This window comes from Chanodichthys erythropterus, chromosome 19 (genome assembly GCF_024489055.1).
Source record: "Chanodichthys erythropterus isolate Z2021 chromosome 19, ASM2448905v1, whole genome shotgun sequence".
Lineage (NCBI taxonomy): Eukaryota > Metazoa > Chordata > Actinopteri > Cypriniformes > Xenocyprididae > Chanodichthys > Chanodichthys erythropterus.
The window spans coordinates 13199618-13271706 of record NC_090239.1 but is presented as its reverse complement, the minus strand read 5'-3'; the positions used below and the strand labels follow the sequence as shown (position 1 = coordinate 13271706).

Below are 72089 nucleotides of genomic sequence, written 5' to 3'. Positions count from 1 at the left end.
ACTGATATATGTCAAATGTTTATTTCTTTTAATTTTGATGATTATAACTGACAACTAATGAAAATCCCAAATTCAGTATCTCAGAAAATTATAATATTGTGAAAAGGTTCAATATTGAAGACACCTGGTGCCACACTCTTTTCAGCTAATTAACTCAAAACACCTGCAAAGGCCTTTAAATGGTCTCTCAGTCTAGTTCTGTAGGCCAGTGGTTCCCAAACCTGTCCTGGAGGACCCCCAGCCCTGCACATTTTGTATGTCTCCCTCATATATCACAACTGATTAAACTCATGAGCTCATTAGTAGAAACTGCAAGACCTGAAATGGGTGTATCAGAAGTAGGGAGACATACAAAATGACACCTTGACACCTTGCACAAGAAGGGGACGACACAAAAGGTCATTGCAAAAGAAGCTGGCTGTTCACAGAGCTCTGTGTCCAAGCACATTAATAGAGAGGCAAAGGGAAGGAAAAGATGTGGTAGAAAAAAGTGTACAAGCAATAGGGATAACCCCACCCTGGAGAGGATTGTGAAACAAAAACCATTCAAAAATGTGGGGGAGATTCACAAAGAGTGGACTGCAGCTGGAGTCAGTGCCTCAAGAACCACTACGCACAGACGTATGCAAGACATGGGTTTCAGCTGTCGCATTCCTTGTGTCAAGCCACTCTTGAACAACAGACAGCGTCAGAAGCGTCTAAAGACAAAAAGGACTGGACTGCTGCTGAGTGGTCCAAAGTTATGTTTTCTGATGAAAGTAAATTTTGCATTTCCTTTGGAAATCAGGGTCCCAGAGTCTGGAGGAAGAGAGGAGAGGCACACAATCCACGTTGCTTGAGGTCCAGTGTAAAGTTTCCACAGTCAGTGATGGTTTGGGGTGCCATGTCATCTGCTGGTGTTGGTCCACTGTGTTTTCTGAGGTCCAAGGTCAACGCAGCCGTATACCAGGAAGTTTTAGAGCACTTCATGCTTCCTGCTGCTGACCAACTTTATGGAGATGTAGATTTCATTTTCCAACAGGACTTGGCACCTGCACACAGTGCCAAAGCTACCAGTACCTGGTTTAAGGACCATGGTGTCCCTGTTCTTAATTGTCCAGCAAACTCATCTGACCTTAACCCCATAGAAAATCTATGGGGTATTGTGAAGAGGAAGATGCAATATGCCAGACCCAACAATGCAAAAGAGCTGAAGGCCACTATCAGAGCAACCTGGGCTCTCATAACACCTGAGCAGAGCCACAGACTGATCAACTCCATGCCACGCCGCATTGCTGCAGGAATTCAGGCAAAAGGAGCCCCAACTAAGTATTGAGTGCTGTACATGCTCATACTTTTCATGTTCATACTTTTCAGTTGGCCAAGATTTCTAAAAATCCTTTCTTTGTATTGGTCTTAAGTAATATTCTAATTTTCTGAGATACTGAATTTGGGATTTTCCTTAGTTGTCAGTTATAACCATCAAAATTAAAAGAAATAAACATTTGAAATATATCAGTCTGTGTGTAATGAATGAATATAATATACAAGGTTCACTTTTTGAATGGAATTAAATAAATCAAATTTTTGATGATATTCTAATTATATGACCAGGACCTGTATGTGAAAGAGCTAGAAAGTTACTCACTAGATTTGACGTCTGACAGCTGTCTGCGTATGTGCGTTTCAGATAAGTGCACTCAGAAAACGATCCATTAGATGTTTCAACTGATATAGCTTTAAAACGCGTGGAAATAATAAACTTTAATGATGAAAGAAATATGCTATCTGTGACAGTGACCGCGATGTATATATGATAATCAAAACCAAGCAAATGTCTTGTTGGTATTTGGCAGAGAATCCGATTGAGGCAGGAACTGTGATCGTAGAGAGGGGGCGGGGCATAGCAGCTAATTTGCATTTAAAGGCACATGCACGAAAACTGAAGAATTTACAACATGGATTTATAAATTATCTGTGAGGTATTTTAAGCTGAAACTTCACAGACACATTCTGGGGACACCTGAGACTTAAATTACATCTTGTAAAAATGGGCATAGGTCCCCTTTAAAATAGCTTGAATTTAAAGGATTAGTCCACTTTCAAATTAAAATTTCCTGACAATTTACTCACCCCCATGTCATCCAAGATGTCCATGTCCTTCTTTCTTCACTCGAAAAGAAATTAAGTGTTTTGATGAAAACATTCCAGGATTATTCTCCTTATAGTGGACTTCAATGGACTCCACTGTTGAAGGTCAAAATTACAGTTTCAGTGCAGCTTCAAATGGCTTTAAATGATACCAGATGAAGAATTAGGGGCTTATCTAGTGAAATGATCTGTCATTTTCTAAAAAAAAAAATACACAATCATTCAATTATAAACACAATCGCCTTGCAAGTGGTTCCGCCATTCCGCCTTCCGTATTCTTCAAAAAGCTTACGCTGTATGTCCTACACCAGTTCTGTTTTTAGATAGATAGATAGATAGATAGATAGATAGATAGATAGATAGATAGATAGATAGATAGATAGATAGATAGATAGATAGATAGATAGATAGATAGATAGATAGATAGATAGATAGATAGATAGATTATCCATCTAAGCTTTAATAATATCTATCATATAATATTCAAATTCACCATGTAACTGTTAGCTTTCTCTTTTTTTTCACACTTGTCAATCAATCCATCATATATTTCCTGGTGTTTTCACACAACTTTGTGTCAAAGCTTATAATTTCATGTGATTTATTTCTCATCTGTCATTCACTGATAAGTACATGAAGGCAGATTATGCATTTGAATTGACTTTATAAAATGTCTATATAATTTCTAATCCGCTGGACCTACAGAGGCGGTGCTGGTCATTTACTAACGGTAAGGGTGGGTGTGATCTCTGGAAACACTGAGTAAAGGTGGTGATGGATGTGTTATTGTGGAAGTTACTTTTGCCACCACAGAAGGGGCTTTTGCACCACCTCCACCCAAATAGGGTCTCTAGAATGATAGCAGCCCCCATTGCATCTTCCCCCACTTTCCATAGTTGTTTATTGACAAATGAAACTTCAAAATGACTGACTGAACAGGCAATGTTCCATCTCTGTCATTACCAATTGATCAGCCTTTGCTGGGGTGGCATATTACTAATTGGTTTTGAATTCAGGAATACAATAACTCTGCACAAGTTCAGCATCATTTTTTAATATTTAAATTCTACAAAGTTTTATTAAACAATAACCTCCTCATTCCAAATGTCTGGACAAACAACAATTTAGAAATAACAGCAGCATGTGAGCATGACGCTCCACTATTATTAACTGAAATATCTTTTTAATTTGGTCATTATGGAAAGTTACTGTAATTAATGGTATTTTGACTTTAATTGGTATGAGTAATATTTTCATTTGTAATGAATGTTGAATTTAATTAGAAAAAAAAAAAAACTATATAGAATGAGTCACAATAGATGAGATAGAACAAGGACAGGAAGGAGTGACATTAAATGAAACAAGAAAGACAATAAAAGGGTGCCAAAAAAGGGGACGGGTGAAGAGAAGAGAGTTCATAAGAAACTGGGTGGTAAAAACTTTTCTTTCCTTCCCCTGAATGCAAGCTTCTACACCAAACCCTGCCACATTGGTGCCTCCTACATGCCTGATTGAGTCAGAAAACACCAGCAAGGGAGATCTAGAGATGTCTTCTGCCATCAGCTGCAATGTCCAAAAGATCCCTCAGCCTCATTCATTCAGGCTGAGACCTTCATAGAGGCTTAACATCTACTGGACCAGAAGGTGTCGCCTCATGTCACCCCCCGTGTTACTGACACATGTCTTTTCAGGTCCTAGGCTCATATTCCCTGCTTCATCTGGCCCGTCTGCTCCTGTTGGAAGAACCCACATCACCAACCATCCTATTGCCTGGGCCGAGAGCCACTCAGCTGAGGCAAAAGGATTTGTCACATTCAGAGTTAACACTTGCCTGCGCATATTAAAAGATGAGATGACACGAACACATTAAAGGCCTCATTCAACATCACAGATAGGGATACACAGAGAAGTAGCTGCAACAAAATGAATGAGCTGCAAACAAGTAAGAAAAAATACTTATATATTCACTATTTTTAATCAATACTAAATTCTTAAAAACACACAGGAGATACAGTAGTTTATATATATTATATAAAACAAAAATAGAATATACATATGTAAATACATATAAATGCATGAAAAGAAGGATTTTTCAGGCAATATTTTCAGCAGATAAAGTCTGTTCAGTCTGTTCCTCAAACAAAACGATTATGGGACTTCAAAAGAGAAAGAATATTAAGCACTAATCACATGTGTTTACATACTTGAGTCCTCAAGAACAAAACACTCCTTTAAAGGTGCTAAAGAGGATGTTTTGTTTTATACATTTTTGCAATATTACTTGAAACTGTCTTTACTAACTGATAAAAGACTATTTATTAGGTGCACTGAAAGGAATAATATTAATATACATCATCTGTGCACGAGGTAGGGTCTTAAAAACATCAGCCAATCGTTTACGCAATCATCGTGTAAACGATTGGCCCTCTGGCTTGTCAATCACTGCCATTACGTTCCTTGTGAGAGACGAGCGCGGCTGCGCACTCCAATAACTTTCCACACTCCACAGGCGCCGCATGCAATGTTTTTGTCAGGAGACAGGAGTAACAACTGCAGATTATGAGTTACCTGCGGTGAGTCCGACATAACGAATCCACTAACACGACACAGCGAATGCCGGTGGTGAACACTCGTGTTCCAATACTCGTGCACTAGTTTTGGGAGGCGTTCCCTTGAAAGGGGGGGGGGGTGTTCTTACGCATGCGCTCATTTAAAAAACTCAGTAACAGTCTTTGGTTTCTCAGTCGATGAAAAGATCCTCTTTATCACCTTTAAGTGGACCAAGAGGTGAACCAAGTGAAAAAGGACCCAGTTCTCTGCACGTTCACAAACCAAACTTTATTAAAGAACGAACACTTGAACTAACACCTGCATGATAAAAACTGCCTAAAATGACAGAAATTGTCTTTGGAAAAAAATATTTGAAGTGTAATTTAGTTGTTTAATTTGTCTCATGTCCCATTGGAATACAAGGAGGGTGGGGTTTATGACCTATACTGCTTCCAGCTACCTGGGGGTGATCAAGACGCTTTGGCTTCACTTTTCAGGACTCATGTGGCACACTTGGTTTGAACACAGATGTGTGTCCACAGTGTGTGTAAACAACCAGCCTATAATGGTAAAAACCATTGTTGGATGTACCAATGAACACACGAGGCTCCATAGACTCCAGCCATCTGGTTCACTGAGGACACTGTGGTTGAAGTTATTACTCAAGGATGGATCAGTACAAACTGTTTGTGATCCTCTCCGGAGCGATACTGGTCATGGCAGAAAGGGAGAGCACACACTTTATTACAGTCCATCGGAGTTGTTTTACACATATAAAGTTTACTGGTTTGTTAAGCACACCGAAAAGGCATGAGGTCTGTATATATTTGTTTACTGTTAGTTGTAACGAGTGTTTTTGTGTAATTCGCTGTGTTTGTTGATGATAATACAAGGGAGAGTGAGTTTATAGATAAAAGACTTTAATGTGCCCTTCTTGTACTGTTTTATTCAGCTCTTATGGTGATTTGTTTTGTGTGATGTACAATAAACTTCATAAAGCTCATCAGTAAATTTTGGCTATTATTCAAACGGGGTCCAAAACAACAGGATTGTACTAGTGGATAAAAGCAAGATGACAACATGAGTTGTAACCGCAATTAAGTGTATATCTCTACGCAATATATATTCTCTGGCTCTGTAGGCATAATTTTCAGACTCCGGTTCAAATTGAACATCACTATGGAGAGTTTCTTACATTATTAGTGCGTGAGATTGTTCTGTCACCAGCATCAACTCTTGAAGCTCCACCCTCTTAAGCCAGAAGCAGCTCATTTGCATTTAAAGGGACACACACTAAAATGGCGCATTTTTGCTCAACTCCAAAAAGTGCCAATTTTAACATGTTATAAAAAAATTATCTGTGCGGTATTTTGAGCTAAAACTTCAAATACACACTCTGGGGACATCAGAGACTTATTTTACATCTCTTAAAAAGGGGCATAATAGGTCCCTTTTAAGTAGGAATGTGGTCTCAGACCTCTTTGTGTTCACACTGTTGCTTTTTGGATTTAGTCCAGTTCAGTGTTTGATGGCTGATCATATGATCTTCAAAATTTGATCTCAGTCACATACATTGTATGTGCCTATAACCAAGGTATTTGTTTGTAAAGATTATTATTATTAATTATTATTTCTATTATGATGTAAAGTAACATTGCTACAAATGCAGTTAAATAAGACTTTTGGTGGTTGTGTTTTTTTTTTTTTTGGAGCTTGACAGCTTCTGGTTGTATGAATTGACATCTACATTCATTGCATGAATAAAGAGTAGGTCAGACATTTTGATAAACTATTGTGTTTCACAGAAGAAAGTCAATAATAAGTGAATTTCGGGGTGAAACTTTATTTGATTTCTTGATTTTTAATTTGACCATTTAAAGAGATGAACACATCATAAATGAAAGAAGGAACTAAAAGGTTTGTTTCCTCTCTCTAGCCACACTGATATCAATAGACACGTCTATTCCACAACGGCAACCTTTGGTCTATTTCTTAAGTTTGTTTGTTTCTTGGTCCAGTTTTTGTCTCACTTCCTCTGTGACCCCAGTGTTTTTTCTTTGTTCTCATTTTAAAACATCCTCCCACCGTTCTCTCCCCCTCTCTCTTTCTCTCTTGTCCTCTCTCTCTCTCTGTCCTCCCATCTGGACTGATAGTGGTTGTGATGGCTGGGGTGTGAGGCACTGCCTGGGTCCAGTTCCATTCTGGTCTCACCCACACCATGTGTACCATAGGTGCGTGAAGTATAAATACCGCGAGCCTCGTGGCCATGCTCATCCCAGCAGGACCCTCTCTGGTCCTCTGCCCCCCTTCAGTTCTTCCGTCCCTAATTAGGATCTTGGGCTCGTTAGGGCCAGAGACCCTCAGGCCTGCTGACACAAAGTTGATTCTATCTGACGTAACAAGTCAATGCTAAGGGGATGGATGCTAATTTTAATTAATAGAATGTAAGGGTCAGTTTGTGCTAAAATGCTAGTGGAAAGCATAAAGAACACATTACCAAGAGGTAAACCACAACAACAATCACCATCAAAATTAAATGCCCAGAACAGAGAGCAAAATGCATCAGTCCTGGAATTTGTGACCTCTTGTCAACATGAGTCTTGGTAGAACCTGTTGATGTTTTTCATAATTCTTTCTTTCAATGAGTTCTCTGTGCATAAACAGTATACCTTCATGTGGAACATAACAGCTGTTGTCAGACTTCTTGTGTGTACAAAAATCTCACTGGATTATTACAATTAATGGAAAAAGGTATGTTTGGAAATGTAAACTGACACTACAGTTTCTGTTCTCTTTTTACCTATTTACATTAATCAACACCAGAGAACCACAAACATGTCATGAAATTATAGAAATATTACCCTTAAATCTATTCCAAAATTCAAAAAAAAAAAAAAATGTATCCGATAAGACATGCATAAACTACGATGGAAACACTTTTGCTGAATTAATCCCTCGATTGCCAAGAAAGAACTCACCTGACTGTCTCAACAGTGGATGTGATTGGATAACTGGACTTGTTTCATTGCACAGCATCTCAAATATTGGTTTCATCATTCTGAAATGCCTGAACCAAAGTCTGTCATCAGAATGATTTGGTATAAAGACCTCCCAGAAGTGTCTCACATGATTGCATTCCCAAATTATTGCATTTCATCTGGGTGCTCTGAGACTCAAGTCACTTATGATGTAGTGGGGGGAAAAAAGGCACAGTGGCTTTCCCAATTGCAGCAACTTCCATTTTTATTACAGATATTTTGTGTATTTCCCAGGAAGTGGTGATTTTTTTCTCTTGAACATGTGGGATGGAAATGCTTCTTTATTCGCAAATGTTTGATGCGATATTCCAATTCTGCACATAAGCATTCACAACTTTGGATGGAAACATAGCTATTGTTCTCCTCTGCTCACATGATATCCATGACAAGAATGGGCATGCAAACATTACTGTTTTCAAGTAGTGATACCATTTTCAAAATGTCTCAAACTCTTAAAGGTGCAGCCACATTAGAGAAAATTTGCTTGCAAAAAAGATCCATTGTTTATTCTCAATGAATGAAGCTCAGCTCACACAGAAGTCACATTCAAAGCAAGCAGCTTTCTGTGTGTCAGTACAGCAAATGCATGTGACTAACGGTCTTTTACCATCAAGCAAATCCAGATTCCTATTGAAACGACACAATTTCGGCTGTGAAAAATTGCTGAGCAACAGTGAATGTGACCACACCTTAAGAACAGCCAATGAAAACTATGACAAATGTCAAGATTTTGAAGTGAATGATGAGTAAATGATGACAGCATTTTCATTTTTAGGTGAACTATCCCAGCTCATGCTGAACATTTAAAGGAACATTTCAACCCAACAACTTCATTTGTCATTATTTACTCTATTTCAAATCTGCTGTTGTTATTTCCGTGGTACACAAAAATATATATTTTTTTGGTGAACAATTCTTTTAAGCATAGTGGTTTAGCTCATTTCCTCCTTCATCTCCCCAACCCGAAACCTCTGTGATGAATGTGAGAAGACTGTTAGTGTGTCCCTATCAGAGCCAGTGTAATGGAGCAGTAAGAGCCAGATGACTGTCACTGTGTGTGGAGGAACCCAGCTGTGGCTTCCTCTAGTGCTCTACCATAACTTCTATCTGAGTGATGCCACATAAAGCCCTTAAACTAATAGTGGTATTGTTTTGTCTTCTGCCTCATCTGCTTTCTCAATATGAGCCGAGATGCTCCATAGGCTACAGCAGAGCTGCAATTGATACTGCACACCTACTGCAAAGTAATTTAGGCTTTAGAACTTATAGTGACATTAATTTGTGCATATTTAGTGTAACAGAAAATAAAATATGTCATGAAGGGTGAAGGTCAACCTAACACCTTACACCCTGTGTCCTTTTTAAAGTGCCCCTATTATGCTATTTTAAAGCTTCCTAATTTTGTTTTAGCGGTCTACAATAGTTTTACATGCATACAAGGTCAAAAAACACTTTAGTTTTCTCATAATATGCATTGGACATCACCTAATTTGTCAAAGAGTCTGGAAATGGTTTGTTTGAATATTTAGGCTCTCTAAACTCCTTTCTGCGAGCCTACTCTACTCTGATTGGTCAGACAGCACATCTGTTGTGATTGGTCGACCGTTTACAGTGCATGTCGGACACAAAACGCATATTACAATCTCTGAATTTCAGCTCCGGAGGCTTCCGGAACACTTGTATTCACAGTGATACAAACAGTAACAATGGCGTCGGTGTTACTGTATCAATGCCAGCACGAGTACCATTTTGAAGTGCATGCAGATTTGCTTTAATTGAAAACAGCGTCTTTTTGACATGTCGATAATAGGGACCAAACTCTTCCAGGCTTTAGCTACAACTAGGGCGGGTCAAAGTATTATGCAATCTTGTTACATTGTTACGTAGTTATGTAACAGAAAGTGAGACTGGAATTGCTGACGACTCATTTCGGCAGTTCAGAATCTATGCTTTCTTTTAGGAGACAATAACCAGGCACTTTGATCTTTAAAACTTTGTAGATATTTTATATTCACAAACAGCTATATTACACAATGCATAAAAGGTAATATTCAAGAAAGCATAATAGAGGCACTTTAAGGCAACCCAAATGCTTAACATGCCCTCATCTTAATCACCGTTTCCTCAACACGTCCCTCTTTGCTCTTCACCATCCCTGTAACACACCCTCCCCCTCTTTTTTCTGACCTAGATTTAGCAGTTGATCCGGACTGGAAGGTTAACCCCTAGAGGGAGCACCTTGTCAGCCCTCCACCCCATCAGTTCATACACAAAGGGCACCCTTTGTCACTTTACATTTCCAGGCTTTCCTTGCTTTACTGTCGGTTACATTGTAATGGTCACTCTGCCATCAGGCCTTAAATCTCACCTTAGGCCCAAGCACAGGTAAGGAAATCATCTCAAACGCATCAGTCAAATAAGATTTCAAAAATTTAAAATTTAAGACGTGTGCGCTAATTCAAATCTTAATGCACATTCAAGTTGGCCGAACTAAAAAAATTGATTTTTTAGTTTTAGAAATTGAGCTCGCAAACTCCAAGATTAAGTAAGTAGAACTTAAAATTTTGAATTTGAACAAACATGTTAATTGTAAATTAATTGAAATGTTGACTAAGCTAATTCATAAAATTTTATTGCATAAACATCATGTTAATCTTTTACAGTTACACAAGGCACTTGTGTGCCAATATAACTAGCAAAGAGACTATCACTATACAATTGCATGTACTCAACATGCCGTATATAGTCTTCAAATGTTACAGTCCACCTAACCACATGTTCTACTGTTCACCACATTGGTAACCCTTGTAAAACTGCAACATAGCAGAAACCTCTACATGCCAACTTAACAACATAAGATCAAATGCAAAACATCTCTCCCTACATTAATCTTGTGCAAAAACACACAAAATTTCAACATTTATTCTCTTTAGTCTAATACAAAAAGCATGCTGGGAACTCAAACTTTTTTCTATTAAGTACAATGAACTTTCAGTAATATTTGAGTGTTCGGGTTTATAGTGTGGTCGATTTATTAGTACACATTAGTTTTTGTAATCTTTGTTCAAAATGAAATAAATTGTTCTTTTTCTGAAATGATCTAAAAAGATCTATTTATATCCAAATATTACATTTCTGTGTATATTAGAGGTGTAAGGGTTCAAATTTGTCACTTGTACTGAAGTTCTGTTATCTCAGTTTAGAGTCAGAACTTAATAATATAGTGTGAAATATTATTACAGTTTAAAATAACTGTTACCTATAATGTAACTTTGTTTATTACAGATTTTTAAAATTGCTTAAACAGTAAAAGTGGTACTTGAGGCCCACGCAGTGAAACCATTCACTCATATGCCTAATCTTTAGATCAAGTCTGCAAAACTGCCAGCACAAACTCAGTTTGCCATTGAAAAACATTTTTTTTTTTTTTTTTTTGTGCAAAATTTCTAAACACAGTTCTCTCTCTCATACATACATACATATACACACACATACTGAATGTGCATACAAGCCAAATCATAAAGTCATCTGTATTTCTAAAGCGCTTTATACAATATAGATTGTTTCACGGCAGCTTCACAATAGTAACAAATTCAAATTCTGCTGTAAAGCCACTCTATCAAGCCAGTAGTGTCATTATGCAGCTCAAGTAAGTTAAGTATTGATTTAGTTAGTAGTTTCTATAGTATGGAAAAAAATACTATGGAAGTCAATGAGGCCATTGTTTTTACCAACATTCTTCAAAATATCTTCTTTTTTGTTGAAAACGAAAGAAATTTATACAGGTTTGGAACAACTTTAGGGTGAGCAAATGATAACAGAATTTTCATTTTTGGGCGAACTATCACTTTAACAAAGATAAATAAATATTCTAACAAGTGTATTCCTCATTGTTAGCTGATGTTAGTTAATGCATTAACTAACCTTAAGTATTGGTTACACAAAATTACCTTAAATCAACCTCAATTCTGACAAAGAGGCATTTAAGAAAGTATTTTTGTTACTATTTAGTACAAGATAAAAAAATAAAAAAGGGCCTCCATGGTACACTACTGTGGCTATAGAAATGTTATGAAATCACTAAAGCTTGGTCACTATAAGGCCTTTTCTGCTCAGATCTCTCTCAGTTCTCCACCTCAACTAGTGTATGGAGCCAGTTTCAAAACAGCTTAAAAAGAAGCCTGCTTGCCATCTATGTAACACACAGTGTGAGTGAGTGGTGCCAGGAGGAGAGCTTAGGTTGGTTATGGCCCTCCCAGGGGTCAGCACCCATCATGCACCGGACCCTAATGCTGCTGATGAGAGAAAGACCGCCCTGCAGGCCTGCAGTCCCTCGAGGAGTGGGCATTCAGCATCAACATAACCTGAGCCGACAGAGCAAACACACACACAAAAGCAAGAACATGTACACTCACATACACACAGGACAGGAATCTGACACATACAGACACACAAGCACAAAGACACACACATATCAAAACACGTATTGCAAGACAAGTCCAATATTACATGACACATAAACACACAGGTTTCTCACTAAAGAAACTCATGCACAGGAGCACAGTGGGATTCATGTTGCACACACAGGAAAGTACACTTTGAAATTGCGTTTTATGATCACACACATGTTGGGTTTCCATGTTTTATGGGGACTTTCCATAGACGTAATGATTTTTATACTGTATATCCCCTAACCATAGCCCTACCCAAATACAACCCTCCCAGAAAGCTTTTTGCATTTTTTCATTTTCAAAAAACATAATTTAGTATGATTTATAAGGTGTTTTCCTCTTGGGGACCAAAAACATGACAAGGTCAAAAATTAATAATCAGTAGGAGTCACTTTGACTAGTAATGTATCCTTTACCATACACTTTGTGGGGACATTTGGGGAACACACGCACAGTCAAACATTACCAGTCAAAGTGACCCCTATTTACAAAAGAGGATTAGGGCCGAGCAATAATAAAAAAATAAAACCACCTCAAGATTAAAGTTGTTAAATTTCGAGAAAAAAGTCTAAATAAAATGTTGAGAATAAAGTCATTAAATTACAAGAAAAAGTCAATAGATTATGAGAACAAATTCGTTAAATTATGAAAAAAAAAGTCGTTAAATTATGAGAACAAATTTGTAATTTAACGAATTTGTTCTCGTAATTTAACGACTTTTTTCTCAAAATTTAACGAGTTTATTCTCAACATTTTATCTCGACTTTTTTCTCGAATTTTAACGAGTTTTTTCTCGAAATTTAACAACTTTAATCTCGAGATGGTTTTATTTTTTTATTATTGCTTGGCCCTAATCCTCTTCCGTACCTATTCCACATTTAGAATAATAGTAAACTAGTACAGAATACATGAAAGTATGAGAATTGTATAATGACCAAAAATGTTAAACAAATTTAAATAATTACATTATATTTTAGATTCTCAAAGCATGAGAAGAAATCTTTATCCATTATTATTATTATTAAAATTTTGTATATATAATAACAAAAAAATAATAAATATTGATTAAAATGAATCATTATTTTTTAATATTTTAATTATTACTAATAACATTTATATATATAAAATATATATTTTTATTATATATTGTATATTTTATATATTATAATATATATTATTATATATAATATTTTTACTATTTTAATTATTACTATATGTTTCAAAAATTATATGTAAATGTATATATATATTCTTTTTAAAGAAATTTGTACAGTAATAATACATTTTGTAATATACTAATTTCAGAATTCATGAGAAAGATAAATTCAGCCCAAGTGTGTCCCAAATTTTAACTGGTAATGTAGATACAAAACATTTGTCACCGAGGCACAAGCTGAAAGATCATGCTCATCATAAGCAAGACATCAAAATTCACTCATGCTCTTGTCGCCAGTGTCTGTGAACATGGCCATGCAGCTTGCAGTCTGGTCTCATGCAGACTAACAGCCCTCAAATTAGCACAGTCTTTCCTCACCTTCCCTCAGCACAGCTGCCGTGTGTTATGCAGAAGGATGCAAACTCCTGTCAGCACCTTCTTCAGGTGTGTTGTACATCTGAGGTGCTGCAAAACACACCTCTGTCAGAATTCCCATGAGGGTCTGTAAATATGTCAAAACAGCAACAGAAGACTTAATTAGACTGATAAGCTCATCAAGCGTGATTACTAGGCATTGTACACATAACTGACATTGACTTTAATAATACATTTGTTTTTGTTTGTTTTACATCTTGATAACCTCCATTTGTCAAGGGCGGTTGCAATCAAAGCTCATGGCGAATGGATAGAAAATCAAAAGAGTCTTTATTTAAATCCAAAAACTAAAAGCTCAGGAATCACTGGAGAGAAGCATAACACAACCATGACGAGAATGGACAAAGCACCGAACAAAACAGGGAGTATAAATACACCGACTAAATGAGATAATTAATTCAATGACAGAAACTAGGTCACACAGGAAAACAGAACTAAAACTCAGTGAAACTAAGCGAAACAGAGCATACATGTGACACCAGTGGATCGTTTAATCGTTAATGGACTGCTCTCTCAAGATTCTTTAGATGGGATTATGGTTAAATAACTCCCAAATAACTTCTATATTTTATCAAACTTTAAATATATGTTATTAGAATCAATGATACACAGTCAATTGTTTTGTGATGTAGCATCACTTAAAATACCTCATGAGGTAAAACAAGAAAATTTAATTTCAAATTTTTTCCATTCATTTCTCCCATAGGGATTTCAAAAAAGTCTTCGTTAAAACGTTATGACATGAACCAAGCCAACCAGCTACAAGGTGAATCAAAACATTACAAACTTTGATAACAAAAAAGTATTTGAAAATCTGTAATGTTGATTATATACAGTGCCTGTATAAAAAAATCATCATACCCCTTTGGAATAGTTACTATATTTATCATACAGCCTGAAAATTTTTCCATCTTTATTTACAAATTTTGCCTTAAAACATCAAAGTAATGAAAGAAAAAGCAACAGTTCTGAAAATTTACAAAAAACTGAAAAACTAGAATAACAGGGTTGGAAAAGTCATCAGTCCCCTGATTTAATACCTTTTGCTTTAATTATAGCAATTAATCTTTTTGAATATGTCTGTACTAGCTTTGCACACCTAGATTGGGGAACATTTGCCCATTCCTAGCAGAATTGCTCAAGTTCAGTCAAATTCCGTGGTGAGCGGCAATGGACTGCTCTCCTCAAGTCCATCTACATATTTTCTATCGGATTTAAGTCAGGGCTCTGACTTGGCCACCCACGGACATTCACCTTCCTTTCCTTAAGCCATTGCATTGTTCTTTTGGTAGTATACTTAGGAACATTTTTGTGTTGGAAGGTGAATGACCTGCCAATCTTCAGCTGTCTAGAAGAGGGACACAGGTTTTCCTCAAGAATTTTGATGTACTTGGCTGCATCCATTATCCTAACCAATCGTTCAGTCCCCACTGAAGAGAAACACCCCAGCAACATAATGCTGCCATCACCATGCTTCACAGTAAGGTGTGTTTTGGGTGCTGTGCTGTGTTTGCTTTTTGCCAAACATAGCGCTTGGAGGTCGGTCCAAAAAGTAAATTTAGATGGTCTCAGATGGCATCAGAGTCTTCCAGGTGTGTTTTTGCACAGCAAAATCAAGACCTTTTCAGGAAAGGCTTCTTTATTTCAGCTCTATATTTGGCAAAAAGCAAACAAGCACAGCACCCAAAACACACCTTACTGTGAAGCATGGTGGAGGCAGCATTATGTTGCTGGGGTGTTTCTCTTCAGCGGGGACTGGGCGATTGATCAGGATTGAAAGGAAAATGGATGCTGCCAGGTACATCCAAATTCCTGAGGAAATACTGCATCCCTCTGCTAGACAGCTGAAGATGGGCAAGTCATTTACCTTCCAACATGACAATGATCCTGTTGCAGGCTGGAATTGAGTTGACAGTGTTTCTTGTGATTACTGGCCAAACCTACGATCAAAGGTCATTCTGTCTGATGGTACATCAGCAATACAAGCCAAAGCTAATTTCATGATTATATGACATTTTATTCTCATTAAGGACAGTTGAGTTCTTGGGAGAGGCTGCTCCATTGTGTGATTCAAAAGAAAAATCAGACCAGTAGTTGACCTGACGAGTCAAGCTTCGGCACTGAATATTGACCCAGCATGCCTGCACTTATCACTACCCTGTAGGATCCCTTAACAGGGTCTTGACCCTCTTAATTTACACCCGCTGCCAAACAGTCTGCCAGCAGCAAGCATTTTAACCTCTTGAACCCCGCATTGCAAGAAATACATGACCAGAGATTTCTTAGTCACAATCATATGCAACAAACAAAATTATTATAATAAACAAATAAAATACCGAATCTGCTAAATATGCAGGAATGACACCTCATCTGAAATAACTTCACTGATTATAATAAATAATAATACTTTTTTATGAATTTCATTTAATGCAAGGACACTATAAAAATTGAACACATATAAAACCCTCAAAAAAAATGTGTGTACGTGGTTATTGATCATAACATGCAGTGAGACGTCCATGGAAAATTGGCTGCAGCATATAACGACCTTAATTAGGCTTACAAGACAAGAAAGGCAAGTGTGTGTGTGTGTTTGTGTGTGAGGTTGTGTTGTAGAGTGGCTGAAGGGGTTCGCAGGCAGGGGAGCTGAAAGGAAACACCGTTGTGTTGATCTTTAGGAATGCAGCATGCCAGAGGCCTGGCTCGGCTGGCACCAAACTCAAATTCCTTGCCCACCCCTCTTCCTGTGCCTGTTCCCTTTCTTCCTCGTCTCTCCAGAGAGCCACTGCTACACTCCTTCTCCCAAACTCTACACCCCACCCCCTGAAATGGGAGAGCCCTCGTCTCCACTTCCTCTGACAAGATCAGCAACCACCCTCCCCCCAGCAGCATTCCTGCCCTGGCGTTGCTGTTGCTGGCCGGCTGTCACAACTGGCCGGCCAGAATAGCTCTGTGACGTCTGCTGAGTTACTAGAAAATTGAACTCTCCCAAGAACCCCGGGAACAAGGATATGTAAACGGACAAAATGTATCCGTCCACTTGTGGCCATGCAGACTCTGACACAGACACAGCTGCCCAGGTGCACCAGGGTCAAAATACATGCAGAGAGACGCACATGCACAATGTTACATGATGATTCAGTAGCGGTTCTGGATTATTTTAATTGGGGGAGACGGTTGTGCTTTTAGTGGGGCACCTTAAATGTCACCTTGTGTATGACTACAAAATGCATGTGATGCCATTTTTTAACAAGAGGATAACAGAAATACCAAAATATAAAACAAAAATATGAAGTTTGCAATTCACAAATTGACAAATATGAAAAATACACACTATATGTGAAACTGGTCTGGTTTTCTAATAATAATACATGAACATACAAAAATACATATACAAAACTGATATATGCTTTTCCTCTATGTCTGTTTTATTATTCAAATAAAATTGTCTTAAAAATAAAATATATGTATATTATAAAAACGATAATATTAATCATATTGCATAAATAACATTGCATAAATAAGTATATTATATTATATTAACTGCATGTAAACTCTTTCCAATACGAAAACAATATCAGAGCATTTAATTGACTGACTGACTGACTGACTGATTGATTGATTGATTCAATCGCTAAACGCTAGCTGTTCCTCTGATATAGGTCTTTGTGTGATCATAATGTAAAGTAAACTGACAAGATTGATTGATTGATTGATTGATTGATTGATTGATTGATTGATTGATTGATTGATTGATTGATTGATTGATTGATTCATTCATTCATTCATTCATTCATTCATTCATTCATTCATTCATTCTTTGATTCAATCGCTAAACGCTAGCTGTTCCTCTGATATAGGTCTTTGTGTGAACATAATGTAAAGTAAACTGACAAGATTGATTGATTGATTGATTGATTGGTTGATTGATTGATTGATTCATTGATTCACTGATTCATTGATTGATTCAACCGCTAAACGCTAGCTGTTCCTCGGATATAGGTCTTTTCATGAACATAATGTAAAGTAAACTGACAAGATTGATTGATTGATTGATTGATTGATTGATTGATTGATTGATTGATTGATTGATTGATTGATTGATTGATTGATTGATTGATTGATTGATTGATTGATTGATTGATTGATTGATTCATTCATTCATTCATTCATTCAATCGCTAAACACTAGCTGTTCCTCTGATATAGGTCTTTGCATGATCATAATGTAAAGTAAACAGGATTGATTGATTGATTGATTGATTGATTGATTGATTGATTGATTGATTGATTGATTGATTGATTGATTGATTGATTGATTGATTCAATCGCTAAGCGCTAGCTGTTCCGCTGATATAGGTCTTTGCGTGAACATATGTAAAGTAAACTGACAGGTGCAGCCTCCAACAAGCGTCTTGTTTACTTTACCTGTGAGCAAAACCACCTGAGAAAAGTTATCACAGTTTGTCTCAAGTCTTGCTGTCTGGTTCAGGAAATCATAAGCAGTATTGAAGCTTTTTGTCAGTGTAATGACAGCAGGTCACCAATTACTGAACAGCTCAAAATGAAATGATCTCTTCAAGATGGCTGTCTTGGCCATTTGCAACATGAATGTGCAAAGCTTCCGGTGTCATTCATTTCCATTTATTTTTAGCTGTACAAAGCTTGTTATACTGCTTGATAATGGTATTGTTATTTACTGGTATTTCTTATCATATTACTGTATATTAATGTATTTTCAAAATCAGAAGCACGCTGGTTTTTACGCAAATAATTTTACCATTTATGGCATTTTGGTATTCTTCTATTTATAGCAGCTAATTAATTGTAAGTCTTATAAAATAGATTACTTAAAGGCACAATATGTACATTTTCGCCACTAGAGGTCATCCGTTCAAAATAAAGGCGTAGATTGATAACACTGAAATTGAGTGTGGAATCATAGGAGATGTCGTCTTCAACTCACAGCCGTGGAAAAGAATCCGACGGGACTCGCTTGGGCATTAATCATTTTCATGGATGAGATTATTAACATTGGTTAAAATAAAACATGGTATTGGAAAATCAAGAAAATTATATTCAAACAATAAGACTAACAGTGTTTAGCTATTTAACAATGATTAGTTTAAGCTATCTCACGACCAATTTGTATGTATTTGCATGAAATCGTACGAGTGAGGTCGCACGAATTCATACAAATTTAACCACCTCGTAAAATACGTACAAATTGCTGTGAGATCAGGTTGATCCAAACAGTTGTTCCCTTGTCCAATAAAACATATAATATATTAAAAGCATCTTTGGTGTTGGTTTCTACAAAATAAAACCGGAAATCGTGGGTAACGCAGGTCATTGATAGGCGACGCACGGACACAGCTCGTTTCCTGGTTAAAATTGCTTATTTCTCTGGATTTAAACATTCTTGGAAACATCTGGGATAATGTAAGTACACAAGTCAACAAAATATATAACACTGTTCTAGTGGTTTTTGGACATTTTAATCAAAAAAATCTTACATATTGTACCTTTAACCTAACCTTTATATATTTATAAAGGGGTAACACTTTATTTTACAGTGTCATTGTTATATATTTTACATGTAGTTACTATAGTAATAACTATAAATTATGCATAATTACATGCAACTAACCCTTAACCAAACCAAACCCTAATCCTAATCCTATAGTAAGTACATTTAGTTACTTAATATTGCTCAGTACTTAAATAACAAAAGACACCTTAAAATAAAGTGCAACCAAAAAAAGTTTATTTGCTTTATTTTTATAATGTTTTTAAAAATGAAAAACATTAAAATGAGGTTTTGTCAGATTTAGCTCACTTCGGGGCACAAATATGCCCCCAAAATATGGTTAAGTAGGTGCACAGACTACATGCACATGCCAAACCACCCATAATCCTTTCATGTACATCTTAGAACATCATTACAAACCATCTATCTAAGTTACTTATAAAGCTCAAGACCTACAAAAACACCTCGACAGACTGTCTGATAAACACTAATCTTTCACAGTTTCTTTGAAAGTACATTTTGACACAAGGAATCTAAAAGACGCTCTGACCTCAACGCGCTTCACAAACATCCTCACAACAAAAGTGAAACGCTCTCTCGGAGCATCTGAAAGAGCGTGACACCACAACTCAGCTCGGTGTCAGAAGGAATGATGCATGTTGACTGTAGCCCTGCGTTTGTCAGACGAGGTGTCTGTCATAAAATTGGCAAAGCCAGCAGATTGACACTCATTAGCAGGCCGCTGAGAGCCATTCCCTGGGGAAGCAGCGCAGAGAGACCATATCCCACTAAAAATAAATGATTCAAATGATTGGTTCTGATAAAACCAGATGAATTAGAAATAGAAGAGAGCTCAGGCAAGACCTCTGGTTGGCAAGCTGTTGTCACATGGAAGGCCGCTTAAAGCCTCCATGACACCCACCACCCCCAACCTCTTAGCGCTGGTGTCGGCCACCCTCAAGCTGAGCCCCCTCTTCCTGCTGCCACTCACAGGCACACAAATACTGTAAATTATGCACGCCTACACACACACACATACACATCAATGTCTGCTTCATGCCACAGTTTAAAAGCAGGAATGACCATGGCCAAATCCTAGAGGGTGAATTGAGTAACACACCCCCTCCACCCGCTTTTGCCTTCGCACTCGGAGCATACGCCATCATGAAGGTCCTGCCCTGGTCTTTATGCCTAAGTCCTTTGCACTTTATATGGCTTCACAGGCAGAAAGGGCACCTGTCCATCACTCGTTTTGCTCATCATCCCTAAATTAAGTCATTCATCATTGTGCATGTCTCGGTCTGTCAATCATTCAATCAATCGGAACATTATTACAGTAATTTAAGAATCAGGCCCTCCAGCACAGAAAGTAAAACGAGATGAAAGAAACTTTGAAACTTTTTGTGAATAGTATTATTTTTAATATGGTATATTCTATTTTTGTTTGTTTTTTTAATATAAAATATTTTTACTTTTACTTGTGTAGAACAACTGGGTTTCATTTGCCTTAAAAATGAGTTAGGACAACCAAGGGTTCAGCATGGTGTACAAGGACTTGCAGGAGTCTAAATTATAAATCCTCTATCACTTTTTAGTCAGCTTTGACGAAACTCCCCTCAGCTAGTGGGTCTTTTTGGAGTGACTAGCAGCCTTGTCATCTGAATACTGTGCGTTTGTGGCATTTGTCGGTTTTTGCAAATTACCTCTTCTGTTTTGGAGAAAACAGTTTTGGTTTCCATTGATTTCCATTGTATTTTTTGGTTGAAAGTCAATGGGAATCGAAACTGGTTTACCAGCATTCTTCAAAATATCTTCTTTTGTGAATTTACATTTTCTAGGTGGACTATTAATATTCAAATATAATATAATATTATTAATTATTTTAGATTTTCACATATATACTGTGTATATTTGAATAATGTGTTGAACAAATCACAAAAAGCAACACAAAAGACAAAGGCAGATGAAGATGCATGTGTCACTACAGGATATGCTTCTTTTTCTGAATCCCTAAATGCATCACTGTGCTCTCTGAAGGTCTGTTTTCCCACAGTGATCCTTCCTGGATGTGGACTAAATATCCTGCACTTGCTCTGCCAAAGGGTGTCTGATCCAGTCCAAATGTGGTAGGATTCAAACCTGTGCCAAGTGTGTCACCATGCAGGACTGAAGGGTCAATATCAGAGGCTACATTGAAACCAAAGTCCAGGGTCACAACAGGAAAAAAACAACCACACCCAGTTGCTCATAAATCTGTCAAAATTTGTAATGATTTTGAGGGGGAAATATATTATCTACACTGACTGCATTTAAAAAATGTTGTACTCTATAAAGAAAATCCAACCCAATGAAATTGAACACATTAAACCTTAAATATTGAAGTGAAATTAAGTCACAACCTGTAGTGATAAATTTGTTAAATGAGTGTCGAAAATGGCTGACTTGAAGAAACATGCTGCTAACACAACTGCTCAGAGCTGAGGTGCCCTAGAATCAGAATTTGAATTTACCTCGACATAGTTAAATAACAAGAGTTCAATACATGGAAATGACATACAGTGAGTTTCAAACTCCATTGTTTCCTCCTTCTTATGTAAATCTCATTTGTTTAAAAGACTTCCGGAAAACACTCGGATCTCAACATAACACCGACTGTTACGTAACAGTATTAATATGTATGACCCCAATATTTGCATAATGCCAGCCCATTCGACGCATTAGACAAGGAAAGGCAGCATTAACGTCTGGATCTGTGCACAGACAAGGTAAGCAAGCAAGAACAACAGCGAAAAATGGCAGATGGAGAAATAATAACTGACATGATCCATGATATCATGATATTTTTAGTGATATTTGTAAATTGTCTTTCTAAATGTTTCATTAGCATGTTGCTAATACTGTTAAATGTGGTTAAAGTTACCATCGTTTCTTACTGTATTCACGGAGACGAGAGTCGTTGCTATTTTCATTTTTAAACACTTGCAGTCTGTATAATTCATAAACACAACTTCATTCTTTATAAATCTCTCCAACAGTGTAGCATTAGCCGTTAGCCACATAGCATAGCCTCAAACTCACACAGAATCACACGTAACCATCTAAATAAATACTTTACTCACATAATTCGAAGCACGCATACAGCATGCATGACGAATATCTTGTAAAGATCCATTTGAGGGTTATACTAGCTGTGTGAACTTTGTTTATGCAATGTATAGTCGAGAGCTCGTGGGGCAGAGGAAACGCATCTCTTAAAGGGACCGTGCTGAGAAAATCAGTGCATAGTTAATGATGCCCCAAAATAGGCAGTTAAAAAAATGAATAAAAAAAAATCTATGGGGTATTTTGAGCTGAAACTTCACAGACACATTCAGGGGACACCTAGGACTTATATCACATCTTGTAAAAAAACAATCTAGGGCACCTTTAAGACTCGTACAATCAAGTTAAATGGTTGAAAAGATATTTTTAAATACAGATTTTTTACAGATTTTTTATTTTTTTTTCATAAAATCTTGTAGCATAACTCTTTATCAGCCTTGAAATAAATAAATAAACAAATGTTATGCACAGTATGTGCCAGTTAACAGTAAACAGTTTTGATTGGTCAAATCATTCCTGTGAATTTTACGACTTCCCTTTAACCAGTCATAAGCCTGTCAAAACAGAGAGTAAGATGTATTTCACTTCAGCTCACCATCTGTGTTGTCCGTTCAGTGCTAGCTAAGTAAATCTTCCTATATGGATATTATATATCCATATTATGTGATATAATTATTATTAGAAAACAAATATTATACAAAATGTATAATATTATACAATACAATACCAATATAATATAATATTTAAAAAAATTCCTCAGAATATCTCTTGCAAAATGAAACACTGCATTCAAAATATCACAAACACATCTCAAAAGCAAACATTTGTCTTACGTTGCAAACACGTTTGCTATGATATTCTGTTTTTGGATATATCATATACACACAGTTATTCAAAACCTAAAGCTCTCATAAGCTCCTATGTACATTTCTGTACAAGATTGAAAGTAATTGGCAGAGATATGTTGAACAATTCACAGTAAACAAGAATGAAACCAAACTTATTTTTTTACTGTAAGCATCTGTGGTTGTGAATATAGTATCACACAGCAAGAAGGAAAAAGAAATGCATCAACCATGTGTAGTTGGACAGAAACAATGATTGCGTTTGAAAAAGGAAATCAAGATACTTCCTGTTAGATTTTTGTTTTAGCGAATTGTGTGGTGTGTTATGCAAAAAAGTGATTTATGAAATTGAAAACTGAGTCAAAGGCCAAGAATTAGTGTATGGTTTTGCAGATCTGGCGTGTGGTTCTGGTGTTTGAGTGTCAGGTTTCAGTAATTGTGTGTAAGCAGTTGAAAAAAACTGCATGAAACTGCATCAGAAGTGTTTTTTTTATAGCCAATATGCTTTTATCTGCCTAAGAGTTTGTATTACTCAAATTTTACGTGTCTTTAGTTCTATCTTTACTGTCATTTGCTTGCACATTGCCCAGCAACAATCCATTTCTATAGGGCTGATGTCTTTTTCCACACTATCTCTCTGTCCTGTTTTCCTCCTGTCAGTCCCTCCCCACATGTATTAAGATACAAAACTCCTGCTCGTATTGCCTTGTTACAGACCATATACAAAAGTGGATTTAATGGGCTTTTGCAGTGATTTATGGGTGTCACGGCTCACCAACGCAAATGAGACTTGACACTGGCCCACATACTTTTTCCAGGCTATGTGCCAACAGATACAGACAGAGACACACACTATTGCTCATTCATGATTTCAGTCAGAGCAGACGCGGTGGGGCACGTCAGATCTCTCATGCGGTTTTTAACATCTTTAAGAGTCAGCTTTCTCCAAACGGTCCTGCTGGTCGGTTCCCAAGAGGCTGCTGATTCTGCATTACATGCGATGACCCCTGTCTGACAGTAGTCCTGACAGCGGTGATGATTTCTTAATGTTCGCCGAGTGGGCGACAGTGGGGGGCCCGTTTCTGACATTGGGGAGTGATGGAAGGGAAAGCGGACTGTACGCTCCTTCTGCCAATAAGAGAAAGCCATGCTTTGGGGGGCCGATCATTTGGGGCCTGCAGAGCAAGCCAGAGGAATGTGGAAGAGCACAGCTGTCTTCTTCTGTCAAACGCAGGTCCTAAACTGTCTGAAGAATAGATAAGCTTGGCATTTCGTCTGCAGGACCCCTCCTCACCTTCTCAGCCCAGACTGGTGGACCTCATACTACATGTTCAGGGTGTGCTGCTCCTTCCCCATCATTCGGTGGAGCAGCATTCCTGATGAAATGCTGAAATAACATGAAAATGTGCAGTTATTTTTTTTTTTAAGTTAAAGCAATTTGCCTTCAATTATAACTTAATTTTAAGTGAAGTGAAGCCAGATTCAATGTGTGTCTGCTAAACAGTTATTTGGCTATTGCTTAACATTATCCTTTAGCCTGCATGGTTTATGTTGTCAAATGGAGAGAAAATTGGTTTCAGAGCAAGTTATTGTATTTTGATTAAAAATTCACATTATTTATATAGCACATTTCATACACAGTGGTAATTCAAAGTGCTTTACATGAAAGGATACAAATACATAAGAATAAAAATGGAATGCATAAGAAATAAAAATAACAATAAAAGACAATAAAATCTGGATGGAAGAGGCAGAGAGTTTCAGTCAGAATATTTGGCAGGCACACTGTAAAACTGAATTGTTAGCTAAACTCAAAAAAATTCAGTTGAAGAAGAAATTTCAAAGTTTAAGTATAAGCAGAAATTGTAGGTTTTTATTTTGTACTCACATGCTTTAATTGTTCCTAACTTGAAATGTTTGAGTACACTAATTCATACATTTAACTTGAAACTGTCATGTAACCTCAATGTAAACGTATTTATTAGTGTAAACTTAGCTAGCTCATTCAGAAAATGCTAATTTGCTAACATGTTAACAATAGCATGGTATAGCACTTGTTGAATGAATACAGCAATGTAAAGCATTTAACATATTTGCTCTCAAACCAAGCCACATGCACCACTTTTCACCATAACTCCAAAAACCCACATTAACAGAAATTCTTCTAAATTAGCATAACAAAACATTGATCACTGCTAAATCTCCCACTTAACATTAGTGTCATATAACACTTAATTTTAGCATTTACTCTTCCTTTCGCATGCTGGGAAATAGAAATCCAAGCCCAGTTCCAGTTAAACTTAAGTTCGTCTAAATTAAAAGAAATAAGTTCATAAAACTCTAAACAATGAAACATTTTGGCTTCCTTAAAATATATCAGTTCTGTGAACTTGAAAGTAAAAGAAAGTGCTAAATACTCATAAAAGTTCATTTGACTGAACCAATTTGTTTAATTCAAGTTTGTCCTACTCAAACCAATTATTTTGAATGTTAGGGTTTACATTGTAGTTGTGCATTTAAACAGTAAACTTGCATAAGAATAGACAGAAACATGCAGCGGATCATTGGCATTACCACCCATCGGCGCCTAAATAATCAGCTGGATGTCACTTTTACCTAAAATCGGCCAGGAAGAGCTCCAGGACTGACCCTCCAGTTCGCACTCAGTTAAATTGGTCCTCAACCTCGGGTTCACCACAGGGCTGTCTCAACCACTATATTTATCCCTTTTTCCCAAATCTTTAGTATAATTTTCAGTGTCATTTTTAATTTGTCTCTTCCCCATATTTGGCTGTGGTTTTCTCTCGGTGTCTAAGTAATCTTGGTGCTTTATATCAGTTATATTATAATTTTTATATCAGTATGGCACAAGATTATCCTATTCATATCAATGTGATAAACAAGTTACAAGTAATCTAAAAGTAATCAAAAAGTAGTCTGATTATATTACCTTAAATCTGTAATGTAATGGATTATGTTACTAACTACAATTTTTGTCATGTAATTTGAAATCAGTAACTGACTACAAATTGTACAATTTATATATATATATATATATATATATATATATATATATATATATATATATATATATATATATATATATATATATAAATATCAGCAACATAAAAGGTAAAATCATTATCATTTAAAAAAGAAAGAATGGAATTATTTGAAAATAACTGAAAGCAGAACTCAGTTCTTGAGTATCAGAACTAATGCACACACAAACAGTATTTTTACTAAGATGTCTCTTTTTTTATTTATTTGTTTTTTTTGTCTCCAAGAACACTTTCAGTATAAAGGTCACGTCTGGAGCCCTGGATACGTCTGCATGTGGGTCTCTCCATGTTTAACAATCTACAACTTAGCGCCTCAAGCTTGCACGCAGTCTCTGCGTTTATAGAGGTGACATAGGGTTCAGAGGCTGGTTGGGGAAAGCAAACCCCACAACAACAGCAGATGCACATTCAAAAATGAATGTACATGCGGAAAATCCCTTTTGATGGATGCATCCGCCTTTATTGTGATGTTACAAAAGTAGGTGTTTAACAAAATGATTCTCCACACGTGTGGGGCAAGACTTAGGGACATAATTCTCAAAATTGCTGATTGAAAGACCTTATGGGCATTGACAAGTCTTCTCCCCTTTCCAAGAGACTCAGCATTGATTACCAGCTAATTATAAACGAAGGAAGTGGCAGCTTGTTTGTTTCTAGGGTTGCAGTGGAATACATTTGCACTTCTCCGGGAGATCATGTGATATCGGGTGAGAATTCCGCAGAGCACTAAGTGCTACCTTCTTCGCTCTCTTCTTCTACTTCACTCTAGTTGTCTGTCTCTCACTCCTGTAACGCTCTCTCTCTACACCTTTTAATTCTGCCGCCTTTCCTCACCGTTCCAACGACCCCCCTGCCCGCGTTCACAGCGGTGGTGCCTCCCAAAAGCCTTCTTTCACACCCAAAGTGGGGATTCAAATAAGCATATGTTGCGTTAATTAGGTCCCCGTGCCTGACAGGAAGGCCTGACTTGAAGAAACATATGCTGCTAAGTCTCTCTAATCAGAACTATTCACACAGTGATTATTAGACATGTTGTACTCATGTCCTCATCCACCTCCACATATTCACGCACAAAGAACACCATTTAGACAATGTATTCTCTTTGGAGTTCATGATAAAATCACAAATTAATTAAATATCACCATCTGAAAGTGCAATAGAGTATCATTCAACATTGCAAATGGGTAGACATGAAATCAACTTTTTTAAGCTAAAAAGATTTAAGCTAAAATTAATGTTTTTATTTAAGGAAAGCATTTTAGATGCTGTAACGGTTCATCATTTAAAGCAACGTTTTGATTGTTTTAGTTCGTTTAAATAGTCCTGCAGTGTGACCAATTACATTTTAAAATTAAATATCTTTAATGTAGTCTGTCAGCTAAAAAATATGAACTCATAAAATTGCAGGCACAATAATTATAATATTATAGTTTTTTCAAATGTTGTTTAAAGTTTTGTCACACCACATGACAATTTTGACACATTGTTTCCTACATGCTACAAAAAAACAAGTTTTTTACTGGTTTTATTTTGTGGTTATTAATAGGAAAATACCTCTTTCTATTATGTGGATGTGTCATACTACTAGACTGAAAGTATTTAAACATACATATTACAGAATTAATTAGTAGTAGGATGTAAAGCTCAAGCTTGAATGTATTGAATAAGCTTGAATAAGAAATCATTATTTATTTATTTATCAAAAAGAGAATTTACAAATTTTACACATTTCTAAATTGACAAATAAAACTTCAAAAAAGGTGTTTTTTAAAAAACTTTTCAAAACTGATGTAATGCATATTTTTGAGTTATGAACAATGTGTTTAAATAAGTTTCAGTTGTTAAATAACATTTTTAAAGTGTTTAAATTCATTTTTTGACTGTTTTTATGTCAGGTGGTATAACCAAATTAGTAGTTGTACCACCTGACATGGAAAATGTACCGACCTATCCATGCTTGAAATTAGCAGTTCTGGATGATGCATTTTCATGTTTACTGTTATTACCTTGTCAATTCATAATAAAAGTGCCATGTTTGCAGTTGTTCCACCCTGACATTTGAGAATGTAAATTGCTAGTTTTCAATTATCCCAACAGCTTTAAAAATTTCCTTATATGAAAGTTTTTAAACCTAAAATGATGTCATAGTATATAGTTTTTAATTATTTTTATTATTATTAAGACACAGTTTTAAATAGTTTCCTTAATCTGTTCATTTGTTTCGACAGTTGCACCACCTGACATTTTGGGGGTTTAAGATAACAAAACATAAAATGTACTAAATGTGCTAAAAATGAGTTAAAACTAAATAGGTTTTATAGAATAAAGTGATATATGTCATGAATTTATCAAATTATTTTAAAAGGAAATAACGCACTTGGACAAAAAAAAAAAAAAAAAAAATAGTAATAATATGCACGTCATGTCATTGGCCCAAATAAACAAAATGTTCTTTACTATTCAACTCAAATATAAAAGAAGAAGAGAATATATATATTTATCATTTATATATATATATATATATATATATATATATATATATATATATATATATATATATATATATATACATATAATTATTATTTTTTTTTTAAAAAGACAAAAAATTACTATTTAGGGTTAGGTATCTAAAGTATTTGTTGTTATGACTTAGAGTAAGTCCAAAATGAAGTAAATAGGAAAAGGAAGTGAGATTTGACATTTAACAAGTGCTGGTTAGACAACATGGGTACCGACTGTATAACATGACTGATGAAGCGCAGTCATGGTCTGGGTTCATAAGCGCATTAGGCACACTCAAGTTTCCGTGGGGCGTCCGACTAGTCCCTACACCCTACTCTCCCCTCCGTAACACTGAGACGAGAGTCATACGCTGTTGTGGAAAGAAAGACCACAGACAGAAACTGGTCACAGGTGCATATAGCTGAAGGTATATTGCTTCAAAGATCAACTTTACTGATGGAAAATCTCAGATGTATAGAAAAAGCATTAGCACAGGATGAGTCAGAATTACACTTCACTACATTACCCCACCACATGAAAACTCTCTAACCCTGAAACTGCAGGAAGAAGAAGTGTGATAAAGAAATCTAGCAATCTTTCTCTCTGATTGAGCATCAACTGAAAAGACATGATTTCAAGAGAGATTTAATTATCTTAACATATCTTGTCAAATCTCCCCTAAAATTAGGTCAGATCCGGGTCATATCATTTACATCGTAACACTCTCTGACCACAGATATGAATATGACCTCATAAAAATCTTTGCTGCTGGTCTTGTACAATACAGTACTGAAGGAATACCAATGCAATATTCAGCAAATAACAAGTGGATAATTTGATTGTCTTATACTCTCATGTTATTGCTACAACTTTTGCATACACAGCTACATAGAGAAAGTTGTGCATACGTATATAGTCCCTCCTCCCACACACTGTGAACAGAGAACTGCCATCTGTGACAACTGCGCCAACTTTGGTCAACTTTGTGTAAATGCTTAAAAGACTGCAGGGCAGTGTGTTGTGTGTGTAGTGTGATTTGTTTAATTGCTGATACAGTAGATGAGGGCTGTTTCTGCGCACCATTTGTGTTCTGTACTTTCGTGGTGAATGTCGCCTGCGGGAGATCAGCTTAACTAAGGCCTAAAAGGTGGCGGTTGCTCCCACAGGGCAGGTGGAGAGTATACCAGCCCGGCCTGGTGAACGCGTCACTGGGGACAATACGCTATCATCCGAGGTGTCAACATAAATGAGTTTAGCTGGTGACCTTGTGAATTCACCTTGCTAGGAGAGACACAGGAAGTGGAATTACAGGAATGACAGTGCGGAGAGGCAATTGTGTCATACCTGCACTGGGGGGGATACTGAGTGTGTGTGTACAGGTTTATATTACATTGTGGGGACCAAATGGTCTCCACAAGGATAGTAAAACCTGAGATCACCTACATTGTGGGGACCAGCCGCAGTCCCCATTGGGGAGATGGATTAATAAATATACTAAATGATGGGGTTTTTTTTTTTGAAAATGTAAAAATGCCGAAAGTTTTCTGTGATGGGTAGGTTTAGGGGTAAGGTTAGGGTATAGAATATACAGTTTGTACGGAATAAAAACCATTACATCTATGGAGAGTCCCTACAAGGATAGTGAACATGTGTGTGTGTGTGTGTGGGTGAGGGAGTGTGTGTGTGTGTGTGTGGGTGTGGGTGTGATTGTGGGTGTAATGTATGTTTGTATGTTGGCAGAATGCGGTATTGCGATTATGGTAACACTTTACAATAAGGTTCATTAGTTAACATTAGTTAACATGAACTAATAATGAACTGCACTTGTACGGCATTTATTAATCTTTGTTAATGTTAACTTGTTTTAACATTATTTAATGCATTGCACTGTGATCTAATATGAACAAACAATGAATAACTGTATTTTCATTAACTAATGCTAACAAAGATCACAGTAAATAAATGTATTGAGGTTAGTTTATGTTAGTTAATACATAAACTAATGTTTAACTAATGAACCTTACTGTAAAGTGTTACCGTGATTTTGTACTTTGTACTAGTAATTCACACATTTGTACAAATACACACTTTTTTGTGAAATGACATGTATATACAAATATACTGAACTATTTAAATAAAATGATTAAAAAGGGCTGAATAGCTGTCAACACAAAGACAGTTTTAACATTAAATTTAACATTTAACAAATTAACGTGAGAATATTATATATGTGTTTTTTTTCTGTAAAATATTGGCAAAAACCAGAAAGAAAAGAAAATACTATTTAGGCAATGCATATTCATAACTTGATTTTTTTTAGGTAAAAAGTAGTTTCTATGAGGCATGCCCAGAATCCCCCGCACAGACCATCACATTTTAAAAAAAAAAAAGAAAAGAAAAAAAAAAATGTTTCTTCTTCTCATTCTATTTTTGTACATAAGATGAAAGTGTACATAGTGTTGTATGTTAAATTTTATGTTATTTATATTTACTGCATTGTTTTTATGTCATTTTACCCATGTGATGTTTTGTGTTTGTCTTTATGATATTACGATATTGAAAAAGGACACTTTTTATATTGACATAATTTATAAACAATTACTAAATTTGTATGCCAAATTGTGTGCCATCAATGTACTCTTGAAAACATCATCATGTAACATAATTTTGTACAAGTACGACAAAATGGCTATAGAATCAGAGCACTTATTTACCTTTATGCAATATCTATACATCTGTAAATAAAGATGTTTTGTAGTGTAGACAAAAATTCTGTGTGCCTGAGTGAGAATGAATATCATAAATATAAGAATCAAAAAGTAAAAAATGTCATTTGAAAATGGAAGGAAAGTGACTCACTCGCTGTGACTGTGTTTCTCTTCATTAGATCTTCCACATATTATTCATCAACACAAACATATCTAATGAGAGATGATGATTTAATATAGGCTATTTTATCAGGCTTATTTTTATTAAAAATAATATTTTTTTTGTACTTAATTATATATACTTAATTAGTAATGAAATAAAAGTATATGTGTGTGTATGTATGTACGTATGTATGTATATATATATATATATATATATATATATATATATATATATATATATATATATATATATATATATATATATATATATATATATATATATATATATATACTTTATGCGCCTAACTAATTAAGTTCACTCAGTATGCATTGTAATATTGACATTGTAACGATTGTTCAGTTGTATTAAGTGAGTATCAAACTGAAGCCCTGTATAGGGGAAGGCCCGTCCTCGCGCATCAAGCCTATCACGCTCAGTCTGAGTGTAAAGCCCACCTCCGGACCAATTACCAGTCGAGATATGGATATATCATAGAGTCTTATCATGTGTTTGAAGTCCGATTCCTATTCCAAATACATAGTGGCAATGTCTTCAACATATTAAGATAAATCAAAGGGATTACCCAAGTAGTTTTAAACTAGATTACACGGCGCGTTTTGTAGACAAGCTCCACAACTAGCAGTTTATAGAAAGTTTGTATCGGAGTCTTTTTTTTTTTTTTAAATGTTAAAGCATATGGACAGTAAACCTATGACACCTCTAGTGAGCTCGGACCGGTGCTGCAGATGGGCGGCATAGGCAGGAATTTGTATCTCAATATGTTGAATGGAACAGACGCGCAAAGTTTCGCCAAAGACGCAGAATTAAACAGCCACCTGCACCGAAACCGCGACTTACCGGACTTCAAAATGGGCATCCAAGACACGAGGTTTTACTACCAGGACTCGATTCCAAATGGACAGGACAGTTTGACGTTACCGTTCCACGCGGAGCACCACCAAAGTGCCGGAGCGCAGACGGGGAGGTTTTACACACCGGCTCCGCTCGGCAGCTGTCACTTCAGCAGCCGGAGCGGGACGGGACATACTTACGTTCCAGCCGGAGCCGATGCGTATTCTTCAGCCAACGGCAAAGACGTGTACCCGAGCAGCGCAGACAGCTACACGGCGTCTTTTCAGCACGGGTACCCGCGAGCACCGATGTACTCTTTACCTGGTCTACAGGTGTCCGGGAAGACACAAGTTCTCCTCAACAACTACCCGCTGTGGGCAAAGTTCCACAAGTATCAGACAGAGATGATCATAACGAAACAGGGACGGTAAGAAGTCTTATGGATTGGCATTCTTTAATATGTCATTAGCATAGATGTTTGTTTTCATAGCAAAGTTTTTGTGCGCAATTAGAGTAAGAAACTGGTCATTCAGCAGATATAAATGCCCCATTTGAATGTTTATTCCTCTTATTTTGGTACTTATGAATGCCAGCTGTGCCATCCAAGGCAGGTGGGCATGAAATCGAGTCCTTGGCATATGTGTCTTAAATTTAGAAGCCTAATTACAGAGGGATCTTTTGATCTCACTTTTTTCTACAGACCGCGACCTGGTTTCAGTTATTGTCAAAAGTAAACAAATACTGTTAGAAATTTCTCAAATTCTCCCACTGTACCTATATTCACTTTGACACAATTTTTTTGAAACTGAAATTACGTTGTTTTTTGTCACAATTCTGACGGGATCTTACGAGAACTGCTGATATTTTGGATAGCTATGTTTGTTTTTATTATTTAGAATAAGGATGACAATGTTCTCAAAGAATGTGTATATTGTGTAGTAATTATTACCAAATAACTAAATAAAAACGCTATCATTTGAAAATATTATAACTTAAATAAACTGGTGGTGGTTTCTAGAGAGCCTAGAGAGGGATGAAAGTGCTTGTGGGGACGTTTGACAGGTCAGCGAGCATTAATATCTAAACATGTCCCTGATGATTATAATCTGCAGATGTTCAACACTTTCATTTCAGAGCTGCTTTCCAGACATACAATACATACACTCATTGCATGATATGGTTGTAAAATTTTAACTGATAAAACTGTATAATTACTTCTAAGTAGGCCATTATGTCAGTTTGGTAACAATATTTATCACATAATCTTTCTAGCATATGTAAAATAATAATGCTGAAATATGTTGCATTGACCTATAACATCTAAGCTGATCACACCTGCCACCATAGAAAAATATTTCTGTTAAAATATATGAGAACTGACCGCATACAGTCTACTAACAAGTAGAGGGGAAAAAAATCGCTCACACTTAAAGTCCAAAGAGTTATTAAAAATATTTATTTCAGAGACAAAAATAGTAACACTTAGAGGCTTATTTTTAAGTATGCAGGCCTATATAAAAAATTAATTTTACAAAATAATATACATTTTAAATATGGTCATCTAACCTTGAAATGAAGAGGTGACAACATGTTTTTATCTTCATGTTTCAACATTTAAATGAATTTCATATATAAGTTCTACAACAAATCAGCATTATCAATTAAAAAACTTGTGTGTCACTGCTGCCACGGTCATCACTCATAAATGTCTGTATTTTATTTTGTATTATACTTATACGCACCATTTAATAACTATTCCTACATAAGCTAAATTTTCAAAACACAGATATTTATTTCTTTTTCGATATTATTATTATTGTTAGTTTGGTAGCCATTACACAGATATGCATGAATCTGTGTGTACGGTATAATTGTTTGTGAGTGTGTTAGTGTGTGAACGCACGCTTTTGTAACCTGTAACCTACAGGCAGGTGTTTTGAAACATTTTGCAAACCGTCTTTAGATCTATTGAATGCTTAGCGCATTCAGAATGAATACATTCAGAAAGAAAGAAAACATGATGAAATAGCGCATATATAACAATGGTATAAATTACAAAAGAATGTTACATAACATATATAATACTTCAAATCACCCTTGTGTATGCGAGTAACGAGAGGCTATTGTGGGAATCGAGTAGCTCATATATTATTAAATCTTTCACATAAGCGAGAAAACGTTGTTAGGCTTGATTCATCGTGACATTGATGATTCATTTTTTTTTTTTTTTTGTGCCTCTGAATCTTTACATTTCCTGCTCATCTAGTGAAATTATCTTTTCACATTCTAAATTGCATCAGTTTGAGTCAGTTTATTTAAATACACATTATTTGCTGCAAATTATTATTATGTTCTGGTATATACAGTAGGCCTATCATGTGCATTATGGCTTATTTTATTGGTTCTCATTGCCAATGAGTGTCATAGCGCAGGTAATTCTGCCCAAGACAGGAAGTGAAAAAGTAAGGAGGAGGGGGGGGGGGGGTGCGTTTGGGGGGTAAAGTTGGTTGAGCACCAGTGAGACTCTGATGGCCATACACATCAGTGGAGGTAGCTTTGAAGTGCAGGAAATGAAGGAAGGCACTTTCTTCCTCTCTCTCGCTCTCTTTCTCGCTTTTTCTTTGCTCTCTCTTCACTGGTCTGGTACCCTGTGAGCGCAGTGATGCACATTTCCTCAGAAGTCGAGGTGCAGTCCGAGTCAGGGCTTTGAAATGCACCGTAAGGCCCACAGCCTGAGACGAGAGCAGAGGTCTTCGGCCCTTTTCAAGTCGAACTCTAAAACTGGCCCCTAACCTCACCCCTGCCACCAGGTTTCACAAACTTAAACAGGCATGGGGCCATCAGCTCTAAACATAGATTGGTGTAGGTGAGCGTTGTCTTGTTTTATGTTAGTCTGAGAGCCAAATAAGGCAACAAGAGTATGCCAAATGATACTAATAACTATACTAAAAATCATGAAAATATTACCTCACAGAACATTAGTGGGAGGGATATGAAACTAGAAATGTTGTCAAAGATCCATTCCATAGCATGTTCAGTGGGTAATAAATACTAAAGTGAAAGATAAACATGACACTGTCTTATTTCAAACGCATCTGCAACGCATGCCTTAAAAGAGGAACTAGGGTTTTTTGCTGTTGTTGAAAAAAAGTCATTATAAAAGTCAATATATAAAAGATATTCTGGCCTCAGGTGCTTGTATAGGAAATGTGAATGAGTAGGTTCTTCGTAGGTTAGGTGAAAACCAAACTCCGAGGAGTCATGGGTCTCTGCTTTATGTGTAAATAAAGCTGTCTTTCTGCTTCGGTGGATTCACATGTCTCATATTTACCACCCCAAAAAGCTTGAAATTTTCCAAGCATTTGTATAAGGCAGTGAAGTCTAAAATTGCATAGTGAAACTCTTAGGAACTTTTTTAGGCGTTCTATACTATATATGGTATGATGAAATACATACATACTGCACAGCAGACAGTTGCACATTAATAATTTATCCGGCCTTCATTTGGATTAGGTAAGATAATAAAGATGGCGGTTATAAACGGTGGCTGCAAAAACTTTACAGGATCACCCAAAAATTTGAATTCTGTCATAATTTACTCATCACATGTCATTCCAAACCTGTATGACTTTCTGTCTTACAGATGAAATGACTATGAAAGTCAATAGTCACCAAAGCTGTTTGGTTAGCAAAATTCTTCAGAATATTTTCTTTTGTATGCTGCAGAAGTAATTAAGTAAATGATGATAGAATTTTCATTTTTGGGTGAACTATCCTTTTAATAATGTATGATTTGCATTCTTTGCATTGTACACTGTAAACATGATTTTTCAAAGTTGTTAAAGGGTTAGTTCACCCAAAATGAAAATAATGTCATTTATTACTCACCCTCATGTCGTTCCATGCCTGTAAGACCTTCGTTCATCTTCAGAACACAAATTAAGATATTTTTGATCAAATCCGATGGCTTAGTGAGGCCTGCAAGATAATTTACATGCTCTTCAGATGCCCAGAAAGCTACTAAAGACATATTTAAAACAGTTGATGTGACTACAGTGGTTCAACCTTAATATTATAAAGCGAAGAGAATACTTTTTGCGTGCCAAAAAAACAAAATAACGACTTTATTCAACAATATCTAGTGATGGGCGATTTCAAAACACCACTTCATGAAGCTTTGAAGCTTTATGAATCTTTTTTTTTTTTTTTTGAATCAGTGGTTCAGAGCGTGTATCAAACTGCCATAAAGCTTCAAAGCTTCATGAAGCAGTGTTTTGAAAAGTCATTATTTTGGGTTTTTTTGGCGGACAAAAGTATTCTTGTCGCTTCATAACATTAAGGTTGAACCACTGTAGTCACATGAACTGTTTTAAATAAGTCTTTAGTACCTTTCTTGGCGTTTGAAAGAGTTAAATATCTTGCTGGCAATAGAGGCCTCACTGAGCCAACATATTTTATCAAAAATATCTTAATTTGTGTTCCGAAGATGAACGAAGGTCTTACAGGTGTGGAACGACATTAGGGTGAGTAATAATTTTCATTTTTTGGTGAACTAACCCTTTAATAAAACAAAAATTATTTGGAGTATGTTTTACAAGAAAATATGCTACTATTTCAGTCTTTCATGTTTAATTCAATGTGTTAGTTGCCATTTCTTTGAAAATATTTACGAAATTTACTAACAATTTCTGAGTGAAAATTGTTTCAATGTGAATCCTATATTTTTCAGTGTATAACAAAGCAAACAAGTGGCATCTGCAAACAGATGACGCTAGAACTAACTTCACTTTTCTGAGCCATTTTTTAATTACAGATGCCAAGGTGATTTTAGTGGATGTAAAAAGTTCACAAATGCCTCCTATAGCAGAGTAAACACAGATGTTCTACTAAGTTAAACAACCAAAAAGTGTTCAAATAATATTAATATAAAACCTGTCAAACTTCTTTTTGTATTTTGCTTGAAGAGTTTTGCTTGAAAAGTGTCGCTTGGTTTAATATTTTATTATATAATGTAAATTAATTGAAAAAAGTCAGTTTAGTTCATATGCATTTTGATTTTTTGGGTTGCACCTCCTCTTCTGTTGGTAGAACCCTCTTTTTAACATTTGTATTATATAATGTAAATAAATATTTAAGTATGATACTAATACTTTTTTGGGGCCACTTTATAAAGAGTTACAATAAAAGCAACCCGTGCAATATCAATGCATCGGTTTTATTAAAATTCTTAAGGCCGTCCGGGCTCTGCATAAAATGCAATCTCTCCACCTCTGCCATTCAAGGTCTTTCTGTCTGTAGCCTTTGAGCTATCTTTCTTTCTTTTTTTTTTCAACTAACAATAACTTCCTGTTCAGCTGTATATGGTAGCATGGAGTATGCAGTCTTGCTGCAAAAAGCCAGACCTCAGAAGCAGCAAACTTGTTGAATAGTCACCGCTCACTACAGAACCGATTGATCGCTGTGTACATGATTCCAGCAGAATCCCATCAAGCAGCTCTGACAGAAACAGATGAGTTGTGACAGAAGCACATCAGTAGAACACTGTCAACATCAAAGGAATCGGCTGTACATGTAACTGTGGTTGCCGGCTGCTCCATTTCCAGCCGCTGTTTTTCAGCAGCCGTGCTACAAACTCATCACTACAGCAATGACAATTCTCCAACATCAGCAAATATATTGTGGTTTTTGAATGTAACCACATTCGCACAAAAGCTTACAATAACCACGTAAACATTCTTTGCTTACTGTACATGTCAATCTGCTTGTGTCATGTTTGATATTTTAACTTTACGTTTTTAAAAAAAGGCTAGAAGCCACAAACTGGCATGTTTTCAGATGATCAAGACTACGAGGATGACACAAACTAGACCTGAGCTCCTGTCCTGGCAAATCAGTGACAGGCTCAGGGAGAAAGCCCCCTCACCAGTCTATATCCAGACAGCTTTTTGTATTTTTGATGGTCCCTTCCTGTCTTTTTTACTCTGCAGTGTTGCATTGATCACACCAAGCACTTCTTTTGCTAAGGGGAAACACATATATGTATGGAAAACTGTATCTTCCTAGAGTCCTAGACAGCAGAGGAGGCATTTCTGTTTGGCAACCACCTACTACCGTGTTCATGGCTCCATCACTGAGTCAAGGAGTGGCAGATAAGTTTCCAAAGGTTAACCTCTAACTTTTTTGTCGTAAACCTTAAACTCCTACTCATGCAAAAGATTCCTCTCAGTGGTGAACCCACTGGTTTCCCCCTCTCCAGGTACTGATTTCTTATAAATGTCTCATTTTAAAAAAGTATGACAATTTCTGAGGCTCAGTCAGATGAGGAAAGTGGCTGCCACATTCAGTATAGTTATAACTCAGAACGAAGAGGCAGTGCTTAAGCGTTGAATGATACAGAGACGATTCTGGTTTCTGTTTTCACTTATATTGACAACTGATGTGGAAGAAGAAACCCTTCACCTGCTCTGTCTCTTCACCACCACAAGGCCCCACAATGCCAGGGCTCCATCTGAGAATGATGATTGATTACAGCTGCCCGTGGGTGGGCAGTCCATCAAATGCTGATCCTCGACATCGGGCGTCCTTTACCCTTCTTGAAAAGAGAAACTTATTTCAATTAACAAACCGGTGCTTCTTTATTTCTTTCCGCTCACTGAAGTGAGTAACTTCTTGGAAACACAAAATGAAATATTTAGTAGAATGCGCAAGCTGCACTTTTGCATAAAAATGTAGACAGTGACTATAAACCGTTGAACTCCAAAAAGTACAGACAACATAACGTACTGTAATTCAGAGAAACTTTTCACACATTTGTACATACACAAGTCGTTTCTTATTCAGAATTACAGTACAATAATACTCAAAAGTTTGGGGTCAGTAAGATTTAAAAGAATTAATAATTCTCTAATGCTCACCAAGGCCAGATTTACTATAAAACAAAACATAACGTAACGTAACAAAATATGAAGTATAATAAAACAGTAAAATTGTAAAAAAATTATTACAATTTAAAGTACTTTTTTATTTTAATATGATGGCGACCTTTTTTAGCAGCCATTACTCCAGTTTTCAGTGTCACATGATCATTTATATATAATACTAATATGCTGATTTGATGCTTAAGAAATTTCTTATTATCAATGTTGAAACCAGTTTGCTGCTTAATATTTTTGTTGAAACCATTTCTCAGTTTTCTTTGATGAATGGAAATTTCCAAAGAACAGCATTTATTTAAAATATTATTTTTGTATCAATGTAAAAGTCTTTACTTTCACTTTTAATACATCCTTGCTATATAAAAGTATTGATTTCTTTACTGAGCCCAAACTTTTGAATGGTAGTGTACACGTACATACTAATGTACATACTAACATACGTTACTAATGTTAAGAAGTATTTCAAAAATGTTTCCTAAGAATTAGCTTACAATTTCCACAAATGTGTCCAAAAAACAATTCTATATCCATGTACAAAGTCAAATTTCTATATAAAGCAGAACTAATTCCAATAATCTGACCCCCATATGCTCTTCCCAATGGGAAAAAAAAAAGGTTTACAGTTTCACATAGCAAGCTCAAAGGCACAGAAGACAGAATAGAGAGTGAGAGATTTTTATAAACATACTCATAACCTAAATCCATTCTGTACCATATACAAATAATTTGGTGTGTATCCAGTTCACGGAATTGATATGATACAGACACAGATACGAGCAGACAACTGCACTTGAGTGTCACCTGACAGAAGCATCCGGCTGAGGGGAAACATACAAGCATGAGCAGTAGCCCGCAACTGTTGAATCTATTGAATGAGAGGCAGCCATGTGGCATAGACGTCATCTCTGGAGTGTATTAGTGAGACCGAAAGCGTCATAGTATTGGGTGAGGTTGAATAGCTGATGTCAAATGTTTGTAGTGCCAAGGTGAAAAGGCACAGAAACGTGGCTGTAGAATATTAAATACTGGGTCTTTTGCAGGAAGTGTGTGCCTGAGTAACGTCTTTAGAAACGTCATAACCGCACTGCCATGGGACACACTGACCTCCCAGTTACCTCCTCTCCATCACTGCACCGTGATCAAAATCTGTCTTGCAAGGAAAACTACAGCAATCAAGCACATGCATCTCCCAACATGTTTTATTAATAGTCATATTAAAGATTCACATAAAGCCTGCTCCCAGTTGCCTCTCTATCGCAATGAATGTGCCCACAAAACTATTGCTTACCACCAAATACTCACCCTCATATAGAGATATTAATGATTTCATCATTTATTGTGTCAGTCGATTTTTGATGTTTAACTTTAACCATTTCTGCACACATTTACATTACATTTGCCATCATCTAGCATGACCTTAGCATAAAGGACAGTGTAAGATTACGGTTTAAATATAATCCTTTTGAAGAACACTGTTTCTTAAAGAGCGTTCTCTCAATTTAGGGGCACCACCTTTACTAAAGGTACACTATGTAACTGCGTTTTGTGGAAGAACATGGTTTTGGTCGTGATTCGGCTCTGAGTGACTGTGCTGATGAATATGGTTATCCTACTGCTCAAAAAACATTCAATACTAGGCTTAAGAGATATAACCAGTTTAGATGGAAAGGATCTCAAGCTGACTAGCTGAAGACATTACTGTAGCTTTACACATTAATAGACACAAATACATTGCAGTACAGCGCTACAACAACCCATAATGAAATGACACTTCACAATAGATAATGCTTAACAACTCTGTTAAAGAGCTACATATGGCAATTTATTTGTTCAATAAAATACCGTAGTCATATGCTGAGTAATAAAAACACCATTTCTACATTGCTTTTACAACTTTTCAAATCCCTCAATTCTCGCCATCTCTTAAAAAGGCAAGCCGATGTTGATTCTTGTTTTATTACGAGCTCTGTCTCGTTTTCTCTTTGCCAGCAGACTCTTCTCTGTTCGGCATTTGCTTAAAACGGGTGATTTCATGGAAAGTTCGGGATTTAGCATGCTCCATGTCAACCTTTCTCTCATTGAGACAGCTAACCTATGCCACTCCCACGGCATACACGCATCAAAGTAGCCATAGCAAATTTTCTTTATTTACGGATATGACAAGACACGCACGGATGAGTGACGTAGGCAATTTCCTGCACTGTAAAAAAAAAAATCCCAGTAAAATTTACTGTAAGAAAATGGCAGCTGTGGTTGCCAGAACTTTACCGTAAAAAATACAGTAGCGACGTAAAAAAAATCTGTTAAATTTACGGTAAAATAACGTATTTCATTAACTGATATAATGTTAATTTACCAACCTAATGAAGGACTAATATCTGTTTTGTACCTTTATAATACACTGACAGTCACCAAACACAGTGGTGATAAGAGTCACATGATGAATCAAAGTTCATCACAAGCAGCTTTTCCACAAGCTGAGGAGGACAACACTAACATATAGAAGGAGCACACAGTGTCATTCACACACACACTAAACACCATCATGGTAACATGCATGAAATTTAAAAAAATGCAATAAACATTAATTTAACAACATTAGATGTAACATAAAACCCTAATGTACATAACTGATTAGAAAAAAAATTAGAAAAACTAAGAAGAAACAGAGTTATTTCAACGAAACTATATATAATGTGAAGTGTCACACAGGGAATTGTGGGAATGTCAATTTACGTTTTTTCACTGTAAATTTTACAATGAATTATTTTTCACTTCCAAAAACTGTGAATTTAACAGTATTTTACCGTAAAATTACATTAAATGCACCTTTAGATCTATTACGGTTATTCACCGTATATAGTACGGAAACTTTCTGTAAACCAATTGACAGTTTTTCACCGCAGCATTTTTACAGCCTTTTACTGTTAAAATCACGGTCATTTTTTACAGTGTGCAAAAACCATTCCGGTGGGTCTAAAATATAAACATCCGCTATTTTTCCTATAACACTTTGCACAAATAATGGAAGTAACTTCCATTAAACTGTAAATAATCAGCAAAAGGGTCGCTCTATGAGTGCAATAATAAGCATTTTCAAAAACTGGGTGTTCATTCAAAGGGATTTTCATCATTCTGACAGACAATGAATAGCCTATAGTGTTTACCTGCTTTAGAAACATTCCAGTAAACACTGCAAATAGGGATTAGAAGTGAACAGAGGAGACAATAATTTTTTTACAGCATCATGTGAAAACAAGCCTGGAAAGAGAGATGAGGATTTGGGGAGAAAAAAAATTCTTGTTATTCTACGTAATCTCTAAAGAGAACAAGAACATTTTACAGCTCATTCAGTCAAACTGATGCATATGGATAATTTGTAGCGCATCCTTATTATTTGAAATGATTTGTTTAAGTCATTTTGAGTGGAACTTCCCCAAACCTGAAGTGCCTTACATAATCTAAAACCAAGTAGGCCCGTTAAGAAAAAGGTGGATAATAGGCTTACCATAGTGAATCAGGGTAAGACGAAAACACGTTTTGGAAGAAGGAATGGTGATGTATTGACTCATTTTTTAAATTTTGTTTATTTTGAGCCCCAAAAAAAGTTACATAGTGTACCTGTAAAAAAAAAAAGACAAACATCAGTAGTTTTTTTTTAAGGTGAATAGTTTAAAAAAATCCCAACAATAATTTGATATTGAATAAAACTATTAAAGTTATTTATATAGTTAATTTATATTGTAAATGTATATATTTAGTTTAAACAAAATCTAAAATCAAAAAAATATATAATAGATTTATAACACAAAATTTTTTGTCAGCTTATCACTATCAACCAGAATTTTTAATATAATTGCATCCCTAATTACCAGTGATGTCAGTGGTCTCACATAACCACAGCATTAATTTATTCTTTTACCTCACTCTTTTACCTTATTCTTCTCACTCTGTTTTCTAATCTGTCTGTCAACAGGAGGATGTTCCCTTTCCTCAGCTTTAACATCAGCGCATTGGACCCCTCGGCTCATTATAACATATATGTGGACGTGGTTCTTGCTGACCAGCATCACTGGAGGTACCAAGGAGGTAAATGGGTCCAGTGTGGCAAGGCAGAAGGCAACATGCCAGGTATCTAAATAATAATACTGCTTTTTTCTGACCACTATCTACATTTAAATCCTACAAACAAGATAAATGTCTTTATCTGAATTGTGGTTTCACGGTGTGAGTGTTTTCTGAGTAGTGGAGAAAACTTCACATACTCAGAGCTCTGTCTTTTTGTGGCTAGAAATGCATGAGTGTTTCTGATACCACTGTATGCCACAATCAGAGGAACCTAAGCATGTGGCCCACCACAACAGCACTGCACTGCAACTGCTGTTCAAGGGAAATGGCATGGTAGTGCAGCTGTAAAACATTGACATTGCACTCTTAATTGGCTAATTATAATCAGTTTACAAAGTACAACATTTTTTGTGGGAAAAAATCCTACTTTTTTTTTTACTTAAACTCCTATCCTTTCCTAAATATCGCACTTACCCAGCTAACAAAAATATGTTTCTAATGTTCCCCTTAAGTTATGAAAACCTTTCTAAATGTTTTCTCAAAATTTAAGCATCCAGTTTTTTAACATTTGTGTGAACATTCTACATTTCGCAAACATTTTGGAACATTGCTTTTGAATGTTTTCTGAACGTTATGAAACAAATACATTTTTTTTTTTTTTAAAGAACTGTTTTAGAAGATGCTCCATGAACAATCTATAATGTTTATGTATAAATAAATAATGTTTAATGTATTGAAAACATTAAAGACCAGATAACTCTGAACGAATGTTCTATTAATGATAGCACAAGAATGTTTGCTCATAACTTTTAGAGAACTTTGCCAGATTGTTAGCTAAAATTTGTATTAGAATATTTAGTTTTTTATTAACTTTAAAATTGTATACTCAGCTATATATATATATATATATATATATATATATATATATATATATATATATATATATATATATATATATATATATATGCACTGAATATACCATTATAAAGTTAATAAAAAAATAGATATAAAATATTCTAATAAAAAAATAAAAATATAAGTAATATATAAACAATAAACAAAATTATACACTGCCATACTACCATTCAAAATTCTGGGGTAATCAAGAATTTTTTAAGAAATTAATATTAGTATTTGTATATAATAGGTAATATATTAGAATGATTTCTGAAGGATCATGTGACACTGAAGACTGGAGTAATGATGCTGAAAATTCAGCTTTTCATCACAGATATAAATTTAATTTTAAAATATATTAAAATACAAATTAGTTATTTTAAATTGTGATGATATTTCACAATATTACTGTTTTACTGTATTTTGATATAAAAAAAAACATACAGCCTTGGTGAGCATAAGAGACTTTTTTAAAAAACATTAAAATACTTACTGACCCCAAACATTTGAATGATACAAGGTATATCAATAAAATACTGTCATTGACAGTAAAATATGGTTTAAATACATGAATATTTAAACTGCATTCATTATATAAAATTTTGTTTATGTGTTTTGTTTTGCTTTTTTATTACAGGAAACAGAATGTATATGCACCCAGACTCTCCCAACACTGGGAATCACTGGATGAGACAGGAAGTTTCCTTTGGCAAACTGAAACTTACCAATAACAAAGGCAGCTCTAACAATGTAGGACAGGTAATATAATAAACCTCCATTTAAGCAGTCTTACTACACCATACCCACACCTGAGTCATCTATGTCGACATTGGATGTAGTCAAACAGAGAGTACGTTTACCATTTGGGTTGAATATATCATCCTTCTGCGACACCATAACATATCTGCACTATTTCTCTGACTGTTGCATTCCTTGGAATACAGATGATAGTGCTACAGTCGCTCCATAAATACCAACCACGTCTTCACATCGTGGAGGTGAAGGAGGATGGAACGGAGGATCCCTTCCTGACCTCTAAAACTCAGACGTTTGTCTTCCCTGAGACTCAGTTCATTGCTGTCACTGCCTACCAGAATGCAGATGTAAGTTGCATCATTTGAACACATCATGCTGTGGGTTATTTTCTTATTAATCAGATTGCAACTGCCACATAACCACTGCTTCCAGCAAACAATCAGACATGACATCACAGTGTGGGACGACTCAGACAAGAGAGTTGTGTTATGTCTGCACATCGAGTCTGTGATGTTGGTAAAGGGTTGTGTGTGCTGGAGATGTTAACTGCAGCTGTAGGAAAGAGTATGAGTGTAATTCATGAATTATTTCACCACAGCAGTGATCTATCAGTCTCCCTGACTGTGCTTCCTGTGCCCATGTGGCTTTACTCTTACCCTCTCTCTCTCTCTCTCTCTCTCTGCCCTTTCTCCAACCCCTTCCCCTGCCATTTCACAGATCACTCAGCTGAAAATAGATCATAACCCGTTTGCTAAAGGTTTCCGGGACAATTATGACACGTAAGTAAGCCTGGAGTAAATTAAATACAGAAAAATTGGTCTCTGTGGACAATTATATGAAGTTCTTTGAATTTCAAATCTCTTTAATTCCACTTCCTTACATTCAAATCTTGTTTGCTACCTCAATTTAAATTCAGGAACCGAATTAGAATTTCAAAGGGATTCTCAATTCAATTGATGCTAAAACAGTATTAAAGGGTTTGTTCACCCAAAAATGAAAATTGTCATTAATTACTCACCCTCATGCCGTTCCAAACCAGTAAGACCTTTGTTCATCTTCAGAGCACAAATTAAGATATTTTTGATGAAATCCGAGAGACATCCATGACTCATCCATAGACAACAATTTAATTAGCACTTTCAAGGCCCAGAAAGGTGCTAAAGACATTGTTAAAATAGTCCACGATATCGTGATGTGCACATCCGCGATAGTCACATTACAGGAAGTAAGATAAAGTCAAGTATAGGGATCGTCAATCCACATCCATTCTCAGAATAATTGAAAAGTTTAACCATCATAGAGTGAAATTTCATAGTTTGCATGTGTTTTAGGTCCTATCGATTGTGCGTGCTGTTCACTGTTCAATTCCGTTCACTTCCACGTTTATTTGTGCTTTGACGGAATGTGTCATGAGTGTTAATGAAACAACAAAATACAAAGAGAAAATCACTTTTGCAGCTTTAACCAGAGGCGTAAAGTATTTGAGTAAATGTAATTAGTTACTGTACTTAAGTATCTTTTTGGCTACTTTGTAGTTGTACTGAGTATCAAAGATATTGGCAACTTTTACTCTCTACTCGACTACATTTTTGAACAAGTAAATGTACTTTTTACTCCAATACATTTGTGATGAGTAATGCCTTTACACATTACATTTTGCATGACACCTAACTTTTTCTGCAGCAGTTTATTTCTGATATAAAGAAGCGATATCGCCATCTAAGGGCATTGAAGGCACTATATGTTGTGCATTTTTCCTTTACTCACCCAAAACTTGTCAACAAGGATACTTTACGTGAATGTGAGTGCATTAGCAGGTAGTTGCTGATTGCATGTGTTTTATTTATTAGATGAGGAAATGACTGCAGCTGGTGATGAGGCTCAAACCAGCACATACAGTAGGCCATGACTATTTAATCTTACTTAACATTATTTTATTTATCCGCTATATTGACAAGACCTTTTTGAAGGATATTGGTTTACTTATGGCCTTCTTGTGCACTTGAGCTTAACTGAGACTTGAGAGTTTGAAGACGTTTAAAAGGTTGTTGTGTCGACCTTGATTTATTGCAATATTGAGGTATTCAGTTTTATTTTGAATTTAGAAAATGCACTTGATTTCTCATCTTACAAATCAATTGTTTCTTATTTTCACTGGCATGTCTCTCATGTGTTGAGGACTAGTGGATCTCTGAGCCTACATTCAGTATGAGTAAAATACTTAAGTACTCTTAAAATCTGATTTTTACTCAAGTCGTATTGGAATTGGTTACTTGTAACTTGTAGTGGAGTCATTTTCTATGTAAGGTATCAGTACTTTGACTCAAGTATGGTTTTCAGGTACTCTTTACACCTCTGGCTTTAACACAGATTAATTATATTCAGTTTATACAACAGTGAAGACTTTACAGTGTTATTTTATATTTGATTATTCATTTTCTGTAGCTGAATACTGACCTTAAAAATAGAAAGCACTGTTTATTTAATTTAAATCACCCCAATCATTCTAGAATTATTCATTCTTTCCAAATAGAGCTATTCAAGTAATCTGGTGAATTTATTTCATATCGCAATATATGTCGCAGAAAACCAAAATGGCAGTGGTACCACATGTCAGTTTTTTCTAATACTGTGCAGCCCTGGTCAACAGCATAGGAGAAGAAATTGTTGAATAAAGTCATTTTTTTGTTTGTTTGTTTATGGCACAAAAGTATTCTTGTCACTTCATAAAATTAAGGTTGAACCACTGTAGTGACATGGACTATTTTATCCATGTCTTTAGTACCGTTCTGGGCCTTGAAAGTGCTAATTAAATTGCTGTCTTGTCTATGGAAGGGTCAAAGAACTCTTGAATTTCATCAAAAATATCTTAATTTGTGTTCCGAAGATGAACGAAGGTCTTACAGGTTTGGAACGACATGAGGGTGTCGTGCTTAATGACAGAATTTTGATTTTTGAGTAAACTAACCCTTTAACGTTAATAGATTAACATTTCAGAAGGCATTTTGTCTGTTGAAGTTGACCTTTGACCCTCTCTTTTCTTATGTAGGCTGTACGCACCTCCCGACTCGGATCGCCTCACGCCTTCCCCAACCGAGAGCCAGCAGCTCCTTCCAGGCGGTTGTTACCCTCACCAGCCGTACCTATCTGACCAGTACATGAGTCCCCTGTCTCAGAGTCGTTTCTACAGCCGCGAGCCTGTCAGCATGACTCAGCAGTGCCCCAAAGACCCTGCCGCCAGCCCTCACAGCCGCTGGTACCTGCCCAGCCAGCAGGGGGTGCCGCCGAACCGCCTCGACTTCAATGCGTACGAGAGCGAATACCCTTCGAACAGCCTCTACAAGCCCTTTCCGCTACAGTCGTCCCCCCACCACCCGCTGAGCTACTACCCTGAAAGCCCCTTTGCCTCCGGGCCGGTGTCCGCTGCCAACCCAGGGCCGTGGGGCTCAGGACGGCCCTCGACGCAGTACCTTAATCACCCACACCACAGTAAACCCGGGTCTAGTCTCAGCTGGTTCCGAACCGTCTCATCCCCAGCTTCGTCATCTTCCCCCTCAGCGGCGAACTCTCGCTTCCATCCCTCCCCGTCGCTCCTTGAGCCCCAGCGCCAGTCACTGCTTCAAGAGAAGTCCAAAGAGTCCGGGGAGGACGCCTGGATGGAAGCACCCTCGGTTAAATCGGTGGACTCTGCCGACTCAGGCTTGTTCGAGGGAGGAGAGAGCAAGAAGAGGCGAGTGTCGCCTTATACGTCCAGCACGGAAAATTCCCCTCCCAACCGCAGTGCAGAGGCTTGTGAAAAGGACAATTGCAGTGATGCAGGCTACTACGGCTTCTACACCCACTGAAGACCAGCAAGAAGACTGTGCTCTTACTGTCTTCCACCCACCGTCTGTCTGCATGACCCGAGACACAGGGATCAAGCTCTCTGTGATAGTAGCTACAGTGCCAGGTGTTAGATGGCCCCTCTGTGCTTTGTGTTCCCTGTGTTAGATGTTTGGGGGTCATGTGGAGGTGTTCTGAAGGTCACCGTCACACAAAAGATGAAGACGATGTGACTGCACTGAGACACTGGCCTGGAGACACACAGACAGACAGACCTGTGTGACTTTAGCAGCTGAAGATTTCACAGCACACCTGCTGACACTCCCCCAAAGGAACTGTCTATGTCCCCCTCATCAGCCACAGACATGAAAACACCAAACAAAAACCCACGCGCCACAAGCACACTTGAACAAACAATCAAATCGTTCTAATCACATTCTCGTCTGTCTTTAAAAACGTGGACTTAAAGGGATGGTTCACAGTCTGTCATCATTTACTCACCCTCGTGTTTTTCCAAACTCGTTCGACTTTCTTTTTTCTGTGTAACAGAAAGACATTTTAAAGAAATTACAACAGAATACTTTCAAGGATGCAAAGGCAACATAAAAGTGCAACGTCAAGATTTGGATGAGAAACAGACATGAAATTTAAAGGGATAGTTCACCCAAAAATGAAAATTTGATGTTTATCTGCTTACCCCCAGAGCATCCAACATGAACACAAATGATGATTTTTAACTGCAACCGCTGCCGTCTGTCAGTCAAATAATGCAAATCAGCGGGAACTTGGACTATAAGAGTAAATAAAACACGACAGACAAATCCAAATTAAACCCTGCGGCTCGTGATGACACATTGATGTCCTAAGACACGAAACGATAGGTTTTGCGAGAAACAGTATTTATATAATTTTTACCTCTAATACACCACTATGTCCAACTGCCTTCAGCATTCGCTTGGTGATGTCTGATCGCGCTCTGACGGCGGCATTGATGTCTAGCACTCATTGAAGTATATGCGCGAGACATCACTGCCGTTGTCAGAGCGCGATCAGACCTCACGAATCGAGTGATGAATGCAGTTGGACATTGTGGTGTTTTAGAGGTAAAAATTATATAAATACTGTTTGGTTTCTCGCACAAACCTATCGTTTCGTGTCTTAGGACATCAATGTGTCGTCACGAGCCGCAGGGTTTAATTTGGATTTGTTTATGGAAGTGTTTTAGACTCTTATTGTACGAGTTCCCATCCACTGGCGCATTATAAGACTGACAGACGGCAGCGGTTGGAGGTAAAAATCATAATTTGTGTTCTACTGAAGAAACAAAGTCACCTACATCTTGGATGCGCTGGGGGTAAGCAGATAAACATCAAATTTTCATTTTTGGGTGAACTATCCCTTTAAGTATTCACAATTCGGGCTTGTTCTTTCATGAACGCACCAAAAGAGAGTTGAAGCAGATGAATAATGACTTAAATTTCAGTTTCTCATCCAAAGCTGTCCCTGACAGAAACATAGTGCCGGCCCAGATCTGGCCCACATCTGGTCTCCATGTAATCCACATATACCAGAGGTAGGCCGGATCTGCCCCACATGTTGCTGTCTGGGATCGTATGGCTGCAGAAAATTTCAGTATTTTGTGCAGAAACCCTTTAATTTGTCTCTAAATTACATTGATTTGACTCACTCGAGATATGATGCTTTGGACCTTTAAGCATGTGCTGATCTTCAATCTGGCTTCAGCAATAGTTGCTGTAACATAGCTGTTTTTTCAGATTGTTTCTGTACGATAATAAAATGCTGTGTCATTGTAAACAACATAAATTTTCATATTAAACAGATTTATTTAAACAGGCTAATGTTGCATGCACTTGTGTGCTGCATAACAATTTAGCACAATGAGTTAATACATTGTGCATTAAAATGAGAGCCTTACAGTACAACATTTGTGTGTCCAGTCAATCCCAAAATGCACCCCTACAGGGAGCACAATCAATAAGCACATTAAACCCTAGGCCACTCAGACAACACATGCTGGAAATAAAAGAGCCACGATGTCTAACAGACCATGGCTCTATACACCAGCTGGGATTCCATCTTTTAATAGACAGACATAACATGGTTGATAGACGAGTTTTATCAGGGTTTCTACTAAAATATTAAGCAGCACAACCGTTTTCAACGTTGATAATAATGAGAAATGTCTCTTACGTGCCAAATCAGCATAATAGAATTAGAAAGGATGACACTGAAGACTGGAGTAACGGCTGCTGAAAATTAAAAACAAAATGGCTGGTTTTACTACATTTGTGATCAAATAAATGCAGTCTTTGTAAGCAAAAAAAAATAAAAAATCTTATATAAAATAATGTATACATTTTTTTTATTTACAAAAACTGCAGTTACAGATAGACAAACACAAAAAAAAAAACAAGCAAATAAAGAGAGTTAAAGGTCAATAGGTCAAAGGGAAAATAGTGTGCAGATTTAAAATGCAAAACTAAACCTGTATATGCACAGAGAGTACTTAGAAAATCTCTGTAAAGTCTCATAGTGCTAAATAACAATTTCTCTTCAACAGCATACTGTAGAAGAAAAATTGGCAACTTGTGTGAAGGTGACATAGATAGGGCCTTGTAATCCTCAGGTTTCATTTAGTTAAAGTTGACGAGTCAGGATAAACGCACTAGTGTCAATCTGATGACCTGTAACAGGACATACTTAAACCAACAGCATCATGTCTTGAGGCGTCGCACATGACGGTATGCGGATAGACAGGGTGGAAAAATGGACACCTGGCAGGGGCTTCAGACTGACTATACATCATCTTTATTCAAACAACATAGTAACATGCAGACAGCCCACACACAGACGTCAGTGACACAGAGGAAGAATGAGCCTTCAGTCTAAGCCTATCAGGCACCGCTGGCATTCAAAGGTGAGAATGACCTCAGACAGATAAGTGGGTGACAAGATGCCACTGCAGAAGACAGTGCAGGGACTTCTGGGACACACCGGAAGCCAGTGAGCTCTCAGAACTGTCAATTCATAGAAGCTTTGTGCGTCTTTCAGATCACACACGCAGATATGAACACAGACAATTGCGTATGTCCTAATGTGAAACCACCTGTATTCATATTACTTGTAAAATAGAACAATTAAAAATAATGATTCATTGTTACAATTCATTTCCATCGATGTGTTCAAGTTTCCGAGAAATTGTAATATGCTGCAAAAACCAACATGGTATTAGTTTTTTTTTTTAAAGTCAGCAATTTTGACTCTAAATGCCTCTGATTATCTTTCATATATGTATTTTGATGCAAAACCAAATGAAATAAGCGTAATATGGTTTAGACTGCATTATTTTAAAATGCCATCACTGTATTAAAAAGCCATTGCCTGATATAATACTTGGTTATTTAATGTATACCATGCAATTTAGATGGTGGAGAATTTGTAATATTCTACAAATGTAATAATCTGAAGGAATTACTTTGTTTATGGGTTTATTAATGTTAGTTATGAAATTTAAAATGAAATAAAATGGCTATACGAGATAGCAACAATATTATTTAACTGACAATAAATGTTACAGAACAAACTTGTATTTTAAAGTGCAATTAAAGTGTTTCTATGTTAATTTAAAAGATGTGTAATTAATGCTCGTGTTTAATTTCTTTTTATACACCGAAATGCACTGAAACCTTAGTTACTGTTGTTGTGCACTGAAAATACTGGACAAATTGCCAGTTGCTGTCATATTAGTAATCAATCCATGTTTTTGGCTGACCCCTGGTGGACATTATGCTCCTCATATCTTTGAGAGTGTCAAGGGCAGGTCTTTTAAAGAACCTTTTTAGGTTACGTTCTTTCTGGCACCATCCTTGTCTATCTGTTGAGTTAAAAGCAACAATTAATAAAAATATTACCAATAATAAGTGGTGCTCTATAGTAAGTTTCCTCAGCCAAGCACACCGAGCCTCTGACACAGCTGTCAAATACTGTATATAATAATAAATGATGTTTTTGATTCATTGATTCTAAATGTAATAAAGACTGAAGTATACTAAATTGATTTTTTTCTATTCTTTAATATTTAATATGTACATTTCATTGCTGTTTTAACTAGCTATGCAAGTCATGACTTGAAGGTTTATTAATTGCACATTTGTACACTGATTTTTTTCATCCAGGCCTACACGAAATGGTTGTTCCTGATGTCACATTTCAATCTGTGAGTTTAATTCATTCTTAAATGCCAATAAATATAATATCATTGACTAAAATTAAAAGCTTACATTTGGTTACAAAAAAAACAGGGGAAAAAAAAAAAAAAAAAGATGTGCAATCTAAGAGTGCCGAGGACAGATTTCAGGAATCTCCTTTAGTACAAGTCAACGAGGGCCCAAATTAGAGTTAATCCATTTACTGACAAATCCTGCTCAGGTTGAGCCATGGCTTTGCAAGAGAAATAACGTTCCTTTTATGAACTGGTGACCCTTGTATATTACACATCATCAAATAATCCATTTTCTTTATCCAGACTCTTGTTTCCACTGGCACTTAAGTACTTGAACTGAAAGGTAATTAGTAACATTGTCCATAGAAATGTGCATGTGCAATTGTTAAAACTAAACATTTTTCCAGAACTCGCATACATTGACAATTACCTTTTGGCTTATATATTTTATCCAAAGTGTAAGACAAGGTCAAACTGTCCACCAAGTTTCAGTGTCCTCAACCATAAAATAAATAGAAATGTTCAAAATGTATCCCTCCTGTTGCCGTTTGGTAAAAGCTTCATCCTTGCTCAATGGATTTAGTTTAGTATGAAAATCCTTGGCAATTCATCTTTGCTCCCAAAAGCTCCAAGTTTGTATAGTCTTTTTAAAATCTGTGCAAACTGAATTTAGTGTCCACGGTGTTGCTGTACTCCTTGTTGTTCACCATAAATCCAGGTTTTTAACATTGGAAAATCCAGGATTCTCCCTTATCTTCCAATATGTTCCATTGTACAGCCAAACTTCTCTTCCAGCATCATCCAAAGATTTCCTGTAAGATGGGGACATTGAAACATTCCATTGATTCCACCTCTAATTCTTATGAACAAAATCAGTTTGGGAGTTAATGTTAACTAACCTGAAGAAGCGAGGAATGTGCTCCTCTCCTCTCTTGGCCAGAATTTTCCTCCTTTCTCTTTGCTTTTCCTCTATCTCATCCTTCTTTTTATCAGTCTCCTGTATTTTCCCTTCCTCAAGAAGCCTAAAAACACAGAGCACACTTAAAACAGATGACCTAAAAAAAACTGTTTCACAGACTTATTATGTTTTGTTGTAATCAAAAAACAAACAATCAAATTCATAAATCATTCCTTATCATCAGGCCCCAAAGTCTATGTCTGTTTATCATTGTCTATTATAAGGATCTCACCTTTGGTCAGGGCGCAAGCGTGTATCTGTAGGGGGCAGCAAGGGCTTAAGGTCAGGGATCAGCTCATTCATCTCCATTGCAAAGCTAGAGAAGCCATAGTAAAGCAAGTAGTTCTTGGGCTGTGGATCTGTAAGAAAGCACAGACATTGACAACATCTGCCAATACAAATGTACATCTCTGATTTACTTGTTCTGTCGGAGAGAACAACCAAGAAATCAGAAGTGACCCCTTTTACATCCCTGGTCTTATTGTGAACAATGTCGACTTGAGGGTTAGTTCACCCAAAATCTGTCATTAATTGCTCAACCTCATGTTGTTCCAAACCCCTAAGACTTTTGTTCATCTTCGGATCACATTTTTTCTTTTTTTATATATATTTTAATGAAATCTGAGAGCTTTCTGTCCTGCCATAGACAGCCATCCAACTACCACTTTGACACTTCAAAAAATTTATAAAGAGATCGTAAAAATAATCCATATAAATTGAGCGAGTTAGTCCAAATTTTCTGAACAGATACCGCTTTTTTTTTTAGGGAATTTAGGGTTATCCACATACTGTATAAACATTCATCAACTCAGTTGTAAACGGAAACTCAATGTTTATATGTGAATAAAAGCCTAAATTATATCTGTTCATCATATAAAGCAATCGTATCTCTTCATAAAATTTGGATTACACCATTCAATTCATATTGATTTGTTTTACAATCTCTTTATGAACTTTTGAAGTGTCAAAAGTGGTAGCATAGCTATAGAGGAACAGAATCTCAGATTTCATCAAAAAGATCTTCATTTGTGTTGAATGAAAGTCTTAAGTATTTGGAACGACATGAGGGTGAGTAATTAATGACAGAATTTTCATTTTTTCATTTTCATTAAACCTTTAATGCCTAATGTTGACCAATATCCAAATTGGTATTTAGCATTTTTTGTAGCATTTTTTGCATTCAGTCTGCATAATTCCCATTGGATAAAATAAAATTTGTTTAATTTGGAAATGCATTACATTACAAAAGCAAATTGGTTTGCAAACATAAGCTCATGTTGACTTTAAAGATGACAACAGTATTCAACAAACGGAGAAAAAAAAAAAAAAAAAAAAGAAAAGAAAAGAAAAATGGCAGTACTCACTTGGCTTCCAGACACACTGTGGATTGGGCAGGGTGTCACAGAAAATCCCCTCATGCCAAAATCCACCAAAACGATGGACAACATTTCCAGTCTCGTCAAGAACTTGTCCCTGCACTTCGTTTTTGGAACCATCTGAACCCCAGTAACGTGACTGAGAGGGGAAAAAAAAATTTCATAATTCTGCATTTGTACAAAGACTTTACCTATATGTACTCCAAAATTAATGAAATTTAAACAATCAAAACTGAACACACCTTGACAAATGTGATCTTGCAGGTGCAGACCGAACTGTTCAGGTTGCGAATGACGACTTCGCCATAGTGCTCAAGGTATCGCTGCTGACTGAGGACATTGTGGATGCATGTAACCACTTTGTTCCATTCATAGTGGTCCCCATATCTATAAGTACAGTATAATAAAAAAACAATCAGAATTTCTCCTAAACATTATAAATAAAAAGCCACTGACAGCAAAATCAAGCAGATACTTGCTTTTTTAGAGTCACATTCACCATCCCTGTTGGCATGATCTCCAAAGATTTGCCCCAAAACTTGTTCTTCCATCTCTGGTCTGCGAGATAAATAAAAAAAGGAATGAGATTCAAATCCAAACATATAGTACATCATAACATCACACAGGTCATAAAACATACCCTGCCAGAAGTTGAAATTGTCTGATTCTGCATGACACGCAGATATGGGTGGATGATGGGAAACCTAAAGGCAAACACAAAACCACAGAGTAAACAACTGCTTGATAGCAAACATATCTGATGTACGATCAGTAGTGACAATCACTTACTTGCTCACTAATGTAGCGGAAGCCTCTGTCCTCTCTGATACACTCAAATGTCTCTCCAAGGATTGGATTAAAAGGTTTGTAACGGTTGCGAAACTGAGCCGTGGCATAGCCAGATATGGCAAAAGCAGCAATATAAACCTTTACAGAGAAAAAAACAGAAATTTATCCTATTTATACCAGTTCTTTTAAAACATTAATACTTTTATTAAGAAAAGATGCATTAAATTGGTCGAAAGTGAGAGTAAAAAAAATGTATAAATGTTACAAAAGATTTTTATTTTTTAAAAATGCTTTTCTTTTGAAGTTTCTATTCATCAAAAAATCCTGAAAAACAATTTATCAGTTTCCACAAAACTATTAAGCAGTACAACAATTTTTAACTGTGATAATCACAAAACAATTTTTGTTGAGCACCAAATCAGCATGTTAGAAAGATTTTTGAAGGATCATATGACACTGAAGACTGAAGTAATGGCTGTTGAAAATTCAACATTGCCATCACAGGAATAAATTACATTTTAAAATGTACGAAAATAGAAAGCAGTTATTTTAAATTGTAATAATATTTCAGAATATTATTGTTTTTTACTGTATTTTTTAAATGCAGCCTTGATGAGTTTGGAGACTTCTTTCAAAAACACAAAAAAGTAGTAAGTAAAAGTAATAGTTCGTTATATAATTTAGACACATTCAGATATATGTAGCTTTGCTAAAGCTTCTGTAATTATTACCATCCTGTGGTAGGGGTCATCGGTATGATTGGCAGTGTCCAGGAGGTCAGAATATTCCAGCTCCTCACAGAGTCTCTGCAGCAGGCACACAGGTTCATTCAGAGCAGCTGGCATGGAGACACGAGACAGATCCTTCCCTATGTTGTTGTAGAGGATAGTCATCAAACCGACGTGGCTGTTGTCAGGGCAGACTGCAGGCAGACTAGTACGGCGTCCGGTGCTCTTGATGATGTTCAATTTTGGTGGCGCCTTTGAAAGGCTGGCACGGTATTTGCGTGAAGCCATTGCTGTTGAGTTCATAAGAAAAAAGGCAAAAAGTTAACACAAACAACTTAGATTATACGACAACAAGTTTATACGATATAAGATTATACGACATTATAAGATAAGATTATACGACAACATTACCATTCAAAATGTTTGGGGTTGGTACGATTTTTTTTAAAGGAATCCATTATGCTCACCAAGGCCACATTTATTCAATCCAAAAACTGATATTGAGAAATATTATAATTTAAATTATATAATTTTAATAGTTTTTAAAATATAGTTTGTTCCTGTGATGGAAAAGCTGAATTCTCAGCAGTCATTACTTCAGTCTTCAGTGTGACATGACCCTTCAGAAATCATTTTAATATGCTGATTTGGTGCTAAAGAAACATTTCTTATTATCAGTTGAAAACATTTGTGCTGCTTAATATTTCTGCTTAGATTCTTTGATTACATATTTGTTTACATATAAGTGTGTACTGTGTATATTTATTATGTATATAAAAAATACACATACATGTTTTAAGACATATTTACATGTATATTTATATATTTACACTATATATAAACATATTTTATATATAAATATATTTTTGTTAAATATACACATGCATGTGTGTGTTTTTACATATACATAAATACACACACATTATGTAAACACTAACTTATTTTGGCTGAGATTAATCGTGATTAATAGTTTGACAGCACTAATAAAAAGTAAAAAAATATCAGCCTTTATTTGAAATAGAAATCTTTTGTAACACTATAAATGACTTAACGGTCACTTTTGATCAATTTAATGTATTGTTTCTGACAATTTCTTTAACAAAAAAATCTTACCATGCCCAACTTTTTGAATGGAAGTGTATATAGACACCTAAAACACCACACTCATATGTGCTTACTGAGCATTTAAATTTATTTTCACTAACCATGAGCCTCATCAGGCTCTGAATTACTGGATCCGTCACTCAGACCAGACTCATCTGACATCTCAGAAGAGCTCGCACACATAAGCTCATCACATGCATCAAAATACTCCGCTGCTGAGTCAGCCACCGAGGGCGCACGAATAGACGAACTACGGCCTGAGCCAGACTGAGTGAAACAAAGACAGACATGTAGGAAGTTAGTAACTGTGAGCTTGTTTGTATCATACTGCTAATAACAATGTGATTGGACAAAAGAGCCTTTTTGGCATATGAAGTAGGTGAAACCCATCAACCTCTAAACAGAAGAAAAAAGCAGAAGGTGGAGGAGGGAGAGAAAGAGACAAAAATGGGAACAGGATGAGTAGGTTCTGGGTAGAAAGTGACACACCTTCCTTTGTAGCACAGTACGGAAGGACTCTTCTGAGGAGTTGGAGGACACTGAGAGTTTGTGGATTTGGGTATGACGGGAGTTAACATCTAACTAAAGACACACAACACACACACACACACACACATCTATGCAGTAAAACAACATATAATGCACTGAAAAACAAACAAACTATTAAACCAGTGGTTCTCAACCATTTTGACTCCAAGGCTTACCACTGCACACAATATTCAAAGGCACCATGACTTCTCCAGTTGTTTGTGAATTATTAGATTAATATTTAGATAAGATTAATTTTTTTTTTACTAAATTTCTATGCCAAAAAATATTTTACAGCTTGGCATAAGTAGATAAATGTGTGTTCATAAAATATATAAAAATGACCATGGAATTATAAGATAGTATACATTTATAATTTAGCTAATTTTAGTTTTCCCAAGTCTATCACACTTTTAAAATAAGGCAACCTCATATCCATTTGTTTCTAAACAGTGGTAATGGTTCTTCAAAGAAAAAAAATCTTTTGAGGGGGTGAATTAAAATATCTTGAATTTAATTTATTTTATAGCTTTTGTCTCATTTTAAATCATTTTAAGTAATCTTAAGGCCCCCCTAAAAGTTTGTTGAGAACCACTGCATTAAAGCATTTACTAGCATCAAAAGGGGTGTTAGTTTTATGGTATATAGCAGGAGTTTCCAAACCTGCTGCTGGAGAGCCACTGTCTTGCAGATGAATTTAGCTCCAAATCATCCGCCTGAAAGTTTCTAGTTTGCCTAGTAAGACCTTGATTAGCTAGTTTTGGTGTTTAATTGGAGTTGGAGATTAACTCTGCAGAACAGCGGCCCTCCAGGAGCAAGACTAGACACACTTGGTATATAGCATACAGCACATTTAACAACAAGATAAGCTGTAGTAAATCTATTCTTTGCATGCTTGCAGGAAATTTCAAGAGAAAGGGCAGTACTATGGGCCTTTCATGAGGTAACATAAGTCCTTGTTACCTCAGCCAGGCTGCAGAGATTGTTGATCTGGGCAGAGGTAGTGTGGTTAAGCTCCCTACTGGACCAGGCGTCCTGCAGCCGTTGGCGCTCCTGAGCGAGAGCCTCATGTGCAGTACGCAGAGAGGCATGGACTGAGAGGAAAAAAGACATTCAGAAATTAAGTCTAATGCAGCAAATAGGCATAAAATAGGTTTAAATGTAAAAAAAAATAAACTTATTAATAATGAGTTACTCTCATACCTTTCTGGGACATGGAGCAGATGTCTTGGTGGAGTCTCTTGCCTTCTAATGAGGTGGAGGCTGATGGGGTCGCCTGGGTGGAGACATAATCGGGGATGGAGGGGACGGAGGTTCCCAGGTGGGAAGAACTGTTCAGTTGGCTTGATGACAACTACATTAAAAAGGTGGGTAGAAAAGAAGGAGGAGGACATGTTGGTATCCAAGTTTATAAATGACTGTAATCCACCAAATGTGTACAGCATGTAATATTCAGAATCTATAGTACATCTGCAAAGACTAAATCACAATAAACACCAACATTCAAAAGTTTGGGGTCAGTAAGATTTTTTTATTTGAAAGAAATTAATACTTTTATGCAGCAAAAATGCATTACATTTATCAAAATTGAAATTTTCCAATTCAAATATATGCTGTTCTATTCGTTAAAGTATCCTGAAGACTTGAGTAATGATATTGAAAAATCAGCTTTGCCACCACAGGAATAAATAATGCATTTTAAAATAGAAACATTGTAATAATATTTCACAATATTCCTGTTTTTACTTATTTTCGATCAAATAATTGCAGCCTTGGTGAGAAATTAGATACTTACCAACCCCCAAATATTTTGAATGGCACAATATGCGAAATGCAATAGGAAAACATGGTGTAATGCTTTTTCTACCTGGTACGTGTCGAAAGTTTCAAGAAATTTACAAGCAATGTGTCTTGTGCTGACTTACCGATTTAGTAATCCCACGAAATGGCTTAATGTAAAAAAGGAGTTGACTAAATTACTGGGGGTTTTGAAGCTCTAATGCTTACTACACATCACAACACAAATACCAGGCTATTATAATCAAAATAAAATACACAGAGATCTTTGGGATCACACTGCACATGAATATGGAATAAATTCCATAATAGTTTCCAAACCTCTGAGGAAAACATAGAATAATTCCAATGGCAGGGCAATCCATATTACAATAGCTTCCAAAACTATCCAAGATATCCTAATATCAAGTAAAAGAATGTGTAAACTGAGCAGCCTCACCATTCCAAGAGCCTCAACACGAGACAGTGTGCGAGAATGACCCCAAATCTTGCCAGACTTCTTCTTGGGCTTGTCAAGAAGAAGATTCTGTGGGTCAAACACATGTGGGAACGTTTACTCACAAGTCATTCCGGAAAAGGCCTATCACCAGCCGGCACATTTTACTAACCTGCATGCTGATAATCCTCTGGAGGTCTCCATTATTGACCACTTGGCCCGTCTCTAAAGATTGCAACTTTTGGACCAGCCGTTGCAGCTCATTCAGCTCCACTTGACAACGGGTAAGCTCTGGAAAAAGCACAAATGTTAATTACCTGTGCTTATGAATGCCTTTAATACCATTTCACTAGTATTTAAAAATATCGCAGTACCTTGTGCACAGAGGTCAGGTTCTTGTGACTGTAGCCAAGCTGACACTTTTCCATTAATGGCAGGATTGACACATGGCAAATTTTCACCCGCATAAGACACTGACGTGCCCTGGCATTGTTCATAAGACATTCATTTGTAAATTTCATCAGATCAGACAAATAAACAATTAACGAAGCATCTATTAGTGTGCATTTACAAGTAAAACCACTTTCTGGAACATGAGGTCTAATCGCTAATTCTACTTGTTCTGTTCCTAATCCCCGGTGATTTAGAGGGCAACGTGAAGTCAACGTTGGAAACATTGTACTCACCATGTCCTGCATGGCACTATTTTTGTGAGATAAATGACTGCCGTGGGACAGGGCCTGGAGAAAGCCATTGTGAATGTGCGCAGCTTCGTTCTTCTTATACATCCTGTGGGCACTCAGCTTGGTGACCCATATGTAATATAAATCCTGAGTCTTGGCCTAGTTCAAAAATAAATTGTGTTCAGTTGACATTTTTGACTGTGAATTTATTTGGTTTATTTATTTGGTGAAATAGCTAGCATAATCTGTTTGTTGAAGGTTGTTCCTGTAACTAATTATGGGATTCCACTCAGATGCCCATACTTTATTGTCAGCTGAACCTCTTTGGACTAAAACTGTTGCATGAAGTACCCCCTGAAATTTTTGGGATATTTCAATACAACACATTATGCATATCCGTGGTTCTCTGATGGTGGCATGACATGCAGATAAAAATTAAAATATACTCAATATTTGATTGAATTGTTTTATCTTGATTGTTTTTATTTTTAAATTTAATATTTTGTTATTTCATTAATTATTAGCTTTTCATCAACTTGTGAAGCCCCTGCAGTTCTCTCACAAACCCCCAGTGGTTCATGAACCTCAGTTTGGGAGGAACTGAAGAACTATTTGGGTAGCTGAAGAGTGGATGAACTAAAGATCACATTAACTTTAATTTCATGCAATTAATGGCAGCAGTACAGTGACTTACCTTCATGTGATACAGATTGTCTCCAGCATCCAGATCTATGCGTCTTGCTTTTTTGTTTACTGACATAACTGCGAGACTGACATCCAGTGAACCGTGCATTTTCCCTTTGGAAAACTGTTGAAAAAGTAAATCCCTGAATGTTAAAATGGATCCAGAATTGTTGTTAAGGAAAAAAAATAATTAGCGTACTTACATCATGTTGGTTTTTTGAATATCGTAGGACCCCTTTATCCAAGACAAAGTATCTCTGTAAGAAAGTATAACTTTAAAGTCATTCAAACATTCTTAACAACAACTACCTGAGAAAAAGATTGTGTAACATCACTTTTTCCTCATACCTTATGCCAGCCTTTAAGAGGCCATTTTCTCCTCTTCATCAAGTAGCCTTCACAGATTCCTGGAGTATTCACATCCTGCATGTTTTCTCCAGTGAAGTTTATATCTACTGGAAAGTCATCCATTACTTCCCAGTCTTTAATGTTCTATTAGGAACAGAGAAATAAATGCAATCACAGTTACATACAACAGGGCGTTTCCCATTTAAAACATGCCACATTTAATCCCTATGAAAAAAATGTAACTACTGAGCTTGTTAGAACACAAACTTGTTGGTTTGGTTTTCACACTATCTGATTGGACACTTGTTAGGTGTTGAGCAACTGGTTTCAAACACCCAAAGGCAGAACTCCCAATGCTAGTTTTTCACATATGAACTTGTCAGGAAAATATTTAGGTGTGTTCAAAAATCAGTTGAAGAAACCGGAGTTTAAGAGTGTATACGTCAAGCAGATGGTACAAACCAGCCGTGAGTGGCGTGAGGATGCTGTGCTGCTACTCCTGGAATGAGTGGGCTTTTGCCAGCCACTAGACACCTTGTCCACACCACTCGCCTGTGAATAGCCGTGGTCCACTGAAGACCCGTGGGAGTCCATTTTAAAAATGTCCTCTTGTGCACTTATTAGTCGAGCTTGGTGTGAATATAAGCTCTGCTAGAGACTCCTTCTCATTGTACACTAGAGCACAATATGTCTGCAAAGCAAAGATTTTTCATTGTTAGCATGTCTTTTTAATTTATTGGTTAGTCAGACAAGCACGTGGTAAGACTCAAGGGAAAGTTAATTGTGTTCTATATTTTGAAAATAAACCATATTGTCGATAACCAGGGTATTCATAGTTTTTAATATATTAATTGTATTCTATTTTACAAATACTATTAATTATTTAAAATAATTTTGTTTGGGAAATAACATGTTTTTTTGATATTGCTCTTAACTTTTTTTCCCCCCACCAAGTATATGAAAATACATTTGCCTTTATATTTTAGGTCTGGTTTTGTAAATGTTTTGTACAACTTAATGCCAACAAATTTTCAGGGTAGAAACACAGTCATGGCAAAGGTAACCAGCACAGTGACAGTAAACAAAAACAGAAGCAATACAGTGTTCAGAGAAAACTCATCTAAATCTGTTATCTAACAGTAAGGATCTGCCTTAGCCAACACTTCCTGGGCAGGACTTTACCTTCTGCCTTTTATTAGATCACACTAGTTCATTGTCTCATGAATACTTTTTAAATGGCTTAGCACGAAACTCAAGAGAGCATACAGTAATGCAAAGCATGGAAAAAAACACTCATAATTATAAATGATGCTAAAAACTATTAGGTATGGTCTAAGGAAACACCTTCATTGTGGCATATGCTTAATTATATACTGATATATTATAGAAAAATCTGAATATAAGCTATAAGCTAAATGGAATGTCACCAGAGGGGTGTAACAGAAACCAAACCTGTCTTGACAACTCTGACAAGCTCATACCTGCCCTTTAAACTAGAATGAGGGCAAATGAGCTTTGTAAACAGCTGAATTAGCAGTCGAGTAATGAACTATTTAATTACATAATTGTCAATTTTCATACATAAAAAGGTAAAAGTAATTAGAACTGCATATTCACAATAACATGCTCATGGATAGTAACCTCAAACGTGTAACGGTCCCTACGGGACAGGCTTAGCGTCATTACGATAATTGGCTTTGAATATCCCTTTTTAGCAGCCTTTAGCTTGAATAGCTTTTCACCGTGAGCACAGCACGATGACAGGTCACAGTAAATATGATGTAGAGCAGCAGGAAAACAGTGTGACGTAGGCCTACACCTTTGAATTATCATAATAACATCATAGAAAGGTCAGCTAGATGTTTAGACCTCTGTTTTATTCAATTGTAGATTATATTGTAATTTATAAGAACTGAGCATGCTTTTAAAAAAAAAAATAATTGTTAGACAAAATGCAAGGTTAGGATTACATAAAACATCATCAAGTGCATAGGCTTACCGAAATCAAAGAGTACAGTGTAAACATTTTAAATGTTAAAAAACATATGATGAACTCCACAAAATTTAACATATTAAGAAGTCTGAGGTAAGAAGAAAACTGTATTGTAATGTCTTACTCGGTTTACACATCATCATTGATCACACAAAAAAAAGTTTCTGATTTCTACAGAAATTTTATTTTTAGAGACTCTTATAGCCAAATACATAGTACATGTTGTAAATGTCAATCTAAGCAATCAAGTTCAAGGATGTGATATAAAACTTATGTTTGAACAACAGAAAATCTTTTCAGTTAGAGAAAATGTAGGGTTGTGTTTTTAAGAGTTAATGCTCAAGTTAGGTTCACAACTGCACTGATAAAGGCTATGTTGTTTCCTTCCATAATTTCAACACAATGAATACAAAAGCCCACTTCAGTATCAGACACACTTCTACCAATCACCAGCATTTAAAACCACAAAGTTTCTTTATGTATTGTAACTCATGCTCTTACCTGAAGTTCCTGCGCTTGGCCAGCGTGTGATATATATCTGAGTAATGCTCTTCAGTGTGAGTTTCATGCTTCCCCATTTGTACAACCGTGCGTTACACTGCTTGGTAGGACAACCGGTTCAACCACTTTGAAACGCAGGAATGCAGATATTCCATTTGCATACCAGAGTGATGTACGGTAAGCTCCCAAACTATCCTCAACTGGTGACTGAACTTCCCTCAAATCCACCCAAGGCTCCGCGCCAAATCATTATCCGCATTAGTGTCTTACAAGCTGTCGGCATTACAGGCAGGTAGGAGGAACTTCACCTACAGTCGGTCATTCAGATGCGTTAATAGCTGAAACTATTGAGCTGTTCTGCCATTACCTCTACTGAGATGGATACAATTTACCAATTTCCAACTGGGTATCCCCCTGTTGGTTCATGTAGGTATTACCTTATGATGAACATACAGGCCTACATTTTATTTCGAGGTCTTGCACGATTTTTCCTGAAAGAGGATCCATTTTAAAACCAACCTAAAAATCACACACCGTGTCAAAATATGAAAAACAGAGACCGGAGCTGTAACAATAAAGGAACTGACCTAGATTACATGAAGTAATCCAGAGATTAGCACTAATCAGGATCCATGACCATTAGCTAGTGTTTATTTTGGCAGTACTATTACAAACTTTAAATAAAATCAGTTTAATACACGTTGATAGGTTTAAAATTTTCAAAGGCACATAAATATTGACGCTGTCTACTGAAATAAAGGGGAGAACGGGGCTTGTTGTCACATTTTTTGTTCCACTCCAGTGAAGATTTCTCAGGTTTCATTTTAAAAGTCGATATCTGTACATACCTTAAGGTTTTGACAACAAAAAACTTGTATTTCCACCGTTAATGTTGAGGATGCCGTTCATTGATTAAAGTCGCAACGGAAACGGAAGTTGAGTCTTTTCTTCCCTATCGTGACGTATATCCGAGTGAAACGAACAAGAAAAAATGTAGGGCGGGACTTTATTTGTCCACTGGGATTTAATTGGATCGTTTTGTTTTGAGTGACAGTTAATCCTCCCCTCGTGCCGAAAAAGATTTTATTGATTTAAGATCACGACAGCACATTAATTTAAATAAATGCTGCAATATTTCATAAAAACAATAATTGTCCATTTTGATTTCATGGTGATATTAAGCATTTTTTCGACATTTTTTGACATAATACCGAGCTATATGGGGTTGTCATAACGGAACCTGCAATTAAACAGCCTATTATTTGCTTTTAAGCAACATCTTGAACAGTTATTAATAGTGTATATAGTGAATATTGCTATTTGTAGATTTTATTAAATTACAAAATATGAAGATTAAATTACAAACCCAATTCCAAAAAAGTTAGGACACTGTACAAATTGTGACTAAAAACAGAATGCAATGATGTGGAAGTTTCAAATTTCAATAATTTTATTCAGAATATAACATAGATGACATATCAAATGTTTAAACTGAGAAAATGTATCATTTTAAGGGGAAATAAGTTGATTTTAAATGTCATGGGCATGGCATCAACACATCTCAAAAAAGTTGGGACAAGGCCATGTACAACCTGTGTGGCATCCCCTCTTCTTTTTATAATAGTCTGCAAATGTCTAGGGACTGAGGAGACAAGTTGCTCAAGTTAAGGAATAGGAATGTTGACCCATTCTTGTCTAATACAGGATTGTAGTTGCTCAACTGACTTAGGTCTTCTTTGTGGCATCTTCCTCTTTATGATGCGCCAAATGTTTTCTATGGGTGAAAGATCTGGACTGCAGGCTGGCCATTTCAGTACCCAGATCCTTCTTCTATGTAGCCATGATGTTGTAATTGATGCAGTATTTGGTCTGGCATTGTCATGTTGGAAAATGCAAGGTCTTCCCTGAAAGAGACGACGTCTGGATGGGAGCATATGTTGTTCTAGAACTTGGATATACCTTTCAGCATTGATGGTGCCTTTCCAGATGTGTAAGCTGTATTTGACATAACATTTCAAAATGTCTCACTTTCAATATTTGATATGTTATCTATATTCTATTGTGAATAAAATATAAGTTTATGAGATTTGTAAATTATTCCTTTTTTATTCACAATTTGTACAGTGTCCAAACTTTTTTGGAATCTGGTTTGTACAAAATATGAGGTAATATTTTATTTAAAAAACACAGGTCAAAAAAATTTGACAGTGAGTAACTACAGTACTGAGATTTAGTCTTTGTGACAAGTAGCCCCAGTCTCCAAAATATGCATTGTGGAAATTTAAGTGTGGTATACAAATGACCCAAATGCAGCTTTAAATAATATCATTTTATTATATGCATTTTGTCAATCTCTTCATCCATGTCTATTTGTAAAATTCAAGCAGCTGCTTCCTGTATTGTAGAAGCATCTTTATTTGTAATGGCATTTGTGGCGTCCCCAGAGCCCTGCTGTTTGACATACTGCTGAAGGAGGGCAGAAAGATGAGCTGGATGGTGTCGTAGCATCGAGACAGTCTGTGAGGTCATCATGGTTAGACCACCAACTAGCTCACCCTGGATAGTGGTCATAGACGGGAGTTTGGAGTAATTGAGAATGCCTTGATACGAGAGCAATGTGTTCTCTATACAAGCACCTGAAAGATAATGTTTCAGAAAGCCTGTGAGACAATACCAACTTTTTTGAATGCAAGTTCATGTATATGGCACACTCACCTAACAGCACCATCTGAGGACTGCGTCTCAATGCTTGCAGCATTTCTTTAACTTTTGGCTCTTTACTAACAAATATGACAGTCTGGCCAACAAATAGAGGCAACATGTTACTGTAAATGCTGTTGTTGAGGAAAGATCTCGTCACCTGCAAAGAAACACAAATAAAATGTCACACAGCAGTAGCTCACATCTCAACAGTGGTAACCATCACTATAGCTTGGCATTACCTGGTTTGGAAAGAACTTGATACTGATGTTGTGTCTTTTCAGTTTGTGTTTCAGCTGCAATAGGTCCTCTGCATTGATTGCATTGTTTTGGACCACAGCAATCATCTTACACTCCTTAAACAAGGTTTCTAGGTCTTTCCTCAACAGAACTGCCAGAGTACTTTCCTAAAAGAGTTGATATACATTAATGGAACACTTAAAATGAAACACATATTTATACTATAACATTTTATTATATATAAATATAAATATAAATAATAATATGTTATTATAGTACTTTTTTAAAAAGAAAGCAAGCTGATATATACATTAATGGCACTATGGAAGCTTGTTTCTGCCAATTAATTATCCTTTTTTTCCTAAGTTCAAATCTCACCATTCTGACTTTTTTCCTTGCAACTGAGTTTATATCACAATTCTGAGAAAATAATATATAAAGAGATATAAACTCACTATTGTGAGATAAAAAGTCACAATTAACCTTTATAATTATTCCATGCTGAAAACAAGCTTCCAGAATGGGACATTTAAAATGACACTCTATCCCCCCCCCAGTTTCACAGACAAGGCTTAAGCTAGTCCTAGACTAAAATGCCTGTTTGAACTGTTTTAACTGAAAGCAACTTGTACTGACATATCTGAAAATATGTCAGTGCCATTGTTTTGTCTTGTCTACACCAGTAATGTTTTTTTCTAGTGTACGTTTATAAAAACTACTTAAATATCATAATTTAACTAGGGTCTAATCCTGGCTTAGGCTAAGCCCTGTCTGTGAAACTGGGTCTATAATTATAATGTAATATATGTAAGTATATAATACTAAAGGGTTATCTTCGAAACACAAATTAAGTTATTTTAAATCTGAGAGATTTCTGTCCCCCCATTGACAGTCCATGCATCTACAAATTTGACATGTCAAAAAGTTCATAAAGAGATTGTAAAACGAATTCATATGTATCAAGCAGTTTAGACCAAATTTTCTGAAACAAGATCGCTTTATATGATGAACAGATTGAATTTAAGCTTTTATTCACATATAAACATTGATCAGCGAACATAAACAGAAGCTCAACCGTACTTGATTGACGCACAAGAACAAACCTCATTGTTTCTTGCGGAAGCTCAAATGTGCTGTGTAATGATCCTCATTGGTTCTCACACATCAAGCAAACATGCTTGAGCTTCCGTTTACCACAACTGATGTAAGCGTTGATGAATGTTTATATGTGAATAAAAGCCTAAATTAACTCTGTTCTTCATATAAAGTGATGGAGTCTCTTCTAAAAACATTGGACTAAACCATTTGATTCATATGGATTAGTTTAATGATCTCTTATTCTCTTTATGAACTTTTTGAAGTCATATCGGTAGTTGCGTGGACTGTCAATGGAGGGATAGAAATCTCTCAGATTTTATTAAAACTATCTTCATCTGTGTTTTGAAGATGAACAAAAGTCTTACAGGTTTGAAATAACATGAGGGTGAGTAATTGATGACAAAATTTTAATTTTTGGGTGAACTAACCCTTAAGTATATAATATTATTATAAATTATATAAGAAAAAGTGATGAATACAAGTATCCATGTAGTCTAATTTAGAACTGATGACAATTCGCTTGAAATCAATAAACTAAATCCTTCCAATATAGATAGTGTTTAGTAACTACAGTAAGGATCAACCTCTTCAGTCTTTCTGACTCGTCGAACCAGAGCACCAGGAGGAGCTGCAGGTGTGGGGGGAATGTACTCTGTGACAGCCAACAGCTTCTGCTTGAGAAAGTGTACTGGCTTTCTGTGACGAGTGACAGCTTTGGAGCCGTGACGAACACTTTGGGTTAATGGCAGCCATCCTGTAGTTTGACATATTATGAATATTGGTATAGTTAAAATTAAGGCTACAATAAATATTAATATTCAAAATATGATATGAATGTAAAGAATGCCACAAATTATTCAGGAATGTCATGACGTCATGTTCTCATGAAAACAAATACAAAGGTTTGACGAAAATCCAAAGTGTCAGCATGCATACAGAATGCTAAATATAGAGCGATATACCAAATAACATTAAGTAAACTGTACAGAGCTGAACACACATTTCCAATAAGCAGTTCAAAAGAGAATTGCACAGTCCCTGATAGATGATGATGATGGTGATGATGGTGATGATGCTGTACAGTACTACAATACAGCTTTCATCTGTAAATTTACAATGGAGTTCATAGCTTAAATGTAAATGGCCGATGATTGCTTGTTATATATGGTATTTAGTTCTGTTTTTGGTAAAACTCAACACTGCAATATCAAAACAAAATCTTACCCGCTTTCGGGAGAAGCCTGCCACACAAGGTCGCTGCCATCTTGATCCGGATTTGACGTAACAGGTTTGTTGTATCGTGATTATAAAATAAAAGTTGTTGCCTGTCACGTTCATGTTTTAAAAAAAAACATAAATATACAAAGAAAAAATACCTCAAAATCTCTTTTTTTATGTTTGCTAAGTTAATAAGTTTTATGTTTGTTAAGTTTACAAACTATAAAAAACAAAATTAAAAATTTTTAATCGTGTTGGCTATTTTGAAAATGTTAATTAACTATCGAATAATTAACGGTTAACTATCACGTATTTATTTATTTATTTTATTAAAAAATGAAAAGTTGTTTACAAAACGAATTGAGTTTTCATAACATTTACGTAAGAGCGTGAACGTGATGACGCAGTATTGGAGCTGCAGGCATGAAACGTCTTTTGCGCTTCTGCACGTCTGGGAACATCAGCAAAATTGTGAAGTTTATTGAACCCAGGGTTACCTTGCCAGTCCGCAATCCTCCGTTATTTACCTCGTTTTTCTGCAGGAAATTTACGGACAGCGGCAGCAACATGGACCTGAGTAACATGAGAAAGAGCTATAAGAGCGATCAGGAGGTGGGAGGCATATATTTTGGGCTTTGTGGGGTTGTTATATCAGGTGTATGTCTATGACCTCAGACCCTATTCAAAATACGTATTGCACAGAGGAACAGTGTTTTTTACATCAAAAAGGCTTGACACGAAGAACGGTAATTTTCTGTATTAGTTGTATAAAGCCTTATTAATGTAATTCTAAAATATTGGGCATTTTATTTATGGTCTGCAACTGACATACGTGCTTTCCAAATGCCTTTGAAAAATGATAATTTAATAATTTAATAATTAAAGCACCTTATGCATTATCAGTTGACCTTAAAAGCTGTGCTTCCATCAATCATTTACTAATTAAGTACATATGGAGAGAATTAAGTAAATAATTAATTTATAATTATGTGTACACACTATTTCTTAATTTCATCCTACAGTGTTTTGAGGAAGATCAGCTTGCTTCTTTAGATCCAATTAAACAATTCGGCAGCTGGTTTGATCAAGCCACTAAATGCCCTGAGGTGGGGGAAGCCAATGCAATGTGTCTTGCCACAGCCACCAAGTAAGAAGCTCAGTGCTGTTCATCAGTATATGGAAATATACAGAGTAGCTTGAACTTTTGGCTATGTATATAATAATGCGATAATTCACTAATTTAATTTTGCCCAAACGCATCTTTCTTGTCTCTTGTAAAGGGACGGCCGCCCCTCTGCACGCATGGTCCTTCTGAAAGGTTACAGCGAGGATGGATTTCGCTTCTTTACCAACTATGAGAGTAGGAAAGGTTCAGAGCTGGTGAGTCTTTAAAATAACATTTTATCCAGTAAATGTCCATATGGGTTTACATTTGCACCTTTATGTTACCTCTTTTTTTTTCTTTTTTTTTTCAATCATATAGGATAGCAATCCTCAAGCCTGTCTTGTCTTTTACTGGGAACCATTAAACAGGCAGGTGAGTGTTTTTGGATAGAACTCAGAATGTTCTCCAGCAAATTCCTCAGACATCAGATCATTATAATATTATCTTTTTTTTTAAATATTTGTCAAAAAAAGTAGTCTTTGATTTTAGGACCTCATTG

At 36.2% G+C, this 72089-nt stretch overlaps 4 protein-coding genes across 5 annotated transcripts in view; 2 read left to right on the top strand and 2 right to left on the bottom strand.

The window, feature by feature from the left end:
• The first annotated feature begins 32204 nt into the window (after positions 1–32204).
• tbx21 (T-box transcription factor 21) lies at positions 32205–49698 on the top strand. Its single transcript, XM_067369260.1, has 6 exons — positions 32205–32950; positions 43435–43589; positions 45061–45182; positions 45368–45526; positions 45897–45958; positions 48229–49698. Exons 1-6 carry the CDS (start codon positions 32418–32420, stop codon positions 49022–49024), a joined length of 1827 nt encoding a protein of 608 aa, XP_067225361.1. The 5' UTR covers positions 32205–32417; the 3' UTR covers positions 49025–49698.
• Positions 49699–53947: 4249 nt separating this feature from the next.
• On the bottom strand, positions 53948–65200 carry osbpl7 (oxysterol binding protein-like 7). The gene is made up of 22 exons (XM_067369279.1): positions 65170–65200; positions 63138–63366; positions 62676–62819; positions 62531–62584; positions 62338–62451; positions 61647–61802; positions 61335–61443; positions 61133–61251; positions 60964–61050; positions 59931–60081; positions 59691–59821; positions 58689–58781; positions 58301–58466; positions 57099–57385; positions 56368–56505; positions 56219–56282; positions 56058–56136; positions 55821–55965; positions 55567–55717; positions 54435–54561; positions 54144–54266; positions 53948–54056 (listed from the first exon to the last, which is right to left on the bottom strand). Exons 2-22 carry the CDS (start codon positions 63267–63269, stop codon positions 53948–53950), a joined length of 2679 nt encoding a protein of 892 aa, XP_067225380.1. The 5' UTR covers positions 63270–63366; positions 65170–65200.
• A 2237-nt stretch (positions 65201–67437) lies between these two features.
• On the bottom strand, positions 67438–70553 carry mrpl10 (mitochondrial ribosomal protein L10). Its single transcript, XM_067369635.1, has 5 exons — positions 70432–70553; positions 69792–69961; positions 68112–68276; positions 67885–68029; positions 67438–67805 (listed from the first exon to the last, which is right to left on the bottom strand). The coding sequence occupies exons 1-5, from the start codon at positions 70469–70471 to the stop codon at positions 67549–67551; spliced, it is 777 nt and encodes a 258-aa protein (XP_067225736.1). The 5' UTR covers positions 70472–70553; the 3' UTR covers positions 67438–67548.
• A 180-nt stretch (positions 70554–70733) lies between these two features.
• Positions 70734–72089, top strand: part of pnpo (pyridoxamine 5'-phosphate oxidase) — a 5422-nt gene continuing 4066 nt past the window's right edge. Inside the window, exons 1-4 of one of the 2 annotated variants that reach the window (XM_067369994.1) lie at positions 70734–71037; positions 71448–71572; positions 71706–71805; positions 71909–71962. In XM_067369994.1, the coding sequence (XP_067226095.1) occupies positions 70849–71037; positions 71448–71572; positions 71706–71805; positions 71909–71962 (468 nt within the window). In that variant the 5' untranslated portion in view covers positions 70734–70848. Of the gene's footprint in view, positions 71038–71069; positions 71172–71447; positions 71573–71705; positions 71806–71908; positions 71963–72089 lie in introns of those variants that run through there. The other variant, XM_067369995.1, reaches the window with a different exon arrangement.

Bases quoted from the DNA above. Each gene is read 5' to 3' on its own strand.
- tbx21 (XM_067369260.1), top strand. From the start codon at position 32,418: ATGGGCGGCATAGGCAGGAATTTGTATCTCAATATGTTGAATGGAACA. The intron at 43,590-45,060 runs GTATCTAAATAA...TTTTTATTACAG, and splicing joins GGCAGAAGGCAACATGCCAG to GAAACAGAATGTATATGCAC. The intron at 45,527-45,896 runs GTAAGTTGCATC...GCCATTTCACAG, and splicing joins CTGCCTACCAGAATGCAGAT to ATCACTCAGCTGAAAATAGA.
- osbpl7 (XM_067369279.1), bottom strand. From the start codon at position 63,269: ATGGACTCCCACGGGTCTTCAGTGGACCACGGCTATTCACAGGCGAGT. The intron at 61,252-61,334 runs GTACTGCGATAT...TGCTTTTTCCAG, and splicing joins ACCTGACCTCTGTGCACAAG to AGCTTACCCGTTGTCAAGTG. The intron at 56,283-56,367 runs GTAAGTGATTGT...GTTTGCCTTTAG, and splicing joins TCCGCTACATTAGTGAGCAA to GTTTCCCATCATCCACCCAT.
- mrpl10 (XM_067369635.1), bottom strand. From the start codon at position 70,471: ATGGCAGCGACCTTGTGTGGCAGGCTTCTCCCGAAAGCGG. The intron at 69,962-70,431 runs GTAAGATTTTGT...GTCAAACTACAG, and splicing joins CAGGCTTCTCCCGAAAGCGG to GATGGCTGCCATTAACCCAA. The intron at 68,277-69,791 runs GTTGATCCTTAC...CAACTCTTTTAG, and splicing joins GAGTCAGAAAGACTGAAGAG to GAAAGTACTCTGGCAGTTCT.